Consider the following 57,409-nt stretch of genomic DNA (forward strand, 5'->3'; position numbering starts at 1 on the left):
GGGGTAAGGAGGGGGAGGGATGGGGAGGGGAGGGGAGGGGGAGTCAGCTAGCCAGCCAGCCAGCCAGCCAGGCAGGCAGCTCGCTAGGTTGGGCCGAGGCGTATCGATTGATTTCCCAATAGCCTCTGGTCCATGAGCGGCGAACCCTGGCCCCGGTTGCTAGGTGACCACACCATCCAAGATGGAGAGCAGGGTGATGAAGGGTGACAGCAGCTCTGAGGGTCAGTGGGGCCACTGGTCATTCTGCGGCCCCTCTGGGACGCTCCGGACATGCAGATAATGCAATGAAACTGGACCTCAGCTCTCAGGGAAAAACGGGCGAAGCAAGAATATAGAAAGACAATATCACCGAGAGTTGTCCACCATCTTTGTTCGAGTCTGCGTGTCGCGCTGTAGCTGTATATGTATGTTTATGACAGACATTACAGAGAATAAAATTGGAAAGCAGCTGTTACATCGGTTTTATGGAAATCATGTGAGGTTTCAGGTTTCCAGTCGTCGAATATTCTGCAAAAAATAGATTCCCCTGAAAAATATTTATGACACCCGAGTGATTCCAAAGAAGCCGTTGACCATATATGAAAATATTGATTTGACAAACAAAGGGCTATTCAAATAGTCATTGTCCAAAACGTATTGCCTAAATTTGAAGATGTGGGGATATTGTCTTTTCACAATCACAGTAAAAAAAAAACACACCGCTGTTCTCATTACAGGGACCAAAGCAATTTACTGAAATGTGCAATTTAATAAATCACAGAGGAGGTCGAGGAAATTTATTGTCATAGTTCTGTCAAAGTAAATATGCAGCCTTCAGTTTTTAGGGTCAATAGAAGGGAGTGAAAGAGTTCAGTTATGCATTCACACCATAGAATTAAATGCAATGTATGTAGTACAGTGTTTTATTCCTATTAATGAGATATCTACACATTTATAAAAATGGCACCCTGGATTCCAAACTGATTACAGGCTCACATTTTATAGCATTTTATTAAAGTATGACTCATGACAAGACCTCTCCTCATAAAAAAAATATAAATTTTTACTGTTTTAAATGAGCAGTTGGTGAAACCCTTCAATCTAAAAGCAGAATAAATGTTCGGTGACTTCTCGCAAACCTTCCGCGATCTGAACAGTACAAAAGAAAAATACTGTAAACATGAACTGGCCATAATCTATATCACATATTCCACAATGATACATGATACCGTAGCGCTTTTCTACATATCGATTGCTGCACTGTGCGAGTGAAAAATGATACGGAGGGCAAAAGAGAAGAAGAAAAAGCAGGAGGAGGAGGAGGAGGAGGAAAAGAAGAAGGGGGGGGGTGGATATAAACTGGGAGACAAATGTAAAAGGATCTACATCACACTGTAAGCTCTGCACTGAGAGAGAAGTTACCAGAAGGCAAAAAAAAGCAGCACAGGAGGGGGTGTGAGGTTTGTGTGTGTGTGTTGGTGTGTGTTGTGTGTGTGTGTGTGTCGGGTTGAGGGTCATGGGGAGAAACCCATCCAGTCAGCCCTGAAAGGCCACCTTGCATTCTGGCTGTTGCTTGTGTTCTTCCTGTATGAAGGATTTCCCTTCATCCTGTGCCATGCCTCTCATGTCGTCCTCAGAAGGAGCCTGAGCGTTTTCATGTCTGTTGGAGTTCCATATCCTGAGGAGGGAGGACTTATGTGTCTCTGTGTGTGCGCTTGTGTGTTTTCCTCCCTCCTATCTATTAATAATATTGGGGAGAGCGAGACAGGGAGATAGAAGTGGATGTTTGCTTTGGTACAAGGCGATATGTTTCTCTGTTTGCAGCCCTAAGCTGTGCGAGTATTCAGCTCTTAAATATTCCCTTCCCTTGTGATTCCAAACTATCTCTTGCCCTAAAGGGCTGCATGGACCTCCCTGGCCAAATATCCACATACCTTTAACAGCAGCTGAAAGAGGAGAGGAAGGGAGAGGGAAAAGAGCAAAACTATAAACCGAGTCATGTCCCAGACATCTGGGAAATGGTCATATCTCACAAAAGACCATCACAATAACTAAAAACCTGAGTATGTTTAAATCTTTTGCCAAAAATCTTGGTGTCATTTTTTATTCTGATCTCATCTTTGAGAAGCAAATCAATTTGACACTTCGATCCAGCTGTGGACAATTTCCAGAATCAAGCCTTTCCTCTGGCCCCTGCGATCTGGAGAAAGTCACCCCACTCCTTCATGTCTCGTCACCTAAACTATTGCAGTTCCTTCAATATCAGTCGGTCGTCCTCCTCCCAGCTGCCGTGAAAAAGACTGATTCAGTCTGTGCCAGCCTGCCTTCATTGGCGTCCAGCGAGGCATAGAATTGATTTTAAAATCTTACTTTTTGTTTTAAAGGCTAAATGGCCTCTTCTTACATCTCTGACCTTTCAAACCCTCAAATCCAAAACCAATCCTCTAGGTCTCTGAAGTCTTTAGTGACCTAAAGCTGGTGGCTGCTTCGCATTCTCGGCTGAAACCGACGAGTCGTCCAAAGTAAACAACAAAGTTTAGTTTCTCACACATACCTGCAAGACAGGATTATCAGAGTCATTGTCAGACTCCGGCCGTGGTTTAAAGAAACAAGCATTGATGGAGTGTGAGCGATCTTCATTGTCAAAATCTCACACTTTTTTGACCCTTCCATTCGACCCAAAATCCTCCTAGCAAAGGTTTTGCAGCAATATAAGAACACCGTGCTGCTTCCATATTTACCTCTTGGACACAATAGCCATAATTAGCATGACCACAAGAGGTCCTTGTCTTGTGAACAAGGTCTTTGTAAGGTTTTGAGTGACCAACCGTCTCACCGCAAAGGGAAATGCAAAGGGAATCAAGCCTTTGCCGTTGTGACACCTGGTCTGGGGAAAGGCCTCCCTCTAAATGGCAGGAGTATCCCCGCAGATGAAACTTTAAAGTCCTGCCTCAAAGGCCATTTTTATTCCTTGGCATTTGGACTTGCGTCACAATCTCACACAAACTGTGTATTATCTGTGTCGCTTGTTCTTACATCGACAATTTTTATCGTCGCCTTGAAAAGTGACGAAAACCGTGCAGCGCTCTGGTGAACTTGTTGTTTTTAAATGAGCTTTCTAAATAAAGTGACTCGACTAAATTACAGCGAAGGGCCGCTGCACCCAAGACAGTCCTCTAGCTGTGTATTTGTGTGTGTGTGTCCCTGTGTGTGTGTGTGTTTAGCAGTGGAGAGCGAGGGGGAGGTGGATGGAGATGGTATCAATCGCCAAGCCAGGCCATTGAATGTATTGATTAGTTACCTTTCTTATTAACATGCTGATTAAAGAGAGAAGGGAGAGAGAGAGAGAGAGAGAGAGGGAGAGGGAGTGAAAGAGAGGCGGACAAGGCTGCACACACACACACACTCCTCGCCTTGCCTCGGACGGACGGACGGAGAGGAAGCAGCAGCCGCGGCCGTGGAAGAGAAAAGGATGCAGAGTGGATTTAACAGCCGAGTGGGGAAGGAAAATCAGGGAATAACTGGGAAGAGGAGGAGAGAGGGAAGCGAGGAGCGGATGCAAAGAGAAGAAGAGGAGGAGGAGGATGAGGAAGAGGAGGAGGATGATGAGGAGGAGGAGGAGGGGGGGATGCAAAGGAGGAGGGGTGGGGGCGACCTGACTGGAAAACCAAGGAAGGAAAAAGCAACCCTGCTGCCTTTGATTCCCCCGAGTTACATTGGCTAACTGGCTGGAGAGACTGACACACACTTTTGCGCTGTGAGACACACACATTTACACCCACACCAGATCTCTCTCTCACACACACAAACACAAACACACACACACACGCACACCTGCACCTACACTTAAGGCTGGCAGGCCGAGGCTAAAGCATGCATTATGGCAGCAGAAAATAGCTCAGTGTGTATGTGTCTGTGATTGACTGATCGATATGCAGATGCTTTTTAAGTGGTATTTTTATCAGTGGGTGACCATGTTAAACAGCGTGTGGCAAGGGAATTCTTAAGATGCACGCCAAGGTTTTCCGAGAAAGGCTTTTTTTTTTTTTTTATTCCGAGAGGGACCGGAAGGTGTTGAGGGCAAGATGGAAGGAGGGGAAGGGAGGGAGGGAGGGAGGGAGAGAGGGAGAGAGGGAGAGAGGCAAAGGATGCAGGTAGACGCAGACTTGTTTATTTGTATGTTTGTTTGGAAGCGTTTGAGTGGGTGTGTCTGCATGTTTTATTGGAGGAGGAGGAGGGGGAGGAGGTGTTGGAGTATTTCACCACGCAGCAGGATCAGAACAGAAACTGACATATGCTGAATGTATATGGCGTCTGATTGGAGCAAGAAACTGTTACAGGCAGCTTGTACAGTTTGCTGTGTTGTTTGTTTTGCAGCTAGTGGCTCCTGCTGTGTTTAATGTGGTTGTGGAGGAGCGTGCAACCTGTAGTGACAACACTACAGGCCCTGACATGTGTGCAGTGTAGGGGCTTCTCATGCATATGTTTCTATTTTAAAAAACATGTGTGATGTGTGTATTTCATGTGAGCTAAAATTGGCTAAGAGATGTCTCACCCTGCTCTTGTTTTTACAGTCTTAAATTAGAAAACAGGAAGAAAACAACAAAACATTTTTTTAATGTCGCTATTTGCTTGCTTACTTATACTTTTTTTCTTTTAATTTGAAATGAATAATCTTTCAAAAATGACCTGGTAAAGTGACTTTAAACCAATTTTCTATATTAGAAACTGTTAATGATGCAAATTATATTCATGGTCGTCATGTAGCAGCTCATTGAACTCCCAGAAGAAATTTAAAATAGATTAATTATAATAAATCATTTGACTATTTTGAGTTAATAAATCATTGGCAATGTCAAAAACTAATGTTAAAATTAAAAAAATTATATTCAAAAATTCAAATGCAAAATAAAACAAAACAAAACAACCTAAATATGAGCTGAGGAGAATTCCTGCTGGTTCAACAGACAGGAAATGTTGCAGTGAGGAAGTGACAGCTGGATTTTCACATTTAAATCCGCTTAAGAAAAACTTCCCCTGTAGCAAAGCATGCCAACTCCTCCTGCTGCTGTATGACTAATGATGGAGTCCACTAATTGTTAAACTTTTAAAAAAAACTTCTAGTGAGCTCCGACTCAGGGCTAAGAAAACAAACAAACAAACAAAAGTGAGAGAAAAGAAAAGAAATAAACTCAGACAAGTTGCAACTTATCGACCTTTGCACCCCCTTGAGCTCCATTTTGCATAAATTAAACACTTTCCCTTCCCTCCCCAAGCGGCCTGGGCCACCAGATAATTTCATTTGCATAAAGAATGCGGAGCCAATTACACAGGCACATATTTACATTTTATATGAAAAATAGTTGTAGGGCAAATAGGAGGCTGATTAAAATTCATGGATCGATACTTGCTGACGGGTGCGCGCGCACACACACACAAACACACAGACACACACACACATACAAACACACACACTCATCCCAACAACTCTAATTGCAGAACTTTATAAAATATAGGCTTTTATTTTTTGGGAAAAAAAAAAAATCCCCGCAGCAACATTTTAGAGAATTGGATTAAATTTATTCTAAAGAAAACTTGTATAACAAAGCATGGAAGTTAAAAAACAATCTAAAACAGTCATCCGAATATTTAGAATAAGGTGTAATGTTTTGCAGGTGAAACCAGTTCTTTGTATTTTGCTTCTGTGGCGCAGATTATTGGCTTCATCTGCACAGGAGGCGAATCCGGTGAATTAAACGAGCAGAATTTGCATTAAAGCAGTTATGATCGATAATAACATTATTCACGCTGCGAAGTCAAAGTTCCACATCATGGCGTACACGATCATTACTGCAAACTAAACCTGCAAATAATAGAGGAAAATAACGTGATTATCATTCATTCACTTGCTCAAAGTTTTTTTCCAGCAGCAGCAGCAGCAGCTACAGTATTTTACATTTTCGACCTGATGGAGGCAAATGGGCTCTCCCGAGTGTTTTATTTTATTGCATCTATTTATTTTTACTTTTTTTTAGGTGAAAGCATCTTTGAATTTTACTCTAATGTATAAATATATTGTTAAATATATAATCAACTATAAGTGATTTGTGGAATAATTCAGATATTATGATATAAATGATGCGTCTCCTTATTTATTTTGTGTGTGCACACAAAACGTGGAGTAAAAAGGAGGTGTAATTATTCTGCTGCGTGCTCATCCTCAGGTGGAAAGGTGTGTGTGTGTGTGTGTGTGTGTGTGAGGGTGTGTGTGAGCAGCAGGCCACATGCTGCTAATGCAGATAAACTGTATAGGCCTGCATGGACAGACATTTGCCTGCAGGTTATGTGTGTTTATGTCAAGCCCCTCTTTTTAAAAGGGTTGATGAAAAAGAGCCAAGGAAAGATCAATGTGAATCATGTTAATCATTATAATTTTTATGTTGCATAACAGATCAGATCAGTGTGATGAAAGAGGCTTTTTCACCTCATAATCATTAGTATTTATGCTGCACAGTCACTCATGTTATCTGATATTAAATTTGAGTCAATATAGTAATAATAATATTTTTTTTTCATCAGTGCTAATTTCTACCATTATTAGTGCCAGTATTATGTTATTCTTTTTTTCTTCTTCTTCTTCACATCTAATCCGGTCAAATTAATTCAGTTATTGATTATTCACATTGTGATCTGTGCAACGCCAGGTCTCGTTGTAATAATTGATTTCATCGATTGGTGAGGGATGGGAGAGAAATAAAAAAGAAAAAAAAGGGGGGGAGTTGACAACAGGAAAAAGGAAGAGAGAAACAGAGCAGTGTCACAGTAACACAGGGTCATTATATCACACTGTGGAAGTTTTCATTTCAATTCAGTTTAATGTTTAAATGTTAATAAGCTGCTTTATTTTCATAATAAAATGCGAGTTTAAGTTTCTTTTATATTAAAAAAATCGACATATATTTTTTTATTTTACTTTTTATCGTCATTGTAGTGTCTCTTTAAATTTTAGACAAGCATTTAATGCATTTTAGAAATATTATTTGTAAAAGCAGACAATGGTTACATGTGTGAGTAAATAAGTGTGTTCGCCTGTTTATAACGTTTAGAATGAGCTGAGCCACTTTAATCACTTTGTTTCATACCAAGCTATAAAATAAAATTAATAAAAGTAGAAAATGTGATTATGATAGCAGCTGTTAAATTATTATATATGTATTCTAAAGATATTATTAACAACATAGAAGTTTGATAATGTTTAAAGTTCAGTTTATATTTGTTGAGTTTAACTTCTTCGACCTTCGACCTGAAGATTCACAAATTAATAATTAAACATCTTTAACTCGTCACTGTCAAATTTATTTTATAACAAATAAATTTATTCTAACAAATAAACTTTCACATACTAAATACGAAGGCGCTGCTCGAGCCGTGAAGTCAGCTGTATTAAATATAAATAACTAAAAACTTCAGCGAGCAACAGTTCGCACATTCTGACTTTTACTGGCAAATAAAGTTGAATCTGAGATAATAAAAGAATTAGTGGCAGGTGGAGGGACAGACCGTTTCATTGGTTCTATTGAGCAGAAATCACAGTTTATATGTTGGTATCAGCAAATGAAGGAGAGACGTGCGTTCGTTTTTGCGCACTAATTACTTGAGGAAATTAAAAACACGTCATTAGTCTGTGCTCTTTGTAAAGAAAATATGACATACTTCACTTATTTAAAAGAAATTAGTCAGTAATTTGGCTGAAACGAATTTCTATATAGGCGACGTTCAAAAACGGCAGATCTGTTATGCTCAGGACGTATGTAGCTACGTGCTTACAGAACATATAGAGGCTATAAGCAACATAGGAAGTGTCCAAGGTAACGGCAGTAACATTGATAAGAAGTTAAAGTAATGTAACAAAGGTTATTGATTATCATGATGAAATAAAAACAACAACCAACACTGATGGAAACATTCATTTGAAAAAGTTAATTCATCTTTTCCTTTTGAACTTACTTTAGAACTTGAGAATAGAAGATTCACACCTGAAGCATTTAGCTAATATTTATTTTTATAATCATATTTTTCATATTTCTAAGATACATTCCTGCTGAACTTGGTGTGTTTTATGTTTTAAGTTAATTTTTGTCACAAAATGTTGAATAAGATGAAATTTTATATTGTGACCTTTTCCACTGCAGCGCCAACTTTTGTTTGCTTTTCAAAATAAGAGATGAAAACACTGATTCTCCAAATACAACATACTGTATTATGTGTATTATTATACCTATGTATTATATAGGCTATATGACAATAAATAACTTGGGAAATTAACTTGTGTTTTGTATGTATTATGTGCTGTCCGGTACTGTATGTGTGTGTGTGCGTGTGTGTGTGTGTGTGTGTGTGTAGTTACTACTCTACCATCTACACACACACACACACTGCAAAAGCAGAAGGGGAAAAGTGGACATGCATGGTTTTAGTTTCAGATGTTTAGCAGTCATTTACGTTGTGTGTGTGTGTGTGTGTGTGTGTGTGTGTGTGTGTGTGTGTGTGTGTGTGTGTGTGTGTGTGTGTGTGTGTGTGTGTGTGTGTGTGTGTTATGTGATTAAATAATACATGACATATACAGATTAGATGAAAACAAAACGACCAATTCGGACTCAGAATCAAAACCCTGAAGCGTCATCATCATCATCATCATCAGTTTTATTATTTACTATCACATTATTACATTTTGCACAATTAAAAAAAATAAAAGCATTGATGTCTGAAAGAGTCTTCACATCTGGATTTGGCGAAAAATCATAAATGAGGTCATCAGAAATCACAGGAAGCAGCTTTTGCTCTTTAATCCTTCAGATTAGATTCTTCTCCCTCTGATGGACGCTGCATTAAAACCGCCATTTACATTTTTTTTTCTTCTTCTTCGCTGCTGCAAACAAGGAGTCAATATCTCATTCAGAGCTGCAACCCCGCGTGTGCGCTCCATCCATTATCATTTACCAACAAGTGATCACGTTTACCCGGTGATTAAACAGCAGATTTGGGGGGCGAGTGTAAATGCAGGATGAATAATGTTGCACTGTATTTTTTCGCCTCTGCAGCAGCAGGATGTTTGCAGGCCTCTGGGCCAGCATGCACTGCACGTCCATGGCTGCAGAAAACACCACGCCTCTGCTTATTTTTATTATTTTTATTTTCCTCTTTTAAAATATGAATTTATGAATCTTGACGTGTCACTCTTCCTTTCCAGGCTGGAAAACCAATTATCTCCCTTCCTTTTTTTTCCAATATCAACACCAGCAAATGCATTTCCCGCCTCTGCTTTGGCTTATTCTGTTTATTTTGCAGCACATGCATGGTCATTTTAAGGTCACAGCGATGCCCTCTGACCCTTGACCTCCTCGCTATTGGCTTGTTGTAATATTGGCGATGCAGGATTTGATGCAGCCATACACGTCCCTCAGGATGAGCGCATCAGCTAAATGGTTAAAATCTGAACACGCTCGATATTGGCTTCAGATTAAAAGCTTATTCTACACCCACCGAACCTGAAGTCACTTTGGATAAGAGCTCCAGCTAAATGGCTAAAATATGAGTATTGCTCGGTATATTTATTGCCTGTATTGGTAATAGGGGGTTGAGGCTGCTGCTGTTACTCTCACTGTAAGTCCCTCTGAGAGCATCAGCTAAATGGCTGAAATGTAAATGTTTTGGCTGTAATGTTGCTGATCCTGCTGCTGCTGCTGCTGCTGCTGCTCTCAGTGAGGAGAGTGACTCTGGATGAGAGAGCATCAGCTAAATCCTTAAAATGGAAATTGTCTTGAGCTGCTACTGGAAGCTTGAACGCATCAGTCCAGTGGATGTAATGTAAATATATTTTTCATCGTAACTGCTCATTACGCAGGACTGAAAGATTACTCCAACATTTAGTGTTTGAGACTGGTGTTGACAAACCCAAACCCCTGAACATCCCGCCGGGTGTCAGCTTCCCCTCCAGGCCCCGCAGTGTAAAAAGTTGGGGGGCCTTGCAGCTCGGATGTCAGCCGAGCCTTCTCGGGTTTTCAAGCCACAGAAGGTGAACTTTCACCCCGACCTCCTTTTATTTTCGCTCTGTAGCCGTTGACCATTTTTTTTTTACCTCCAGCTACTCGCCATCCACATACACGCATCCCTCCGTGCTAGGCTGCGCGCAGGGCGGATCGATAGGGCAGCATCTGCTCCGGGAAGCCGGCGGTCCCACACCGCGCACCGCTCCGCTGTTTCCAAACGCCAGAACTGCTCATCTCTGAAAATTAAACTGACAGACAGATATGATTAGTATGCGCTCTGCCTCTCTGCTTCTGTCTCTCTCTGTGTTTCTCTCTGAGGCCGGGGCGCGCGCAAACACGCACGCACGGGCCTTACCATGCAGACTAGATGTATATTTATGCCTCTTATACACACACAGTATGCGCCGACACACATAATGTACACTGGTCTCATGTGAACGCGCATGCAACAGTACAGGCCTTCGTGCACGCACAGTTACGCGCGCTCGTCTCACTTAAATTAGACACAAATTGATGCCTGTGCACACTGCACGTTAAATTTACACAAATCTCTACTCTTGCGCGTGCACACGGGCACACACGCACGCGCCCCCAGCAGGCCCTGGCCTGCAGTGTGTCTGCAGCAGCAGGTCGAGGGTCTTCTGAAAAAAAAAGGGTCGCATTGATCTTGTTGAGGGACTTTCCAGACTCAAGTGTTGGCGGCGGTGTGAGTGAATGGAGCCGCGCGCTGAGTGCTGATTAAGAGCCGGCTAAACACGAGCGTCACTTGACAGCATTTACTCCTGGAAAGTGGGATTTACATTTATCTTAAACCAACAAGAGGAGTCAGAAAATTAAAGGAATACAAACTGCTTCTGGATTATTTGGTGCTGAATAGGAAGAATAAAAATCCAGGATGTGGCCTGGTGTGAAGATGGCGCACAGCAGAGTGTAAATGGATTTTTTTTTCTGTAGTCGATAAGTTAGTGAGGCGATTCACATAATAGCATATTCACCCTTAATTCGTTTTTTTAATAATCTCAGCCACCCCTGCACTGATATAAAAAATTAGACAGGTAATAAGAGTAAAAGATATTATTAAAATTTGCCAAAAAATAAAAGTCATAACAGAAAAAAAATGAAATTCCCATTCAGTCTCCATGTTATAGATAATTTCATCCCCGTGACAATAGCAGCAGAAGCGTCATGTGTCATAAAGAAGAGCAGAAACGACATTAGCTGCAGTCTGTGTGAAAACCCATTGATCAGATACAATAAACGGCCCAGCGCAGCACAATGACCTGGATGTGTGCACATAATTCATAAGTTGTGCATGCAATCAGCTAAAGAAGGCTTAACCTGTGGGGTTATGAGAAAGGGAGCATCTCCACCTACACACCTCCCCCCTCCCAGTCCACCCCCTACCCTCCAGCCCCCCAGCCCCACCCCCGGAGAGAAAGGGTTAATTGGAGTAGGAATTTCATCGCACATCTGTCAGATTTTTAAGGCCGTGACGCACTGAAAGCAGAGAGTCAATGTGAGCAAAGGGGGAGGAGGAGGAGGAGGAGGAGAATGAGAAAGAGTTGGTGGTGAGATCGATGAAGTGGCAGGCAGAGGGAAGAGGAGGAGGAGGAGGAAAATCTCACGAGATAATGAAAGAAAAAGAGGAGAGCTTGCTAGTGTAGAGCAAAGAAAGAAGAAGAAGGAAAAAAAAAACCGAGGCTAGACCTGGAGATTTTTTAGAGTGGGAAAACAAAGACCGGGAAAAAAGGGGGAACGAAAGCAGCGAGAGAGGTTTCGTGCTGTAACCGCAGATGGTTTTTGCACTCTGGTTTTGGTGAATGTAGCACCCCGGGGCGCAGCGGACCAATTGTGTGAATCTGCAGGGCTGCTTCGGCGACACAATCGGGAGAGATGCACAGGAGGGACAACAGCCGCGGACGCGCTCTGAGAAGTGGATGTTAAAGGTAGGATTTTTCTGGAGCTCTGTAAACCTTCACACGTCGGTGATCTTGTCTTTGAATCGCCATCATTTTTTTTTTTTTTTTTTTTTTTTTTTTTTTTTTTTTTTAGTTAACGCATCGTTCAGATTCATTACATGTGATGTAAATATGCAAACGCACCGGTAATGTGCAGCGCTTCGCATGCGCGCTGCTCCCCTTGCGTTTATAACTTTGCATAAGAAGAAAAGAAATGTGATTCCAAAGATGAGATTTGGTTGAAGTGATCAAAACATCGATATCGGTGTTTTCTCTCGTGCGTTCCGCGGGATGTCTGAGGTAAAAGAAATGACTCATATGCTTCTATTATTGTCACTGTTTTGGAAACACGAGTGTCTAATACTGATGAGACGAACGTTATTCGTCTGTTTTCCTTCTCTGATGCGATGAAAGTTTGAATACAGCGAGTAGTAACAGCGCCTGTCTTGTCTCACGCAGGCACAAAAGCGAGGCTTCTGCCGAGGAACACAGCTGAGCACCGAAGAGAGCAGAGTGCTGATGCAGGAGCGAGAATAAAAAAATAAAAAAAATCACAGTAAAAGCTCCCGATGCTGTTGCGACCTCGTTTCCTGGGAGTTTGAGGGAGTTTGAAGACAGTACTTAACGTTATCAGATAATTAATTAGACATCCCATAAGCCCGGAAATCAATTAATTCACAAATCAATAAATCCATAGTCTGGTGTAACAAGAGACCTTCCAGACTGTTAGCCCGGCTGCTGAGCAACAACAACAAGAGAAGAGCAACAACACAACAGGGGCGAGAGATACGCATTTATTTGCTGAAACTGAAGATGGATGGGAGTCTAGGGGAGATGTCCCTCCACAGTCACTCAGATCTGGCTCACAGCCAGGACGGCAGGGCCATGCTGCACTCCCGGGACCTCTCAGCTGCTTTCCCCAGGCCTTCCCTCGGGGGCTCCTCCATGTCTCTGGAGCCGGAACCTCGTCCACCGGGCTTCGACCACTCCATGTCGGCGCTGGGCTACAGCGGCGACTCCCCGTCCAGCTCTGGCAGCACCTACACCACCCTGACCCCACTGCAGCCCTTTGACGACAAGTTCCACCACCACCACCATCACCACCACCCCTGCCTGCCTGTCAGCAACGTCATTGGCAGCTTCACCCTCATGCGCGAGGACCGAGGCCTCAGCACCAACTTCTACAACCCCTATGGCAAGGACCTCGCCATGTCCCAAAGCCTGTCGCCCCCCTCCACAGGTTCAGGCCTGGGCTCCTCCATGCACGGCTATGGCAGCCTGGGTAACAGTCCCAATGGCAACGGTGGCCAGATGCTCCATGGTGGCTACGACGTCCATGGGGGGAGCTTGTTCTGCCGGACATCGGATTTTGGCCGCGAGATGTCGCCACCGGGCCTAGGAGGAGGCGAGGTGTCAGTGGGGCATCAGTTGAATAAAATGGAGGCTCACCAGCATGCCGCGGGCCACCACCCTCACATCTACAGCCAGCACTACCAGCCCCACCATCACCCGAGCCAGCAGGCCTCCAAGATGGGTGAGCACCTGCACTCAACGTCGTCCGCCTCGTCCTCGCCCGGCGAGGGCATGCTGCCGGGCTTGCAGGGCGGAGGCAGCACCGGGGAGGAGATCAATACCAGGGATGTGGCCCAGAGGATCATCACTGAGCTGAAGAGGTACAGCATCCCCCAGGCCATCTTCGCCGAGAGGGTTCTGTGTAGGTCACAGGGCACGCTGTCTGACCTCCTGAGGAACCCCAAGCCCTGGGGCAAGCTCAAGTCCGGCCGCGAGACCTTTAAGAGGATGTCCCGCTGGCTCCAGGAGCCCGAGTTTCAAAGAATGGCCTCGCTCCGGCTGGAGGGTAAGATCTGGCTTTGCTCTCTATCTACCTCTCTCACACACACACACACACACACGCTCACACAGAAACCACTACAACAAAAACACACACACACTATTCCCCTGTTTTCCCCAAACACCTTCCTTCTCTATGTCTTCCAAAAAAAAATTCTTCTCTCCAGCAATCAGTATGCAGCTCAGGTTGAGACATGAGGAAAAGCAAAAGCATCATACTCATGTTTCCCTTCTTCACACCACTGTGATGGTAGCACTGCTTTCAGCCATTGTCTCAACAGCCTGGATAATAGCAACTCATCAGCACATTGAGGACAGTTTGAGCAAGAAAGGGCCATATGTGCCGTTCCTTTGTTTACTTTGCTCCCAAACAGCTCCTATTGATTTGTACAGTAGCTACAATAAAAAAAAAAGCCACAGACATTTGCCCTCCTCTTAAATGAACCATGAAGATCAGCTCGAGCAGCGGTTTGGCAATTTAATCGCTTTTGAGCCCACAAAATAATTTGCGCAGATATGCCATTCTGGAGCAATTGATTAATTCGAGCAGTGATTTATATCTGCTCAGCGCGCGGCTGAAGTTGAGTTGGCAAAGGTAGCTGATGCAAATTAGACTTGAGCTTCTGCCAGACGTCTTTTATCAACGTCGTCACCGAGGCAATTACAGCGAGGCTAAATACAAATGTTGTTCTGCTCCGAGGCAGCACCTTGTAGGTTTATGAGATTCTTCATATCGGGGGGGGGGGGCTTGTTTTCTTAACTGGAGGTGCATGTAGTTGTCAGAGATGAATTGATTAGTTGACCGTCAGATAATTAATTCACAACTATTTTGATTCTCAGTTAATAAAATTCACTTATCAAGCAGAAGTGGCAGGTTCAAGCTTGTGAGCGTGTGAGAATTTGCTGCTTTTTCTACGATATCAATGTAAATTTTTTTTATTTAGTTTTTGTAAAATTACAGATTTTATGAACTTAACTTTTAGAATTATTTGTAAAGACAATGAAGAAATGAATCAATATAAAATTTTAAAAAAAATCATGAGTTGCAGGCCTGGTAGTATTCATACAGATTTCATGGGGGAAAAAAATTTTTTTTTTTTTTTTTTTTTTTTTTTTTAAAAAATATTTTTTTTTTTTCTTTTTTTTTGAAAGGCACATTGTAATCTGCTGCTTGACATTTAATATTCTTTGGGGATGTGAGTTGAAGAGACGACAGCACGCTGTACAGTGCCGTGTTACAGTGTTGTACCTCCACAGGGACTGAGGGCCCATCTGATACACGACGCACAGAAAGAGATCCAAGTGAACACAGTAATATGAGATGAGCATATACCAGTGTGTGTGTGTGTGTGTGTGTGTGTGTGTGTGTGTGTGTGTGTGTGTGTGTGTGTGTATCTGCAAGTGGTCTGCTCACTGCGGGGGTCTGTGAGCAGTACGTGTGTGTGAGCCTGTCCAGTTGATCACTGCTTTTCGCTCTCTGTCAGCAGCTCCACTGATTAAGCCCAGCAACACAATAGGGTTCATAGGTAATGATTGTGCACTCTTGCAATCCCTTCACAATTATTGATCTTTGATTGTTTGGCTCCGAGAGCACATGTGTACATCCTCCATTTAGCAAAACGTTACACCAATCACACGCAAACCTCTTATCTGAAAGATGGGTTATCTCTGGGTTCGTTTCTGTAGTTTCCACAGAAACGTCGTGTGATGAATCCAACTCTGTGATTTTGAGACTTTGTATGCAAAACGCCTCTTCCTGTCCCACAAAAAAAAAAAAACTAATCTTCCTCATGATAAAACAGCCCTTTGTTCCTTCAAGCAGATTCCTAATCACCGATCATTCCCTCTTTATTTGCAGCATCCTTGTTTCTTCATCTTTACAAACACAAACATTATTTTAACGAGTCAGTGCTCCGAGTCCGAGCAGCCGATCAATCAGACTCATAAAAAATTAAAGTCCCTACACAGAGAACTGTGCTAATGTTTGACAATGCTCTCTCTCTCTCTCTCTCTCTCTCTCTCTCTCTCTCTCTCTCTCTCTCTCTCTCTCTCTGCTCCCACACACTCTGAAATTGCATATTTAGTTCTTGGCAGAGCCACAATTTGGACATCTCGGCACTTTTCTACATAACCTACTTTCCAAAGGGGGTTGTTGTTTTTTTTTTTTTTCCTTCCCCCCTGGCCAACCCCCTTTTGTTTAATTACAAGCCTCTATTGATTTCCATGGGAAAGAGCAGCACGCCTTGCCCACACACACCTCGGCCGCATCGGCGAATCGAGACTGGAATTAGAATGTGCTGTGCCCTGTGCTCCCCAGTCTGAAGATAGCTCAAGTGCTCTCTGCTTCACGCCTCAAGTTTTAAGATGATCCTCTTTAATGCAACACTCGCTTAAATACATAGAAGGCCCTTCGGTGTCAACCAGCAGCAGCGCCATGTTATTTCCATAACTACGTCTCTTATATATGGAGGGCTGCAGAGCTGTGGACGCTCTGTCATTATGGAGCGTAGTTGCTGCCATTTTGTCTTTTTCAAATAATTGTCTTTCTGCAGAGACATTTTTGCTAAACACGGAGGAGGTGATCTCTTGGATTTATCCGCAGTATCGTTTTTTTTTTTCTGTGTGTGTGTGTGTGTGTGTGTGTAAGTGTGTGTGTGTATGCTCTATGGATTACCGCACTGTATATGAGATGCATCTCCAGCCCAACCTCAGGCTGTGGAGGAGGCAATCAGGATTTAGGTGGAGAAGAAGGCAGGATAAAGACGATACAGCCATGCTCCGACACTTAAAGTCGAGGGGGGGGGTGTAGGGATCAGAGACTATAACTTTAAAGATGATGGCCGAAGCCCTTGACTAAAGGTCTAAATGAATAAGAAAGGTCAATGCGGTTTACGTGTCGGCTCCAGTGCCTGCACCACCCCCACAGTAATGAAAGCCACAAAGCCCTGTCCACCTCTCGCTGCATACAGTTCACATTCGGCCAGCGAGGCTCAAAGGTCAAAGCGGATTCCATTTACATATCAGGAATTGGTAAACAGGCCGACGTGGCCTTAGCCGCACCAAACAAACAGGGTTGTCGTTTTTGTTTTGTTTTTTGTTTATTGTTTTGTTGTTTTTTTTTGTTTTTTATTTGCTTTTTGTTTTTTTTTTTATCTGGCTCTTGCAGCTCCCCCCACTCCGGCGCTGAAGGGGTTAACCAGCCTCTGTGGGTCGAGTAGTCTGAGCTGCACAGATTTAATCAATAATTTCTATCAGCCCCTGGCCCAAGAAATCAGCAGGGGGTGGGCTGGGGCTGGGAAGGGGGGGGGCAGGGAGGGAGGGGTGGTGGGTGAGGGGGGCTCTGCTTGGCGTGATGGTGGAGGGGGGTAAGTGGGGGGAGGGGGGGGGGGTAGGTTGGGACGCCGGGGGGTAGGGAAAGGGCTTTCGATCACGTTTCAGCAACACGAGACAGGGGCGTACATCATGATTAGGGGCTGTTCCCACGATCATAAGAAGCCTATAGGGGAATATTTATGTCTCCAGGAGTAGCCCCAGCACCGGGGATTTATAGCATGGTAATTGTGAGCCTTTTACACATGATTACAGCATAAGGAAGCATTTACTTAATGGTCGGCGTTATGATCGTCAGTAAGGGAGAGAGAGAGCCGGGGACGGGATGGAGGCGAGCAGGAGGAGGAGGAGGAGGAGACCTGCAGGACACCCCGACTCCTCCAACAAGCCATAAATCCACGCTACAAGCGAGCTAGCCAGCACTATCATGTCATTCCTTTCATTACTACATGAGCTGAGAGTGCACCACTGTATATACCTTCTATAGCTGCAGCCCACCTCCCAACCCCCAACCCAGAAATATTGATGGAGGGGATGGTGTAACGCCTGTGAAAAATGTAGCATTTGGAGTGTAAAAAAAAAAGAAAATAATAATTTCACTTGTAGTGATATTGACATGCCGCTGACATCTCGGCCTGTTCAGATTTTAATGAGACGTCGTTCGATAACTCTCAGAAATGCAAACGAGCTCTGGATGCCTAAACGCTAACAGGCTCCTGTAATCTCGGGTTGACAAGAGTGCATCCCCGAGTCAAAACATTTCCTTCAGATAATGATTTTAAGGGAGAATGTACGCGGGGATTTCACGTCCACGTTTACTTTAAGTTTCAGAAACTCAGCTGGACGTTAGAGCAGCCAAAGCCAGGCCAGCCCGGGTGCCACGTACACCCACACACACACACACACACACACACACACACACACACGCAGGCTGCGGCTCTGGTGCTGCTGTTGTGATGGCACTCGGGCAGCGAGGTCACACTTATTTCTCAAGCGCTCTGCTAATGAGAGAAAATTTGCCACAGCGAGTTGTGGAGGGAGTGAAGAAGCCGGTCATACAGTAAACATCAGCGGCAGCCCCTCGCTGTGTGAGATGTTTCTCAATAGGAAGATGTAAGCCAATCAATTGATCGTGTCAGTGCTGTCTTGAGAGTAAAAGGCAGCATCTGTGGTTAATTCAATGTATGTTTGTAGCGTGTGTGAGTTGGATTGTGTTTCTCTGTGTGTTTCGGGTGTGTTTTGAGATGTGGGATTTTACTAGCTGATATCTCCATCTAATCAAGTCATTTTTGTCAATAATAGAGTTCCATAAACCTTGTTTTCCTGACACAAGTGAAGAAGTCTGCCAGTGCAGCAACCAGAAAGCAGCTTGCTTCAAGAATCTTTCAGAATAAAGTGCCGTTTTTCTTGATTCTAGTGCTGTGATCTGTCTTGTTTCCAAATAGTTGGCACTTATTTTTATAAATTTGTTGTAAGAATTGGATATGATTTGGAAACAGTTTCTGTTTTGGCACATTTCTTAACTTATTGTGAGAAAATAAGACATAAAACTGGCCCTTTCCTGTGATGTTGTTACAGTGAAGGCTGTTCTCATGCTAAAAATGTCTAATGACTCAGTGTTACCCCCCCCCCCCCCCCACACACACACACACACGTTTTTGTTCTCCTGAAACAGCATGTTAAAGACGATGGATGGATCATAAGTCTGAATTCAGCTCCAAACTAAATAAAAATATTATTATTGCACATTTAAGCCAGGAACAGAAAAAGAAAAAAAAGAAAAGATAACTTCTGCTTTCAATTTGCAGTTCAATATTTAATAAAAGTCCGCTATCGGCACCAGTCGACACCAGGCCTTCATCACTGTGTGTGTGTGTGTGTTTGTGTGTGTGTGTTTATGTGTGTTCTGTTATGTTGTGCACCCATACACCAATGCTTACACTTAGAAACACATTTGATACCATCAGCAAAACAGTCGCTCAGCCGCACAGTGCTGATTGAAACCTCTTAAAAGTGTGCATTTAGGTAATTGCATGACTCCCCAACCCCTCCCCAAATATGTTTTAGTCCACTTAAGGCTTCTAAACACCCTGGGCAATGCCGACTCCGCTTGTTTCACTCACCCCTGACGTAACCCGCCGTTAATAGAAAATAAATTAGTTCCTCCTAAAGTGATTATTACTCACTCACTGCCGCCACATGTAAATGACTTTTATGAGAAACTAATGATGTTGAAGTGTCCACTAAGGGAAAGGGAAGAGGAGGAAGTGGAAGGAGATGGGCAGAGAAAGAGAGAGAGAGTGAGAGAGAGAGAGAGAGAGGAGGGGGGAGGGAGGGGAAGTTGGCTCGGTACACAAAGGCAGAGGTTGGTGTTGTGTTTCCTGTAAATACAGAATTACAGCGTGTTCGGGGTGAAAGGTTCAGCGATAGATATGCAGAGGAACATGCAGCCTGAATTCAAAATGCTCGTCTGATTCTCAAAATGGATCTGAGCTCAGCCCACACACATCAGCCAGTTTTTCTTACTCACTCAACAAAACTGGCTCTCTTTTTTTTTCTTTTTTTTTCATTCGCTGGGTTATTATTATTATTATTATTATTATTTTCTTCTTCTTTTTAAATTTCAGACTTTGTGAGGAAATATAGACGATCTAATTGGGCTGGCTGGCTGCTGCAGCTGCAGTGCTGTTTAACCCAGACCCTGAGTTTTGATTTTTGTGGTTGTAAGAAGGAGTGGCATTAAAAAAGCAAATTACCACAAGACTTCATCACCTCTATTACCACTTAAAAAGTTTGAACATGGCCAACTTTGACATGGAGCTAATACAGCAAGAAATAATGAGATAATGGAATCATGTTTTTATCCTCTGTGGACTACAAGATAAAAAACAGATACAGAAATATATTAAAGAAGACAAAGTGTGTCTAATATGGGGCAACTGATGCTATCAGTTCTTTTTTTAATGCACTTACAAGAAATCAAATTCTAACTTTTCTCTTATGTGTAAGTGAATGAATCTTTAGATGATTCTGGTGTCTGTCTTTCACTTTGCACTTTGACTTATTTTCTCTTGAGCCTCTGAATGTACGTGGAGCAGTAAAAGCCAGAATCCATAAGTGCTGTAATAGATTAGATAGACGTAACTGTTGCAGTGATTACATTATATCAGAACAAGAAGACGGGAGAGAGATTTGGGCTGAAAATGATTACTCTTTGGTTCAGTGGTGCTTTTGTGAAATGAGAAGTCGACTGCACATCTGTTCGTGTCTTTGATTGTTTTTTGGAAGACCATTGTCAAAAGATGACGACAGCAGATTTTTGCACTTTGTCTTTAAGCCAGATCCATGTAGATCCTTAGACTGTTTTTCAAAAGGGGGGGGGGGGGGGGGGTGAAGAGCATAATGAAAACCATGAAGGAAAAACTTTCGAGCTTTGGCCTGGATGTAGTTTTATCTGGATCTGTTTTATCCCTGCAGCCTTACAGCAGCTCACTGGCAATAAGATGTGATAGGCTGAACATCTTGATTCCTTTACTGCACAATGAAGCAAGTTGCTGATTCATCTCTTTTAACTAATCAAAGTTGCTTAGCTAATCTGTTTTCTTTCAACAAATCCACTTTCCCTCGGCTTAATCCATTTGTCCTAGTTAGCCAGCCAGTCTGTTAGCTAACCTGTTTCTCCTTCCCCCTTTTTTTTATTTATTTTTTTTATTTATCTTTTATCCATCTGCCTGCAGCTTGCAAGCGGAAGGAGCAGGAGCAGAGCAAGCTGGAGCGCAACCAGGGCCCAAAGCGCACCAGGCTGGTGTTCACGGACCTGCAGCGGCGCACGCTCATGGCCATCTTCAGGGAGAACCACCGCCCGACCAAAGAGCTGCAGGTCACCATCTCCCAGCAGCTGGGCCTGGAGCTCTCCACCGTCAGCAACTTCTTCATGAACGCCCGCCGACGCAACCTCAACAAGTGGGCGGACGAGGGCCGTCCCTCCTCCACGGGTTCCTCGGGCTCCAGCGTCTCCTCCTCCGCAGTGTCCTGCAGCACGGCGTGATGACGGACCGCCGAGGAGGTGCGGTGGGGAGGGCGCCTGAGGGAGCAAGGGGGCACATAGACTGGTCTAGGCAGAGATCAGCCGTAATAAATGTCCTCCTCGTTATCAGAAGGAGCGACGGAGCCAGCTATTATAGATGATATTATGAAGATGAAGCATTTTCCCAAACCAAAGTCGATCACTCCCTTGAAATGGAAGGGGGGCGATACCCAGAGTGATATGACCGCAGGATGCGAGGTCCTGCTTTGTATAGTCAAGGGTGCAAAGATGATTTGACTCATAGAAGAGTCACACCCTTACATAGACACCATCTCATTGCATTATTTTGATTATGTAGATTAGAGATAATGAGGGTATTACAAATCAGGAGGAAGCATATTTTGGTGTACCTTCAGATCTATAGTCATCTCTCCAAATGTGAAGAATCAAGAGGTGCCGTTTGCTCACACCTGGAGAGCTCCATCGTGTAACTTCTTAATCAGAACTGTTCACCATCATCCAAAGACGTTAATCCTTCCCCCAATGTTCTTATGGTCCTGTTTTTTCCTCAAGAATCAAGGTGAAAGAGGAAGAAGAGGCTTTTTTTTTGTTTTGTTTTTGTTTTTTAACTTAACCATTTTTTTTTTCTGAAGAACCTGATTTCCCTTTCTTAGCATGTGTTTCCATGGTGATGGTTCCCAGGTCTGTGTGGCGTTGTTCCAAGTTTGGAATTATCCGGAGGGTTCTGTGGCGTCCGTGACTCCCAGCTGTCAATCATTCACCATCCAACAGGAGCCTTTCCTGTACTCATGCGAAGACGCTCCCGCCTCGAATGAATCAGAGTTTTCAAGGCGGGGGGGGGAGGAGGGGGGACCGCAGTGCATCTCGCCGTACGCCAGGACAGAATCAATAAACACAAGAAGGACGCAGAAAACAGACTCGTTGGTGCAAACGTCTAAGCTTTAAGACTCTCACTGAGCTTCCAAATGAAAGCTCCACAGCCATTTTTTTTGACTCAAAAATCAAGCCAAAAAAAAACAAAAAAAGAAGAAAAAATGAAAGACAGCCTTTGAACACAAAGGCTCCGCGGGGAAGAGGTAAACCTGACACAATGTATAGTGACATTGTAGTATTTTTTCCACTCATTTCCAAACAACTGTACACACCTCTGCTCCATTATGAAATCTTTTTTTTACAGATGTCTAGAAAAATGGAGGAATGTGATTCTTTCAGCCCTTTTTGTACAGATTTCAAGCACATCGCTCTATTTATAGAAACACATTGGAAGTGCGGGGCAGTTTGTTTCAGCCCTGCTGACGTACAAGGTCATTTTTTGGTCCACAAAGGAACGGCTTTAACATGCCTCCTTATAGCCAATAGTTAAATCAAACCAAGAACGTTTCAAATGCAATTGCTGATCTGATCAACGTATTTATTACTGCATTTGTGTATTTATTGTTTTCCCTTTTTTCTTTCCTCTTTCTATTTATTTGGTTATTTATTTATGCTATCTATATACTGTAAGTATTTATTTAACAATGCTCTGTATGTCTGTGTGAAACTGAAGACTTTTTTCTGATGGGCACTTTTAGCTGTAGAATCCCATCGTAATACCAAAGATTAACATTGCCTCCCTGAATGTACGGCCTGAATCCCTAAACCCTGTACCCGATCCCAACCCGATCCAGCCCGACCCACCCAGTGATGTTACGTATCTCTCTCTATCTTTAAGGCCTGGCCTTTGTTTTTGTTTTTTTATTGTTTTTTTTTTGGTTTTTGGTTTTTTTTTGTAGAATAATGGGGATTTCTTTACTCTTGCAAATGTCTCTGCGGTCAGCTCTTAATGCCAAGGCCAAAGCTTGTTTGAATGTTGTGCTAATATTTATAATTAATAACACTATGAATAATAACAATGAAGATGTGGCATCCCATAGGTTCACAGGTTGCTTGTAAAGTTGTGTTCAGACCAATGCCATCTGGCGGACTGTGTAAAGTGTCTGGGGACCCACTTAAAGCGCCGTCTGAAGGCCCAATTGAGTGTGAGTCCTTCAGGGTCACATGCAAACATGCGTACTGTGTGTCTGCCTGGGGAAATGCATGGTTGTGACCCCCCCCCAACCCCCCCCTCCCATCTCCCTCACCTGCCCCCCCCCTTCCTCCACAGTGCAGTGCAGACAGTCTTGTCTATGTCCAGCTCAGTGTGATCTCACTGTCCTCCACATGCCAAGCCCTTCTGCCAGTTGTCTCAGTTCCATGAGGGTTCATTCCTGGACTTTTGGGGTGTATGGGAGGGGGGGGGTGTTCTTGGGGTATGTTCCTAGGTTTCTGGAGGCATTGGCCCTCTGGTTTGTTCCTCATATTTTGAAGGCCTCTTAGGCTTGCAGGGTTTGTCCGTGGACCTCTTTGTGTCTTGGGGTTTGTTTCTCGTCTTGCAGGAGTCTCTGATTTTGTCACAGGGCTTTTGAGGTTCGTAGGGTTCGTCCAGGGGTTCATTGCTGGTCATCTGGGGTTCTGGGGTCCTCTAAGGTTCTTAGGGTTCCTCCTGCAACTTGCACAGGCATAAATGGCTTTGATTTTCCAACGTTTTGCCTGGTGAACACCTAAATCACCCTCGATCTGATTCTCTGACCCCTGTGTAAATGCTGCCAAAGAGTGGCGAGGCTAGCTTGGTCGTTTTCCACCCTCTCTCTCTCTCTCTCTCTCTCCCTCTCCCTCCGTCTCTTTACCTCTGTCTCTCTTTCTCTGTCTTTAACGTTGGAAGGGGTGGATTGCCGGGCCCCCTTCACAGCGTGCACTTGAAAGACGGGCGGTCATGAAAGAGGCCATCGACTTTTTCGCGGACTTCAAAGGGAAGGCTTTTTTCATCCCGTCTCCTCTCTGGGTATCTGGTCTGGGGTCCGCTCTTGGCCAGACCTGTGGGCTTTAGGGGGCATTCAAAGGGGGCGGGGGGAGATCAGAGAGGAGGCTGAATCATCCAGAATGAGGATAGTGGTAGTGGTGTGTGTGTGTAGGGAGAGAGAGGTGGGAGGGGGGGGTTGTTTGAGGAACAGGAGGTGTTGGAGTAGTGGGGCATGGAGCTGAATTAAACTTTAATGAGCAACAATTGTAAGCATGCTGAGAGCGAGGGGGGGGGCACTGGTGGGGGTGTGCAGTCGAGTCTGTACAGAGGGGAAAAATGAAAAATAAAAGAGCTTGGAGGCTCCTCTGCCGACCCCTGCTCGCTACTGTCATTGTATCAAAGCTGAGGTGACACCTTTCAGGTTTCTCTTTGTCTCTCTGACTGGGAGCCCAAAATGGAGACAGAGCTTTTTGTATTGAGCCACCTTCTGCTCCGTGTCAAGCAGGGAAGCTCCTCTCTTTCTGTACAGAGGAGAGGCGGGAAAGAGGGAGGGGAGGAGTGAATCCATTTGGCTGCTGCAGGTGATCCGCATTGCCATTTTAGCCTGCGGCACCCCCTAGTGGCTCTTCTAGAAACTTGACCCTGAAACAGGGCTGGCAGCCGAGGCCGTTGCAGAGCGGGTCTGAGGGGAGCGTAAATAATGAAATAGCAGAACTGAAAGCTAACGTGTTCTTTCAGAATAAAAGAAAAAAAAAAAGAAAAAAAAAGACCAAAAAAATTTACATTTTTTGATAATGTTTAAACCAAAAAAACAACCAAAGATTGATGGGTAACTGCTGAATCATTATGTATCATGGGTAGTTTTAGCAGTTCCCTATCAGAGCTACCGTAGCACTCAGAGGATTCAAAAAAAGCACCAGTGGGGTTCCGCGTGCTGATTATTTATGTTGCATAAAACAGTATTATGTTGAGCTGGAACTGAGAAACTGACATGAGGCAGTGTCTTCAGATGGAAGTCTTTTGACTCTGTAAACCCCAGTGTCCCCTATCTGTCCCCGCCCCCTCCCCTGTGTGTACATGAAGACTTTACCCATCTACCTCAACTGTGTGAGATGTTGTGTGGCAAAGATATTCCTTAACCAAAGAATCCATCCTGTCAGGGTGTCTGTCTGTCTGTCTATCTATCTTATCTTGTCTGTCCATCCGTCTCTTCTTCATGCCTTTTACTCCAAACCAAATGTGCTGGAATCAATCCGTAACAGGAGCCGAACGCGGCCCCCGTCCAGCCAAAGCTTAAAGTCCAGTATGCTAGTGTCCCATTGATCCATGCTCTGTATATATATAAACAAAATCATTCTCAAGACCAAAAAAGAAGGAGGTGACAATCCAAGCAAGGAGGATCTTGCTGTAATCAACGTTGCCTATTCCTTGTTTTTCCAAAAACTAGAATCATGTGACTTGCTGTAACAGAAAAAGCCCAAAAATCAAAACACTCATCCCAAGATAAAAAACAAAGGTCAGAGGAGACAGAAGCTATTTTTCCACATTTGTAAGCCACCCCTCCCACCCCTGTTTTTTCCGAAATGTTTAGTGTAGTTGAAATACCGTTCGATCCCACTGTTGTAAGTAGGAATTGATGAAATCCATACAAAAAGCTTTAAACGGGGAAGAGCTGAGGGGAATATTATATTTGAGTCAAAGTTTCCTCGGCTCGGACCCGACCCACCATGCTTTATCGTGCCATTCTTGTCCATGTGTTAGACTTACTAATGAATGTGGCTAACCAACCAAAGGCTTTAAAAAAAAAAAAAAGATACACAACACTTTAAACGTCAATCATGGTGGGACATTTTGTATCAACAACTAAAGAAAATCCCTTTGAATACCTCATGTGAAAATTGTTTGTTGTGATGTTGCACTAAAAAAATAAAAATGACTCATTTGTAACCCAACACCGCGCTCTGCTGACTTTATTCTGACCTTGTTGGAGGTGTCAGGTGGGAAGATCTCCGGGTTTTCAAAAGGCCAACACTGACACCAATATTCCCGTAGAGTCCAGTACAGTAATCCAGCACTACCCTTAAAATGGTTTATGTTCATCCTAAGGAAATCACAAGAAACCAGCTCTATGAAAGTTGGTCTTAACCAGCTTCCATACTTTTTTTGCATGACAAATATACAGCATATAGTTATATCTGTATCTGCTTCTTTCTGCACTATGATGTTTTTTAATGAAAATATTCAAACCCTAGACGTGCATTTGTTTTCTCAAAATTGAACACAATTCTAGATATTATGTTCATAATTTTAGTTTTTTTATGATGAAACAAACTTTGTATTTGTTTTATCAGTTTTTGTACGGTTTAAACAAATGAGATGATGTGTCAGTGGAGGAGGAGGTGGATTTTCTTACCTTTAGACATAGCTATCAGTTTCCCGCTGTCTTTATGCTAAGCTAAGACAACTAGCTGCTGCCTGTAGCTTCATATTTTATGGACATATATGAGAGTGGTATCAATATTTTCCTCTCTGCACAATCTTTTCATGATGTTTACCAATTCCTTAGAAGGACTCTTGACTTTTTGGTAAAGTAGTTCAGTGTTTGAGCAAGTCATTCCCCTACTCCTACCCTGCATTTCCTGTCTGTCTCTACTGACTCTATCAAAATAAAGGCATAAAAACAGAGCAAAAGGCTTTTCTCCTTATGCCAGACAATGTCACTGGGCTATAGGCAGCTGGTATATGGTGTACTCAGCACAGGACACAGATATTTACCAGAGACACAGGTATTGATTTTGTTGTTCCCTCTGTCGTAACATGTAAAAGCTAAATTGACCAACAAACCAATTTCCCAAAGAGTCAATGGAATCCTTTCAGACAGTTTTATGGCAGGTTTAACACACAAAGCCGAAGCTGGAGGTGTAAAAAAAAAATCAGCTCTTCACCTCCGCAGAGCTCTGATCTGAATCTACTGAAAGGCCCCGATCAGTAAACTGATATATTGATACGAACATGGCGTGTTTCACCGAGACATCTGTTTCTTTATTGGAGATTCAAATACACACACACAAATACAGTCACATACAAACAAGCACACAGTCTTACAAGACAAAGAAGTTCAGACGTGTAAAGAAAATCCCTCCTCAAGATATATAAGATTACAAAAAACACAGAAAAGATCTTGTGTTAAACTTTAGTATTTAAAGACTTGCCGTCGCCGTTTGTTGGCCTTTGTAGTAAAAACGTTCACATGAAAATGACTCTGTAAAAAATGTACACGGAAGAAAGAAGCGAAGTTCGCTGTGTTACAGATCCAGTTCTCCGTGCAGCTACATGATGGGGTAGCAGGGGTACATAGCGATGCCACACTGATTGTTATTGTTCCGCGACATCCGGATGTAGCCCTGGTCTCCGAAAGTAGTTCCCCAGCTGGACGAAGAGAACGGAGAAGAGCAATACCATTAAACAGGCTCAGAGCAAGGTTAGTGGAATATTGAATTATCATGTGATGAAGGTATAAAACAGAAACGTGCCGGAGGTCAATCAGTGAGTTGAATATTGCAATATTTACCACCATTTTAAAAAAACAAACAATATATATATTTTTTTTCAGTTTTGCAGTTTGCATGTTAATGGTTGTGATCAGGATGTGATCTGATCTCAGTGAGGATAACAGGAACACATTTTAATAACAGGTGTAAACGGGGAGTTTGGCGAAACTGCTAACAGCTCAAAAACACCTGAAATATGACGAGGAGCCTAAAAGATCAGCCAAAAAAGGTTTAAGCTTATCATAAGTAAAAGTAACCACTGACTACAGCTGTAAAATCAATGTAGCGGAGTAAAAAGTACATCATATATCTCCCTCTGAAATAGGAATAAAAGTAGAACGTTACATAAAATTAAAATACCTCAGCACAATACAAGAACTACGGTGTGTGTGGAGACAAACGAGGACTGAGGACAACAACAGCCCTGATGAAGTCACCGGTGGAAAATGGAGAAGTTGTGGCAGTTTTTTATGCGATAAATGCTGAGAAATGCAACTTCTTCTTCTCCATTACACACACACACACACACACACACACACGTAACTTTGGTCGACTGACTCGGACCAAACCTGCAGGCTGACTTCTTCGCGGCTTGAGAGGCAGACATCACTGCGGTCATGTCAGCAGACACGACCAAACCTCAAACAGAATGTAACATTAGGTTTTTACTTGCTGACTGTTCGCTTCCCTGCAGAGCCCTGACCTCCCTGTTTCTCTTCCTCTCTGTCCTCCACGATGAACCACAGAGGAGGAACATATAGCACCTATACATGTGCTCAGTTTGTCTGTATGTGTGTATGGACCACACCGGGGGGTGTAGGGGAGATCGGGGCAGCGGAAAGGTCTCACCTGTTCTTTACCAGCCAGTAGTCTTGTCCTTCCAGCGTGCCGTAGCCCACAGTTAACACCGCGTGGTTCACTTTTTGGGAGCAGGATGGGTCATTGTACACTCCTGAAACAATGATAATAACAAATGCATCTCTTTATATCCATTTTTTAATGAATAAGATTTTTAGACACATGTAAGTCAGGAAGTTTGCGTCTAATTTTTTTTACACTTGTTGCCTATATTCTGATTTTCTGACGGTTTGAAAAAAGTTGTATTATTATAATTACTGGGATGTGTATATAGACAAATAAAGCCAGCAAATCACTCTAATTGCAGCTGATGATGTGTCACCCACCGCTCCTGTAGAAAGTAAATCTGGGCCGCGTGGCGTCAATCCCCACTGAAATGGGTCCGATGGTGCCGACCGCCTGTTTCAGAGCCCCCTCGTCTCCTTGACGCAGGAAGTTGTACTGGGAGCAGTTGGCGGCGCGGTACGTGGGGTTGTAGCGGCACTGCTGCTGCTGCAGAGAGAGGACAACCAAACGAAGGGTTAAAACTGATGATTTACACCCAGTGCTTTTCATTTCCTAGTAGGAAAGCAAAAAAGAAAAAAAAATAGTGGCTTAAATTGTTCTTTGTGGTTTTGTTGTGTAGGATATATAAAGTTTGCCTGAGGCATAATTGAACTAACTGAAGTTGGGGCCCCACGACCACCAGGGGGCCCTGACCAAACAAGATATGAACTCTATTTGGCCTCGACTGCTTAAGTTGTTTGTGCTTTAACAAATTTATGACACATTGTGGGAGAGCTGTAACCAATTTAGGAATTTGAGGTGAAAACAACAAATTCACAGGAGGGGAAATTTAACACCAGGCTGAAAGAGTTTGTTGGGACCAGCTCTCAAACGTCGTCAAACAGGCTCCTTATTGGCTCCCTGGTACACCCCCACTCTTTAGATGGGTACAGCATCAGCAGGTGTGAGCTCACAAACGTTACAATAACAATGATATTTTCCTGTTCTTGGCAGGTGAGGCGGAAAGTGGATTTGAGAAAGAGCAGTCACTGCGCTCATTAGGAGAACATTTCACATCACAGAGAGAGTTTTTATTTGCTTTTTGGGTTGAATTAGAGCCACGACACCTCCGCGAGGCTCGAGCAGTCTGTCGGATCCGCTCAGAACTGCCCTCCTCCTCCACACAAACACCGACAACAGCGAACCAGATGAAGCCTGGAGGACAAACACGTTGTCCGCTCCGATTAATTTATTGTTGCTCCAAAGAGACATTAACAGCAGACCACAGACAAGTGAGAAGAGTGTTGCTGTCGGCAGCCTGAAGGGTCGGACTTAACTTCTTGTTGCTGTTCATACTCCCACATTGTTGTCTCACACAGGAATTTGTTAACTGTAAACCTGTCTGTTTGCACTGGATTCCTACATGTTTGCGCTTAAAAAAAAAGAGCATTTTGTTTTAATTTATTGTAAACCGAGATAACAGCTTTCCAAAAGCACAAAAGAAAATCTGTGCTCTGTCCTCGACCCTTCGTCTGTAGGAAAACACCGGCTCATCCACTACAATCACTGAACTGATAGATAACGGTGCCTGTTGGCTGACATGTGCTGACAGTCCACGTCTGAAACAACTGTGCAAACTCTGACAACAACACAGACTGTGCAGTTCCCATGTTACATCACAAAATTACACTCAAGTTGTGACATGCAGATGTAGTTTTCATAGGTATTTTATGCTGTAAAAATAACGTGTAAAGTAAAATACTAAATACTTTCATTTCTACTTCTTTCTGTAGCTGTTTTTAAATGATGGATATTGAGAATTTGACATCTGCTCAGTCAGTGTCGACCCCTTTGTTTCAAAAGACAAACTGTGACTTAATGTTCACGTTGCCTGGACTGTGAACACCTGCAGGTCGTTGTACCTTCCCTGCACACCTGGGGATGATTGCTTTGTCAAAGGAGACTGGATTCTCTCTGTGTGCTGATCAGGGGTCGGTTTCACTGAACAAGATATTTCACACTGGTCTGCAACGTTGGTCCAGTCTTAATTTTCCTCATGGATTAGTCCGATGCAATTAAGAGTGTTTCACAAAAATAAAGACTGACTGATATTAAGCCAAAAAAAACATTACACTTTCCCCCAGGCTAACTCAGGCCTACGACCAATGTTACCATGGTAACAATCAATGTTGTGCTGAATCTCCCAAGTAAAACCTTGTCCTTGTCCAAAAGACAAAATTTTCGACCGGGGTGAACAGGGCTGAGCAGTTGGATGCGGTGACTTTTTTTATTATGAAACAAGACATTTTTTTTTTACTTTGAAAAAAAGTCTTAATTTACCCAGAATTCATTGTACCACAGTCTTAAGATAGTCAAGAACTAAACTGCTTTGTGCAACAGATGAATTTCAACATCTATCTGAGGTCTGACTAGTCAAAGTCTGTCTTTGTGAAAGCAGCCCTTCAACAACATGATCGCTGGCTTGTTTACTTCAATGTCTGTGCCAAAGAAATGAACTGGAAACTGAGGCACTTCCTCGTTGTGACTTTGTGTTATCATTTCTTGCTTGGTGTGATGATGATTTCAAATCAAACTGCCCCAGAGGTCATCAACATGGCTGAGAGAAATGTTGAGTAGTTCACAGATTCATAAATATATGTATATTAGGACTGAGCTGCTGCTTTTTTGTTTTTAACTATTTATTTTTTCCCAGCTGCAAGCACGAAGTGATCACAGTCATTTCCCACGACATGTCCTTTCCAGACTTTACAGAGTCCCTGAACTCACCTTCCCTGCGTAGGGGTACGAAGCGTCGGAGTCGATGCCCTGGTTGTCGATGACGTACTGGAAGGCTCTGTGCATGTAGCCTCCGTTGCAGCCGTGGTTGCCGTATTTGCCGGAACAGTCCACCAGGTTCTGGGGGCTGAGGTCCACCAGCTTCCCTGTTTTCTTGGCTAGCTGGCCCTCGAGGGCCCCCGCCGCACTGAAGGCCCAGCAAGAGCCACAGGCACCCTGGATTTAAATGAGTGGTGTTACTGTGATGTCATACACACTCTAAACACCTCTCTACACTATTAGACAACATATATCACATAACAATACACACACACACACACACACAGTCACTGATTGTTTGGTGGATCTACATTAAATCAGAACTGACTGAAATATTCAAATTCAACAGTGTTTTTGCAGCTGCAGAATTACATCAAATGGAAATATTCTAAATGTCTCGTGCATCTTTTTCCACACATTTCCACACTTGGCAGCGCAATACGAGCGTGTGAAGAAGGAGCCAGTGGAGGGTCCAGCAGAGTGTGAGAGGTTAAAGAACTCCACACACTCTTTGGGAAATTTTCCTGTTTGTCAATTATATTTAACACATTGCACGGAACAGAAGGAATGCCAGAATCAATACTGGTGTGTCTCTGGTTGAATGATACTCATCTGCACAACACGAGCTGGTAATAAGTTCAGTCTGTATGTCAGATTTTTTTTTCCCACTTCTTCGCTTTGTAAATCAAATGAAACAAGAAAAATTCTTTAAGTAGTGAACATTTCTTATTGACTTTTCATGGCAAGATAAATATGTTTTACTCAGCTTTTTACATAGAAGACATATTACAGAACATATTACAAACAAACCAAACAGGTAATTTATTCTATGATCTTATTACCACTGGGTGACTTCAGGGGTGAGATTTTGTGGAAAAAATAAATAGTAACGAAAGCAGTTGTATAATTTTGCTAAAAATGTGTTTATTAAAATCAAAAATATAGAAATTAGGGTTAAAATGAAATATTCTTTGTATTTCTGGTTGATAGATTCATATAAATTCTTGTATTCCTTCCATTACACATATCATGTTGTTTTTGTTGTTTATTTTCTGTCTTTATTTATGGTGACATCTAAAGAGTCTGGGTGCATCAAAGCCTCCGTGCAAGTGTTAAATATTTCACATATTTTTACATTTCTAATGTTTTTATTTTTATTTTGAGTAATTTCTCTGCATGTGTTTGTTGCTTGTTTGGTTCTTTTATTCTTCTGAAGTACTTTGTAATCTCTGGTTTTGAAACTTTATTAATATTAATATAATGAAAGACATACCATATGTACATCAGAGTAAAACATGATAAATAAACATATAAACATGCATAAAAACATGAAAATCTACTAATAAGACATGATACACAATAATTACATCGTATAAATGTGTATATGAACTTTAACACTAATCATTTTCAGGAGGTATTTGTTGCCAAATGTACAAAATAAAAACATACACACTGAAAACTCCTGTTTCCATGAGTGATTTATCAAATCCACTAATTTAACACTATTTTCTATTAAAAAAAGTGGATGTAGAAATAGTGATGAGGTCATTCTAACAGCTCTGATATTGAATTAAAACTAACAGCTGTTGAATGTGAGCTGGACTCTCTGGTGTTAATGCGTGCGAGGTGGTGTCCTCACAGTGGATGTGGCAAAAACCTTTCAAAACTGGTGCTTGTGGTGACGACTTCCTGTGTGTACAGCAACGGACTCGGTGAATAAGGAACAGGATGAATGTTGGAAACTGGACACGTGCGTTGTTGAAAGTTTAGGCTGCATCACTGTGGCATTAAACTGCTCAGCTTTCACCATCAGGACTGATTATCTCTGCAGTCATTCTGCGTGAAATGAGCCCATGGTGGAAACAGAATCACAAAGTTTTTTTTTTACCTGCATTTTGACGCTGGTTACACAGCCCTTCTCTCTCCAGTCAATGGTGTCTGGTACATCAGCGCCTGAAGCCCCTGTGAAGGGAGATGGCGCCCTCTGGATGCCAGTAGGAGGAGTAAGCGTGGCAAAAGACTGCAGGATCTCCTCTTCTGTCTATAAGGAAGTAGATAACAATGAAGTGGCAGTGCTGACATCAGTATCAAATGAGTCATATTCATCGAGCAGGAAGAAAGAAGTCTTGTTAGATGGGTAAACACTGAAAACAGGAATCTATTATGCAATATCATGGGTGTGTGAAGTCAGAATAAATCTGACTTGTACTTAAATCTGTTACATGGTACAATACCCCTTTGAATTAAAAACATCATGAGGCATAAAAACTTCAAAATGCATCATAGTAAAGTAAGACACGAAATGTCATAAAACTGTCACAGAATAATAAGGGAAAAAATTCATAATATAATGAGTAATAAAAAAATGCCATAGTATAGTAAGGCATAAAATCGTCAAAATACGTCATTCTATAGTAAAGCATAAAAATGTTATGGTAGAGTAAGGATTTAATGTGAAAAAACATCATAGTTTAATAAGGCATAAAAACGTCAAAAAATGTCATAGTATAGTAAGTGATAAAAACGTCCAGAAGCATCATAGTTAAAGTAAGTCAAAAAAACATCATAGTATAGCAAAGCATAAAAATGTCATACACACAGAGGCAGAACAGAAGCAACAGCTTTAACCACTACACCACAGTGCTGCACAGAAAAGCTTCATAGTCTACGTTAATCATGAAAACATCATATTATAGCAAGGCATAAAAACATCATAGTGTAGTAAGGCATCAAAATGTCAAAAAACGTCACAGTAAAGCAAGGCATAAAAACAAGGAATAAAATCGTCATAGTATAGTAAGCCATTACAGTAGAGTGGGGGGGAAGTACTCAGTACCTGGCTCCACTATGTTCATGTACAGCGGGTTTTTAGGGCTTATTTTAAGCTCTGAAAGATTAATATCTGAACACCTGCAACAAACAGCATGAAAGCAGTGAGAGTGAACCAGTAAAGTTGCAGGTTGGACAGTTAACCGATGAGCTGAAACTTGATATAAAGCTCTGAAAAGCCGAAAGGTGCTGCAGATTTAGGTGATAATTCTTGGTAGTTTCATCACAACAAGCTTTACATAGTAGTAGTAGTAATTCCATTTAACAGCTGGGAAGTGTAGTTTTTTTAGTAAACTTAACTTACGTACTTCAACAGGTTGGGAACATTACATCTGTTTGGGACATTTGTGAGGTCCGGTTAGCCGCTAGCTGTTGAGCTTCAAAGTTCAAACTAGTCTTACTGTGTCTGCTCTGCATCCTGCTGACTTTCCACATCAGTCATTAATGAGTCATTTTAAATGAAGCTTAATTATTTTTTCTGTATAAAACAGTTGAGCAAGCAGGCGTCTCACCAGGTCTCCCATGTAGTTCATGCTCAGATCGTAGGTGTGAAGCCCCATCGAGGCCTCCAGGTTGTGCGTGGTAATGAGCATCAGGTTCTTCTCCCACAATTCCCTGCGGCGCACATCCTCCACCTGAACACAAAAGCGTGCAGAAAGAGTGAATGAGGTCAAATACTGTATGAGTTCATGATAAATCTTACATGTGGATTTTTTCGCCTGCAAAATACTCACTTGTTTCAACTGAAGCATTTTAAAAAGAAATGTGTTGCACTACAAATTTTTTAATGACAAACAAATAGAAACTCAAGTAATACCTCATTTTGGTACGTCTTCCCGTGTGTCTTCTTCCACAGTTCCCAGTGGACGTCCAGCCTGCTGTCCAACATGGCCGCTGCCCCGACACACAGGGAGACGAGCAGCAGGCTCCCCAACACCAGGCCTGTGAACACAAACCCACACCTACAGTCAGACTTGAACCACATGAGAAAACAGGATGTCGTCTGACCTTTGATGAGACGGCTGCGTGCTAGTGAACACGCCGAGAGAACAGTCCGCCTGACAGAAATCGAGCCTCGAACTCGGAGTGTTTTTCACTTCATAAAAACCACACAAGCAGAATCAATGTGTCAAAGCCTGGAGGAGTGCTCAGAAGAAAATGTGTTCAGAGGTTGTGTTAAGTGTAGAAAGAAAGACAAAGATGATAGACCTCAACATTTACAGCCACACAAACTTATTTCTTTGCTTTCTTTCCTTTAAGTCAATATAAACTACACCCCAGCAGGTTTGCAAAGCAGAAACCCAACATTGCTTGTTGGGTTTCTGTTTGGAGTCCTCCATGGACTCCATACATGTTGCTTTACAGGGTTAGCTAACATTAGCTTTTTTCATTGGTCAAACATATCAGACATACTACAGTATTTACATGTCTGACAAATATTAAGCCATAAAAACAAGCAGTACAGCACTAAAACAGTTGATTGCAAGAGGAAAAAAACAAAACATCAAGTGTTACTGTATGAGCAGGATGTGGTTTTCAGGTATGTTGTCTCTGCCAGCAGCAACACATCAACACAAAGAGTCGTGGTTCAACTTCTTATAGTCACACGGTTAAAGTTTGGGTAATGTCTTTAGTTGACTCACCACAGAGTAATGCTCATGTGTGAAGATGCATAACAGATGAAAACATGTGTGCAGCTATCAAAGGATGATGTAAAAAAAATGCAATGTAATAAAAATTTCTGCAAAGACCCCTAAAATTAAAATAATCATTATAATCCTTATTGCATTTCACATTTGCATTTTTTTTGTCTTTTCAGTGCATTCCAGGAGACAACCATCATACTTTCTTTGTTTTAGTCAGAAAACCTTTATAAACATGACACAGCAGAAAACAACAGCTAGAAAAACACACATGATAAAAAAACAAAAATGTACATTTAACATGTTGCATGTAATGTGTGCACCACAAACAACATCTGAACATTGTAACTAAACCATGACTACAGTTCTTGTGGTTTGCGTTTATGCAATTCAAAGCCCTTGACAGAAAGACTGCAGTCTTGGCACAGGGTGGTAAGGGTGCAAACAGGTAGGTGCATGTGATGGGAATAAAAATTCAATTACAAAATAAATGTAACTGTAATCTGTTACAGTACAGAAAAAAATGTAATTAAATAAATTACTAATCAAGGGTTGGTAATATTAGAAATATCCATTCTGTTGTTGTCAGCATTGTGTTTCCATTAAATATTAACGCGGAGAGGTCATTAGGTTGTGAAATTTCTACAGAAATCAAATATAATAAATGACAGGATGGTTATTAATCTGTAACCTATTACATTTGCCAACAATAAATCCAAATGTGTTGTGTCTTCACATTATTCATAAGAAACTGGGTCATACAAACATGCTTCAGGTACCAGAAGGGCTCAGTAATTATTTCAGTATTGTTATGGATCCACTTTTATGTGACTCCTATCAATGTTATCATGAACTAACAAATATATTAACATAATAAGATATATGCAGATTGAAAACACCCCGCAGCCCAAGGAGACGTCTTCATGTTGCAGCTTTTGTCCGACCAACAACCCAAAACCCAACAACATTAAAACCATTAAAATGTAAGAGCGAGAAAAGCAGCAACGTCTCATGTATTTTAAAATAACTTCAATGATTAATTGATTATCAAAATAGTTGCAGATTAATTTTGATCAGTTAATTGACAAATAATTGCTAGAAAAATCACAAGGTTCAAGTTCATCAGTCCAATAGTATCTAATACAACAGCCCCATCAGCTGTCACATAATGTTCAGCTGTTGGTGACGCTGTTGATTTAACTCTAGTTATTTTAGAAGCTGTGGTAAGCTCAGGCATCACTTTAGATTCCATTATATTGACATTTTCTGATCACCCAAACGCCTCTTAATCTTCTCTACATCTCTTTATTTTTAGTGCTCATCTGCCGATGATGGTCAGCAGCTACCGGAAGTTTCACTTCCCCAAATTTAAAGCTATCGAACTGCACGTCAAGCCCTAAGTGAGGCAACAGTCACAAGACCCGAAGTGAAACTGATGAACAAGCACCGTCAGCATCAGTTACTGTTTAATCATGTTGTTATGATGGATGTTTTTAGGACAAGCTTGAGAAAAGTGGAAATCTTTTTGCTGCTGGGAAGATAGAGTCGACTTTAATAACCAGCACTGAAGAGAATCTAAATTCAGGCTGGTGAACTCTGGGGTCAGACGCAGTGTGAATGCAGATCTGCCAGCTTCACCTGATCTCCTGGAGGATGATGAAGGACTCAACATCTTCAGATAAAAAGGTTTATAAAATAAGAAAGAGACTTTTAATGTGTTGAGTCCAAACTCAAATCTTAGGTGACAAAAGAGGGCAAAAGAGTCGTTTGCTACTTGCCTCTCTCTAAACAATCGTTTACAACCATGTACCTCAAGTAAACTGAAATCTGTACCTTTTATATATATTTATACATGACCTTTCACCTTTTCACCACCTAAGAAAATGGCCTTGACTGGTTACTTAAGTTTGTACTCACATCAGAAATAGAGTGTTTTAAATCACTGTATAGAGATCACACACAACATGTGCAGCTCAATGATCTTAAATTCCCCAAGAGGAAATAAAATAAACATCAAAGTTATTACAAACCGCCACAGTAACAGTCTACCTCAGTGTAACAGGGTTATATTACGGTTTTATTTTGCCTCAGCTTTGATACTAACACCTGCAAACTTCACACAAAAGACTCTTTGGAAAAAAACGAAAGTAAAAGCTAAATCAGGTTAAAGCTTTTTATCTACGCATCCTTCTTTAATGAATGTCCAAGTATGAACATACGTAGAAGAAGATTTGGAACGAAAGTTTACGAAAGAAAAAGGTTGAACTTGCCTCGTTCAGTCGGACTCATCGCTGCTTCTCTGTTGAAACCTCTACGGCTTTGTTTTCCTGGTTCGTATTTATGAAGAAAATGTCACATGGTCTGAGCCACTTCTTCCTCTTCAGAAACAGAAACCTGCGCCTCGATCACACTCGTGTGTTTGCTGATCACCTGAACTCAGTTTGTGCAACACAGGAGAAACTGAATATATGAGGAAATAAGTGAGAAAAATGCAAGTATTTGTTTATTTATTTGTTTGTCGAGTTTTAGAGGATGAAAGAGGCAAAAATGAAAAGTAGAATAATGACTAGTGTCTGGAGAATATGAGAGAGGGCATGATTTTATATTTACTAAACTAAACACATTAAAACAGATCAAAATTTGACATTAAAAAAAACCCTAAAGCATCAATAGTGCCCCCTAGAGGCTGCAACATGAACGACATCTCATAGAAGATGGAGGAAACAAAGATTTTGCATCAGAAAATATTGTCATTTTTTTTTTCCCAGAAGGTGTAAAAAAAGTAGATGCAAAAACATTTCTGGACGATGGAGGGTGAATATGTTTGGTGAATCTGCTCGTCATATTTGAATATTTCCGGTGTAAAAGTGATATTTTTGTTGGTGTGATGGTGGTGCAGCAGGAAAGGTCAGAGAGGTCACCAACAACGTTAGGATGCATTTTCCGTGGGGGCACAAATGTGAGCTGCTGATGTCTTGGAAATCCAGTCAGTGGCTGTTTGCTGAGACTCGGGACCAAAGTGTAGGTGAAGATGAGGAGGCTGGACGATGAAGGGTCAGGAGGTTATCATATTCGATGGCCGTCTGCCAGATGTTGTTGAGGTCTCTGGACCAAAGTGTTGGATGGATAAACTCAGTCTGCTGTGAATATAAACAGACTGGGTTTGACGACTCTGTGTTATATGGTTATAGCCCCTGACAGGATTATTTTTATACTATACTATATATACTATAGGCTTTGTATCACATGCTTATAATACACTGACATCATGCCACTGCAGACATTGACTGTAGAAAGCATTAGCCTGTATCAGTTGAGAGTCTGTGATCATTTGAGACTAAATAAAGAGAATTGTTCATATACAAAGTTTTTAAATTGTAGGTTTTTTTTCTTCATTATTATTATTTTTCATCTTGTGAATTGACTTTTTTTTTTTTACCTGTTAGCTGATATTTTGTTCCACTGTTGAAACCCATTGAATCTGATAATGTTCATGCTAAATGGTCTTGATAAGGGGGAAAAAACTTCATGTTTCCTTGGTTTATCATTAAAAAAAAAGTCTGTATGATACGTTCAAATTCAAAATGAAACCTTTATTCAATTTCATAGAAAACATCAGTTAACAGTTTAATCATCAGAAAAGTGCTGAACAGAACAACAACAACAACAACAACAAGTTTGACATGATGAAAAGAAAAACTGTGCAGGATTTTAAAGGACTCAGCGTCAACAGGAGAGGAGGAGCTCTCATTGCCCAGCAATGTTTCCTGCCACACTGAATTTAAATTTAAGTCGTTTTCACACACACACACTGTAATTAAAAAACGAGAGACTGAAAGCATCACGGACTATCAGCCAAACACTGGGTCACTGGAGCAGATTTAACTTGGCACGTTGGTAAGTGTTACTAACGCCATGCCCTGGAGGTACTGGGATTGTATGTGTTTCTCTACGGAGCCGACCACAGTGGAAGTCTGCTGCTCTGGAGATAAAACTGAAAAGACTTGAGGGGCTCAAAGTGCTTCAAATTATTCAAGATAACCAAAACGTCCTCAGATGTTATTTAAGGACGCTTGAATCCAAGAGTCCATTTCATTTAACCCTTTCTGATACCAGAGGAGATTCATTCCAAATGACAGTGAGTCCTATTTGAATTTTTAAAAATATGTTTTCACTGAGATTTGGAAGGATCTCTTCTCATGTATCGTAGTCTGAGCAGAGCCCCCGTTGTCCTCCCCTCGTCTCCCTCTGAGCTCCGTACTCTCCGATCTCCTCACACGATGGGGTAGCTGGCGAGGTTGGCGATGCCGCAGAGGTTGCCACGGTTACGTGCCATCAGGATGTAGCCCTTGTTGCCCCAGCTCTCGCTCCAGCTGTCAGGTGGGGGGGGGGGACCAAAGACGGGCGACAGAGATGGGAAGAGAGAGAGAAAGATGTGAGAGCATCGCCAGGAGTCAAACAGCATTTCATGTCATCAGTTTGTCGTCAGACAGACGCCATCACATCAACGCCACGCCGACAGAACAACCCGTCGTTTCATTTCAGTGGTTTTATGAGCCACCTGCTGCCACTCAGACTCAGACAGGTGATGTGTCCCACCTGTTCTTGACGATCCAGAACTTCTTCCCCTTGGTGTTCACTCCGTAGCCCACTGCCAGCACAGCGTGATTGATGTCCTCTTTGTTGCAGTTGCGATCGTAGTAAACACCTGGGCACAAGTACAGAGTGGAAGAGTGAGAGGAGCAACTTGCTGATCATGTCACAGTTTAAAGTAACTGTCAGGTAAAAATTCTCTATGTTGGTGTGTTCAGGTAAGTCTTATGTCCCAACATGAAGGTCTGTTTAAAGCCCTCTCCACACTGAATGCTCATATTTAAAGTTATAACAAGGTTTTTATTAAACCATTTTGGTTTTATGTTTATGCCTCACATGCAGACTTTTGGTAGTTGCTACAACTTACAGATGTTCCTTGAATGCCTCACATGCAAGGGGTCAGCAGCAGTGCACTGTGTAGCGTGTTCATGGGAGGTTTAAGAGGGTTTAAGCATTTTACCTGACGTGTGCCTCTGTGTGTAGTAGATTACGAGGTAGTGATGCGCTACACACACTTCACTATTTACATGAAATAATACGAATCATAACAATGTTGGGACGAGTCAGTGCCTGTTAACAGACGTCTGAGCGCTTCACTGACCTCTCTGGTAGAACTGGAAGCTGCTCTGCGTGGCGTCGATGCCCACGGAAACTGGACCCACTTTAAACAGTGCAACAGCCAGAGCGTGCTCGTCGCCCTCTGGGACTTCTTTGTAGCCTCTGCACTGAGCTGCCATGCCCGATGAGTTGTAGCGGCAGGGCTGGTTCTGCGGTCGAGACAAAAGAGGAGAAGAATGCTGGAAATGTTTGTTTCTGATTTCTGCTGGAAAAGCCAAATAGCGGTGGTACATGAACTTCATCCAGAAATCCTCCATAACTCAGTCGTTCAAATAATTTTTCAAGCAAAAATACCAAACAGTTGATGTTTCCAGGATCTCAAATGTCTTGCATCAAAATAAATTGAATATTTTAGGGTCGTTTGATCAAAATAAGACAGTTGCTCATGGCTCTTTACACTAACCCTTGTGGTTTCACTCTCACATGCACATTGCTCATGTCATGTGCTTGGCTTTAGTACATTCACGGCTTCCCAACAATGGGGAGACAGCAGCCTACAATCATTAACAAGCAGTTCTACTTCCTTCTTTCGCCAGTGCATTAATAAACCGAGTGTGTTTGTTGTCTTTTTAAGGCAATGGAAGAGTTTCTTCCTCATCATTCCTGCTGAATCACCTCAATTCAATCTAATATTTGCTGCCGCTTCACAGTCAAAAGGGAAAAAGGGATATGATGATGCGTGGCACTGTGAGCGTCAAGTGAGGAACCATTTACCACTTTGGTTTCAGTGTGAATCTGCATTTTCTCAAAGTTGTCATCATTTTGATTCTTTTATTTTTTTTATGCAAGACTGTGGGTATCATTTAAAACCAGCGAGTTACAGGAATTTAGAGAGTTGCTAGCAGCTGTTTAGCTTAGCTTAGCATAAAGACTGGGAACAGGGGGAATAGCTGGCCTTTGAACACGTTGGTTTTTGTATGAACAAACAAAGTACAATATGTTAATTAGTAAGCTTCAAAGGTGGAGGTAGGTAGACTTTCTTCCCTTAGGACTACAGTGTTTTGGGGAGTGTGGCTGTTGGAGTTATCAGGATTATCTGCCCTTTGACCCCAGTGTCACACCCTCTTGCACCGTTCATGTTGAGCATCCAGGTGACTGCACAGGTCTATAAGGGCTTAAGTTACAGGGTGGACACTGAGACCAATTCTACTTCTGGTTCCTGGCCCCAGACCAGGGCTTCACATCAACACCAGCAAGAGAACAAGTGTTAAGACGTGACAGGAAAGAAAAACTAAAGCTTCAGAAATGTGGTGAACATCAGTTCCTGCGGACGCTTTCCCGCAGTCACAGGACACATGATAGTTCATTAAGATGACGGCCGCTGAAGGTTATCTCTTAGTAAATGAGTGTCATTGTGACTTTCTCACCTCTCCGACGTACGGGTAGGCCACCTCAGAATCGATGCCTTCGTTTTCCTGGACGTACTTGAAAGCGTTGGTCATGTATCCTCCTCCGCAGCCGTCGTTCTCTGTGACGCAGTCCACCAGGTTCTGAGGACTGAGGTCCACCAGCTGACCTGTCTGCTTGGCCAACTGGCCCTCGAGGGCCCCAGCTGAGCTGAAGGCCCAACAGGAGCCACAGGAGCCCTGTCAGGAGTGAAAGACAGAGAGGAGAGTAAGAGGATTAATGTTGTTTAGCTCAGTTTGATGAAAACAGTGAGAGATTTAAAAAAAAAAAAAGATTAAACAAAAACGTATAAACCTACAAACATATTCCTCCAGGTTCCGACTGTTTCTGATGTGAGTTAAATGTATATAAAGAGTAGAAATACGTGAAATGTGTACGTTACTACCCATCCAGATATTTACCTAAATCACTGCACAATAAAAACCAAGAAGAAAATAGAAGGAAATCAAGTCAGCAGATTGATTTTTAGATTCACAAATCTAAAAAGACGGAGGAAAATTCCAGGACAGCATGTGAACGCCTCGTTAACACCTCATCAACCTACAGGAAATCAAACATATTAAATGGGAAGTGAAAAATAGCAAGATGCAGTTTGTGTCTTCTCCTCTCTGTCCACTGGGGGGCAGACTTTGACAACTTTAACAACAACAATGATGCTACTCTGGGGAGGAAGTTGATGATACATCTTAGATTTAATCCAGTGTGTTAGCAATGAAGTTTTAAAGGTTAATATTGATATTGTTACACTTACATATATGTTTAGCTATGTAATTGTAAGGTGGAAATGCAACATTAACAGCAATAACAGCAGCTCTGGTGTTCGACCATAAATGGACATTGTGTACTTTTGTGTCTCTTTTTGGTTGGTTGCTGTTTTTCATGGTATGGGTGAGGTCCCTCAGTGTTAATGCTACATCATACAGTGATATTATATTTTAATCTGGGACTTAGGATCCCTGTAAGGTGTCACAAGATAACACCTGAGGGGCTGTAAGAAGATTAAGAGAACAGGAAGTATAATCTTTTAAAATTCTGGATAAAGAGAAAGGTGTGACTCTTTAGTTGAACTGGCACAAACATATGTAGCCAGCAACAAAAATGATATACTGATAATAAATGAATACTCTTTTGTTTAAAGGGGTCCCAAGGAGAAAAGGTTGGGAACTACTGTTTTGACAGAGTGGTGTTCGTCCACAGCCGGGTCCACAGAGACATGGTTTTCCCAGTTTGGTCTGGACAAACACCTTTGGGATGAACTGGACTGAAATGTCCAGGGGTCCGTTATGTGATGGAAGCTGTTTACACCATCAAATTTATGCCAGAATCACGTCTCACAATCACATATTGGTGTGATGTTGAGGTAGTGTATTTAGTGACAGGTACACCTCACCCAATCTACCCAGACCGATATTAGCTTTTTGTGCTCCATAAAAAATATATTTCTTGTTATTTAACATCTGATAGAAAGAAATATAAAATCCAAATGTTGGATCCTTGGCCTGTGCGGTCATGATCTCTTTGTCTGAGGCAATAAAACTCAATTACAGACACTGTCTGACTGTAATGTCTCGCCCAGCTTTGAGTTAAAACACCTCCGCTGCTCCTCCTCGAGGAAAACACTCTTGACATTCTGCTGCTCTGAGTTTCTCCAATTAAAAACTTTGTAAATGTGTAATCACTTCAGTTCATCCTGGACGCTCTGAGCATGGCTTTGAGTTCTGGTGGAGCCGAAACAAACAAAACATCAAAAGACAATTCAGTCATCAGAAAAGGAGCTGTGGAGGAAGCAGCAGAGTTGTTAGTATGCACAAAGTGCAGCCAGCCTGCTGAATAATTCATGGCCAACAGGAAGCTGAAGGACAGCTCAATAAATCCTGTTTATAGCTGCAGGTTGGATTTCAGCCACCAGAGGGAGACAACATCCTTCTACATGAAGTCTGAAATCACATCCAGGATTAATCACTATTATTATCATTATGATTATGTTTATTTATTTTTAATAGTAGAAGTAGTAGTAGTAAACATTAGTACTAGCCTATTATTGTATTTATTTACTTTAATCTACTGACACTAAATGTTTATGGAAATAAAAATCATCCTTACACAATGCTGTCTGCTAAATAATTTATATTTTAGCAGGCCTATTTGCAGCACATGATATTGATGTGATAAATATGTTTTAGTTTGCAAAAAACCCTGATATTATAATTATTATTGTTGTTATTGTACAATGATTTTGTATTTACATTGGAATACTACAACAAACCATTGAATTAATGCATAATTAAAATAAGATAAACTAAAAAATCAGCTAAACCAACTAAAATCTACTTTTCTGCAATATGGGGTTATCACCATTTTTAGTTTCATTTTATTTATTTTGTTTTATTTTATTTTTATTCTATTTCATTTTATTTTTTCAGGGTTAATTTTCAAACTACAAAAAACACAATGGCTAAACACATTGAAAAAATATTATTTTGAAATCAAGATATTAACCCTGTGAACCTTCAGTGCTTCACTATCAGCTCTGATGTTTATTAGATAACATAACATCACGGTGTTGCTAATGGGCCTTCGAGCAGAAAGCACAGATGTATGCCATATTTCAGTCTATGTACTTCCTGTCCTGCTCAACCCTCGTTTACATGAATATGGCCCTTCTGTCCGAGCCGCTTGTAATGACTAATTACATTTGATAATCAAACTCATTCCTTTGTTGTCAAAGTCCATTAGAAGGCAGCAGGTCACATGATCGTACTCTCACTGGGAGGGAAAACATAGAGGATGTTTCCAGGTATTTTTCTGAAAGCTTTTATCGTTTCTTTCAAGGCTACGGATAAAAATATCCGCCACATACTCTGAATCTCATTCAGCCATTTCTGAGGTCACATGCTGCTGCAAGGCCACCACTTCCTGAACTTGTCCACTGACACGTATGAGGATTTTATAAGACAACAAGTTACAAGATCTGATGTGACAACAAACGTGCTGTTACATGAAGATTTTTCTCAAGTTCTTATAATAAATACCTGCCAAAAATACCCCACAGAAACCACTGAGATTTCTTTGAGTTTGCTTCTTAACATTTCGCCTGAAAACAGCCTTGGGAACTTTTTCTCTTTCCCCAAAGCCTCAAGAAAATAATATCACATGTCAAAACCCAACAGGAACTAACTTAATATCTTGTATTTCAGTTACCAGGAACACTTATCGGCAGGAATATGACAGTTACAAAAATACAACAACTTCCCCCTGGTGTGATGTGCTGCCTGTTCCTCTTTTGATTAGTATGAACTATGACACAGTAATTTAAATCTGCCCTCTCATGTTCTCCGTGTCTGTTCTCAATGAGTTTTTATGCTCAATGATTTTTTTATCCTGATCATATTGAAAATATTTCTTTTACTCAAACTCACTTTTGTTCTGAATATTTGTTTTGTTTGCTGTCATATGTCCTTTATCTGCAGTGACACATCGTAGTTTCTCTTATGTTGTAGATGCCAAAGGTGTGAGGACAGGACAGAACAGTCTCTCCCCACAGTTTAGTCAACCAACAGGTTCGTCCACTTCCCTGCCCATGAAATGCACGTTTCTTCAGCTACTATGTCGGCTCTAATGTCCTCTTTTATTTCAGCCTGGAATAACTGATGATTTTTGGCCACTTGGGGGCAGCAGAAACAAGATGTGAACACAACATTTACGTATCATCAACCTGATATGACATGTTAGAAAACAGCTGCTCATTTACACATCCAACAGTTACAGAGCAGCATCAGCACTTATTTGGAGTCGTTTCTCTGGCAACCTGGTGAATGTAAGGCCACACCCACACTCAGTTTTGTAGTTTTAAAAAACAGAGACCTTTGGAAATGATGACGTAGACCCACCTACCGTCGCTCTCTGATTGGCTCTCATCAGCCTCGACTACCAGTGAATACAACAAGGATAATGAATTACAAGCATTACTGACCTTGTTGTCTTTGCTAGCAGCTGTGTGTCCAGTTAAATTCTGCATTTTAACTCTATAGCTGTCTTTGCTGTTCCTCTTTCTAGTATTTTCTGCAACTAATCAACTGCAGAGTAGACAATCTGCTTCCTGTTTACACCAGCTTGTGCAAGCCCAGTGTTTGTGAATGGTCATGTATGTATGTGTTTTCAGGTGCAATTGTATGGATGGAGATCATTTCTGAGACGGAGCTAAAATGGTCGTCTGGAGGGAGATTTTCATTTTAAATCGCAGTAAATACGGATTAGTGTGGACGTAGCCTAAGTCCAATATCCCCTCTTTTTTATAGCTCCGTTTTTGGTCTCCACCAGCTCCTGACGGAGGATTTTTAATTCCAAAAAGCAACCGAGTCTTAACATCTTTTTAAACACTGGATGCGCAATAAGCTTGTCTGTTTTTATCTGACCTGGTTCTTCACTGGCGTCACCATCCCCTTCTTGCGGTAGTCGACAGATTTGGGAATCCTGGACACCTTATCATCCAGAGCCATGGTGAAGCTGCGCTCGCGGTTATTGGGGATCTGCAGGCCGGTCATCTTCTCAACCACTTCCTCTGACGTCTGCATGAACAGAGACACAGTTAACGTTACATTTTACATCCTGGCTCAGGTCATTAGGGACGCTGCTGAGCTTCTGTGTTACATACTTCAAAAAAAGAAGAAGTGCAACAGCAGGCTGAGTTTCTAGATCAAACACATAACAAGCAACCGAGAGTGTAGAGGTTAACGGTTCCAGGTTGTATTTTGCTGAAAGTGGATGGTATGAAACTTTCCTTGGTTCCTGGAATAATCCTGTGAGATAAAAAATGTTTTGGGGCAAGAACAAGAGAGGGGGGCAGGGAGGATTTATTTTTAGACTTAAGACAAGGACAAGTAAAAGAAGATATGAGAGAGGGAGGATTTGACTCAGCAGGGTGACGGAGGATGAAAAGTATTTCATGAAGAGATGGGTTTAACACAGTTTACTCCAAAGTGAAATGTCAGTTTTCTGTGTTGTACAAATGTCAAAAAGTGACACAAGGAGAGGTGTAATAGTGAACATGAAAGATTTATAAAACAACAACATGAAAGAGGGAAATGCAGACGAAGGAGGAATTAAAAGAACAGACTTCTCTATTGTTTTCTGGCTGTCACAATGAAACTGCTGCTTATATGACGTGATATAATCTGAATTCCCCAGTGCAGTGTTTTCATCACAGCTCAGCCAGTGAGCAGAAAGATCATTAATGGAAGAAATACGCACCATCTGTTAATTTCTTTCATTTCACTTAAGTGCTTCCAGTAAAACTAAACGAAAATGGAAACTCATCCTTCATTTCCAGCCACCTGTTCCTACATAAACATGAAACTGGCCATTAATCCAGAGTGTGGATACGTGTACGTGCTCCTGTCACTGATAAATAAACTCCCAGCACCAGTGACGCTGCTTTTACACACCCGTTTGGTTGTTACAGGCGGCATCTTCATGTAAAAACAACCGTCAGTCATGACCTGCACTGACATACATATCACTGACTACAGCTGCAACTGATGCAGAAAACAAACATGACAGCAGCTAAAAGCCTGAACTGATGATGGAAAAAAAAACAAAACAAGGGAATATTTGACACTTAGCAGCTGATTTTCAGAGACTTTAACCACAGTCTCTCCAATGAGAATCAAACACGTTTGGTTTCATGTGTACGATGTGAGACACTGAAAATGAAACAACCTCAGTTTATGCTCTGAATGCACCCTGAGCTCATACTGCAGCAATTAGTCTATTTAACTGATTGGCCCATCGACAGAAAATAAATAGGCCACTGCTTTCATAATTCAATAATCGAATTAATAATTTTTTGAGCAGAAATTTGAAACATTAGCTGGTTCCAGCTTCCCTGACGCTTTTCTTCGTTGTGCATGATTGTGAACTGAATCTAAGACATTTGAAAACGTCATCTCGGGTGGGGAGAAATTGAAGCGAGCAGTCGTCACTATTTTCTATAATTCAATAATGAAAACAATTGTTAGTTGAGTTTTTGTTTGGAAAACAGGTACAGAAGATGTATCCTCAGGCTACTTGTCGTGGCAGTTGGTAATTTTTTACTTCATTAACCTGAGACAGCTGCCTCAGTGTTGGCACCACAGCAGCTGGGCTGAGTGAAGCGATATGATGGATACAATCCAAGAACAGTGGGAACGGTGGCTTGATTGGTTTTTGGGGAGATGCCTCAGTTCAGTCAAAACTGCGCTATTGTCACATAATGGAATTGGAATATGATAAAACAAAAACAAGAGGGAAACTCATCACAGTCATTGTTATTGTGAATGTTGCTGTCAGTTAATACTGGTGATACTGGTTATAGTGGTGATCTGCCTGCTCCTGATGACGCCAGGATCAAACTACGTGAGATTTATGTTTTTCAAGATGGTCACTGTGTCAGATTAGATGATTATAACCAATCACTTGGCTAGTCTTTCTGTCAGGGTCCGTCCATTGTCTTTCCCCTATGTCAGGACATTATTGGGCTGATATCAGACGTTCGATCGCTCGACCTTGCTGCGGACCTGCCTCTGTTTGTCCGTACTCACCATGTCTCCCAGGTGGTTCATCCCCATCTCGTAGGAGTGAATGCCCAGCGCTGCCTCCTGGTTGTGGGCCTCGATCATGCGCATGTTCTTCTCCCAGATGGCCCTGCGGATCCCCTCCTCATCCTGAATCAAACAAAAGTACGGGTGTCAATTTTTTGTCAAATTCAAAAAACAAAAACTGAACAGAACATAAAATGAGATTAGCTGCGTAAACCCCTGTGATGAACGCGTTCAGGCTGCTGAAAGGAACAAACAGCTTTTACATCTGGTCTCATGAACATCTGAAATAAACACCTGGTAAATATGAAGTGATCGCACAATAATTCCTGACAGAATCACCTGAGGGCGTCATTTAACACATGAGAGTCTTTCAGTGGATTATGGGATCAGTTTTCAGACAACTGAAGGACTGAGGCTCCAGCGCCTTCACTGGGTCACAGTTGCATGCTGGTCCTTCTCACCTGACACATATGAACTTCATAACAAATATTCCTCTGTCACCTATACCTCAGTATTAAATTTTATTTCCATCCTTTCACTAACACTTACTTCGCTAACACCTGACAGCTGAAAGAAAATGAATCTGGGCAAATAGGGCAAATTTACATTTTAATTAGCAAAGACAGAAAGCTGCCCCATTTCATTAATTAGGCCAATTAAATCAGTGCACACACACACACACACAACAATCTTCTCTAGTGCAGCTTGTGTACAGCAACAAATTTGTCCAGTTCTATTGAAACTTATGTTTATATTTACATCCCTTCACCACCACGTGTGGCTGAGAAATATCTGTGTGAGAGTAGGACTTTATATTTATATGATGTCAGTGCTGCTTAAACATTATATACATGCAATGTGAGAATGAGATACATTCTCATGGTTGGTTACCTAAAAACATCCAATGCTCTGCTTAGTATTCATGGTCTTAACAACCATTAGCATAACTATGATCATTATTTCTATCCTTTCCAGTAATGGAAAATGCAAATCATGCGAGGAGACTGATTCTATTACATTGATGTCAGTTCAAGGAAGGTTGAAGTGGTGGAGGAATACTGATTAAAGAGAGAGAGAGAGAGATGTGTTGTCTTTTCTGCTGACTACGCGTGGATATAAATAAACACCCACGTAATCATCATATGAATGCACACACATATGAAAATTAATAAATGCATGATGTCCACACAGAAACAACATCCTGCGCATGAACCACAGGAACATGCAGGACTGTAGATAAACTGCACACACACACACTACACACACACACACACACACACACTACACACACACACACACACACACACACACACACACACACACACACACACACACACTATACAGCTGCAGAACTGGTGACCTCTGGCTGGAGGTGAATAGTGAAGGGATAACAGATGCTCAGCGAGCGCCCAGGAAGTACATTTGCAGTCGGCTCTGCTTTAACACCAGATAAACTACATTTCCTTCCCTTTTCACAGCCAGGAAATAAAACACATAAATAAATAATTTTTTTCTTTAAAAAAAAAAAAAATAGAGTCTGGGAAATTTTAGAGACAATGAAACTGAAACAGTAAACCTGAGTCACAGGTGAGAGGAATTTCCACCATTCCACTGACATTTGTGGCAGCTGGTCATGGTTAGATTGCCAGTACAATATCAAAACTAATGGCTTAAATTAAAAACTAAATCATCAAGCAAGGATGAAGCATCACCATGAGATTTAAGTTGATAAACCTGAGGCCCTAATTCTTCCTGGTGAATCCAAGTAAATAAAAAGATGAAGAAAAGTGGGTCTACAGCCTTTTGAGAATGAACTTTTGTGAATTACTGGCTAAGGATGAGAAAGATGAAGAAAAGTAAATTCTCATTGTGCATGTCCTGCTTTACTTTTAGCTACTGCGTTCTCTAACTCCATCTGTCTTGTTTCCACTCCGGGCCAAAACACGGAAGTAGAGCAACCAGTGCCGGCCCCACATTTGTCGCTTTTCCAGTCGACTGTGTTTCCCTCAGCGTTTACAATACACAGCCTGGCTATGGAAAACATATGCTGTAAAGATTCACACTTAATGATGTTAGATAACACTCTAACTTGTAGTGAGGGAGTAGCTGCTTTGGGTTGTGGACAAATCGTACATACAGTACAGTAGTAGTGCATGTAGTATCTTATAATAACTTAAAGCCACCTGGATAATGCCACAACATGTGGATGGTGCAAGCATCAACAAAATGTTCACTGACAACAGGTTTAATTTAACTTTTTGTTAAGGTTAGATAAAGATCACAGCCTTTTGTCAATTGCTGAAAGAGTCAGAAGTGACTTAGGGTTATGATACATGTTTATGGTCCCTGGCATCAAAGTCCTGCACTTCATTTGTCTCTCATTGTCTCCAATCACCTCCTGAAGAAGCTTCCTGAACTACTAAACATGTTACCAGGGAAAATAATCATGGCAGCAATGTTATTTCTTTGCAAAAAAATAATTGGGAAAAACAAATTCATGGTCGGACTATATAAATGGAATTTATTGGAGACACTAATCCACTATTTGTTGGTGCACTTTGGCTTTAGGGAAAACTTTCAACTTTCAAGAAAACACTCAACAGTAGATATTCCTCGTTACCAGTTGAACTATATAACGACCTAGACATGGACTATTTTTGCCTCTGCAAATACACCAGAAGACAAAACAATTCAGGTTTTCCAGTTGGTGCTAACGTCACAAAATCAGTCAATATGCTGATGATGCACTATTATTCACTCAAACACCATGAATAACAATAGATGCACTTTGACAGTCTGAAACATCTTTTATAATACTTTGTGGCCAAAATGAAATAGATAAAAATCCCAGTGCAGTTTTTCAGTTGTGCAAATAGAATTTATGAAGTAACAATTATCCACTGAATGACCTTCTCTACCTCTGTAATCCTAATGTTTTAAAAACAGTCTAACTTTTCCTCTCTCTCATCTGGACCAATGGTATATCTTGCTGTTTTTATTGTGTTGATTTTACAGTCAACAATAAATCCCTACATCTGCTCTAATCTTTGAAATGAAAAAGGGATGACGAGCTATTTTGATAATTTCATTGACAAAATTAGCATTCATGTGACACTGAACGCCAGCAAACAGACAGAACAATAAAATGCGGCAGATGGAGATTTGGAAGTGACGTCAAGTTACTTCAAACTCAAACAGGGAACATCTGCTTTGTTTAATGTTCTCTCCGCAGGTCGGCATCCTCCCAAATAAATGTCCACCAGACAGCAGAGAGAGAGAGAGAAAGAGAAAGAGAGAGTGGAGCCCAACACTGAACTGACTGGCTGATAAATTGAGTCAGATGTAGACAGACAGTGAGTCAAACACAAACATGTCCATGTTGAGCAACTCACTGAAGCACAAACAGAGAGAGTGAGAAGAGGGAACAAACAAAGCTTGATAAGAAGAGATGGAAGATAAATACACAGACTGCTATGAAACAACTGAGACCCGAGCTGTAATGAAACTTTGACATCGTTCCCCATTAATGTCACTATGATCTTTCCTTCTGTCACTCTGTGCCCCCCGCGCCCCCCTTGTCCTGACTCTTAAATAAACTTCCTTTATATTGGTTTTGTGCAAAATCCCACCTTGGACTCAGAGCTGAATTTATGGTAATGAAATATGAATCTTAACCACACACACACACACACACACACACACACACAAGTCCACAGAGTCATTGAAGTGTGCAATTTATAAATTAATACATGTTGTTTTATCTCTTATCTTTCCTTTTCACTGTCCAGCAGTTGTGCAATCATGTTTTCTCCAGCTGAAGAAAACATCCAGAAAAACCAAACGACTGTCGATACAGAAGAGTAAGTTTTGAGAGGTGGAAACATTGTGGTTTTAGATATAAGCACCAAATGTTTGTTTGTTTTTTTAATCCTACTAGTCATGACAGATAGTGTCATGAATACATTTCCTTTTGACCTTTGTTGGCTTTGGAAGTCTCTACCTCTTATGTCAAACTTGAAAAATCGTTTTTTTAATCTAAACAACATTTTATATTGGACTCTTTTATGACATTTTCTTTTGTGGTTTTCAATCTTTATCTCCACACTTCTTCCTGTTGATTTCTACTTTCATTTTAAAGCCCTTTGCCACTTCCTGTGGACTAAAGTAAGTAGACAAAGTAAATAGACACTCACCAGGCCATTGTACTCTTTCCTGTGTGTGATCTTCCACTGCTCCCACTGGGCGTCCAGAGAGGCTTCATCCAGATGACCCAGAGCTGAGGCCGCCAGCAGCACCACGCACACAAACGACAACATCCTGGAAGAATAACACACACACACACACACAACTTCATGTTTTACATATACACAACAAACCAGTGCTCAAGTACATGTGAGACCTGTATCAACCTTTATACTAAGAGTTGGGAGCTGGCTGCAAGAGTCAAACCTGCTTCACTAAATAAAATATGAAATGAAACATTACTTGTATTGCCCCATTGCTTTGTATGGGATTCTGTGGAGTGGACCGATAGCATGCTACTCTGGTTTTTATTTCCATGGAAACCCTCAAGCAGCAGATTTTGGACAAAATACTTGCAGAGCAGTCCAGCGGTCAATGGCGCAAACCAAACAACTGCTGGACTGAGACCAGTTTCCACATAGCCGGGAATAAAATTCTGGGGAAAATACTGAACTCATTATTGTGGATTTATATTTTGTTTTGACATAAATACGATGGATACCAAAGATATCAATACCAGCCCCACTATGAAGAATCATATTAACAAACTTTTTTCTTGTGTTTGAAAAAGTTCCTTTGCTGGTATCATCTGGGATTTAGAAAAAAAATCTCTGTGCACTTTTAACTCCACACTTCAAAAACCCTTCGCTGCAGTCTGAACCTTTACTCCAACCTTTGCTTCTCTCTGTTTTCCGTCCATCTGTCATGTATCAGCTTCTCCCTGCTGTTTTCCTACATCCTGCTTCTAATCTGCATTTGTACCCGTCGCTTCCAGTAAAGGCCGCTGACCTGTTGAGTTTAACAAAACTAGCAGAAGCAGAGAACAAAAAAAAAAAAAAAAAAGTTTCCTTCAACTTTGAGGGCTGTGTAAAGTGAGCTGCTTTACATTCTCTGCTTCCTACACACCAGGATTATGTCTACCAAGGCTTCACCCTTGGGTGATTTGAACTAAATGTCTTGATTTACATAGCAGGGTCTCATGATCTGTATGCAAATAATTTACAGTTTACCTAAACCCGAAACAGTGTGTGCACAGTGAGTCATAGGAATTCTCCTGGTGACTGTTTTTCTGCAGGTTTTAGAGATGGATTTTTACAGAAAGCATCATTTTTTTGTGATCTTATCCTTTCACATGTCTCTTTTTGTAATTTTCCATGAACACTCTCAGTTTAGGCTGCAGCTCTGACTTCCCAAAAATCCTTCTATTAAGAAATGGTGCAACTGGGTCAGAATCATTCTCTAATCCTAGTCCTATTAAGACTGATTACTTTCTTAGATGGAAAAATACTTATGAGTTTATCAGAGCCTGGATTCAAAGGAAGGAAATCTTAAGAGTTAAAGTCCTTACTAGGAAATTAATGCCTGTAATAAAAGTGAGTAGCTCAGTTCAGCTCAGTCACACATAGGTTAGTTTACCTTTAGTGCAAAACATTAGTTGTCCTTTCTAACTCTGATTTTTACTAACAATATAAATTCCCCTGCGTGAGAGAAGAAATGAACAAAACTGAAAGTAAAACTCTGCACCAGGAAATCACCAAGCAATAAACTTTACCTTTCGTCCAAAGTTAAAGAGTTTCAGTGAAGTCCTGTGAGTCTGACTCCGTCTTCCTCTGCTGACAAAGTAGGTCAGTGTGTGAGTTTATATGGGTTTGGATTTTGAGGAAGTAAAATGGGAGCTCCAGGTCTTGGGGAGGAGTTTTTTTTTTCCATGGAGGGTAGTCACATCTGGTTTCACTCAAACTGCAACAATCCTCTAAACCAGATGATGTCAGGTGTCAGATTACACCTCTGAAAACTTCACCGAGGCCGAGCCCTGCACTCTGCTGCAGTCTGGGCCACAGTCCCTGCATTTTTAATAAAAACAACTTGGATTTTTTTCCCCATTCAAACCTCAGACATCACTTGGATTATTTATAAGACCATTGTCAAACATGAGGAGGAGCTTTGTTCTTGGATTTTATGCAAGTTTTAACTTGAAAGTAGTTCGTACTGCAAAATAACTAGTAACATTACTAATGAGTGCACTCTGTTTATAGGATAACCAGTTCCCGTGTCTTCGTGTTGTGCATGCAGACTCACTACCGAAACGTCTGCACCAGAAGAAGCTTCACATTCAAGTTCTGTAATAAACCTCCAAAGGAATTTCTGTTTTCTGTAATGAATAAAGAAATAAACTCTGTAGCAAGGCTTTTAAAACCGCATGCACCATAAGCAGAGAACCAACATCTTCAAAGTTCATAGATGAAATATTAATGGGGGTATTATTTTTTTTATTGTTCTTGTTTTTTTCATGCTAATGTGAAACATTGAGTGAAACACAGATCAAAAACCATGTGGGTAGAGGGAGTAGAAAGCATCACAAACCAGTTTTTTTGTGTAATATGATTGTCCACCATACACTCTGATAGTTGGAAAGGCTGATGTACATCCATTCTTTAGTTGTACAGGGCAAGCAGAGAGCAAGCGTTAATGTACCATCAGTCAGTGATTTTTGAAGTAGGTAAGTTTACGAAGCCTTTATTAGAGTATTAGTCTTTGAAACCTGCTGTAAAACAATATTCGTCTAACACTTTGTCTGAAGGAGAACTGAGAAGTGCTTTCATCTTCAGCTGTACATTGAACGGTGTTGCGTTATTAAACAGAGTTTCCCAGGCCAGAGCCATAATTATTCTCTGTACCATGTCGTCTGCTTATTGGTGGATGCACTTCCTCTTGCACTTAGTCAACGGCCTAATGTGTCAGGTCTGCGTGTATATATGAACATGTCATGTGACTCACACAGCAGTCTGGCACATGTAGTCACCCGTCTAAATATAAGAGCATCCCGTGTACCTCATATGTCCAATGATACATGGCTGTGTTGCAGCAGATTGCTCATTCATGTAATCTGAACTGAAATAGAACATGCGTATATAGGTGATACTTGTTTTTTCCAGCGCACACAGACTTGACGTCATGTTTCCCACAATGCCATCAATGTTTTATGTTTTAGACGATATCAATAATGTCGATAAAGTTTCGAGATGTGAACAAAAAGGCAATGTCAGCCATAACATTTGGTATCAGTTCATGGTCCCCAGGGGAGAAGACTCCAATCAATATTTGTGACACCTCTTTCTTTCAGCATCGACCGACATGTGAGCGACAAAGTATCTCAAACACTTTTTTTTTCCATAAAACTCGATGTGGATGTTCATGATCCAGAGAAGATGAATCCTAATGACTTCTCCTGTGGCACCAACATCAGGCTAAAACCTCCAATTCTTTACACAAGAAACAATCAGAATCTAATGATCAGATATTTTACAGAGATATTTTACACATTCATGCTCCTCAGAGGACGAACACATTTCATTTTGGACACTCAAACATGTGTTTTCTGTGCTGTATAAATAAACTTCACTCGTACCAGAGTGTGAGATATGCTCACAAGCTACTTCACATATACACTCACAGAGCACTTTATTAGGAACACCTGCTTATTCAGAAGGTTATCTAATCAGCCAATCAAGCAGCAGCAGCGCAGTGAATAAAATCCTGCAGATATAGGTCAGGTGCTTCAGTTATCTTTTTCATTGCACTGTATATTGAGCTATTGCTGAACAACTGGGACAAGTGTAAAACACAGTGTAACGGTGGTGCAGGTAGAGAAGAGTCATGGAGTCAGCCATCACCTTCCACTGGTCACACCAGACCATAGATTCAGTGTGTCAAACTGAGCGAGGATGCACTTTAATGGTCTTTAATAATAACTTTAAATTTGCAAAAGCAAAAATGTTTTATTTCATCTTACAAAAGTAACACTTTAGCTTTATCATACACTGATTTTGTAAAAGAAAAACTGAACAGTCAACATGTTGTTTGTTCCCAGCACTTTTCATAATGTGGGGAATNCGAGGGGAGAAAAAAAAAAACGCAAAGTGATCAAAAAGTTGTTGTTGTTGTTGTTGTTGTTTGAGTCGCTCTTGTGTCACACACTGAACTTTTGCTGTATATTCTACAAATAAGGAAAGACAAAGTTGAAATAATAGAATCTGGAGATGAGATAAATTATTACATTTTCTTATTTACATTATTTACATTTTACATTTATAACTTTGCCTCCTCCACTCAGACTAGTTTCAGGTTACATCCCTGTTCATCCAGAGTCATATTAAATATAAAATATAAATATATATATATATATACGTATATTTTGTCATAATTGCTGTGAAAGTCAAAAAAGTGTTGTGTGTGG

General features: G+C 41.5%; 3 protein-coding genes across 3 annotated transcripts; 1 reads left to right on the top strand and 2 right to left on the bottom strand.

Annotated features, from left to right (window-relative positions):
* Positions 1-12,799: 12,799 nt before the first annotated feature.
* On the top strand, positions 12,800-21,215 carry LOC111222454 (hepatocyte nuclear factor 6-like). Its single transcript, XM_022746187.1, has 2 exons — positions 12,800-13,844; positions 20,905-21,215. The coding sequence occupies exons 1-2, from the start codon at positions 12,800-12,802 to the stop codon at positions 21,213-21,215; spliced, it is 1,356 nt and encodes a 451-aa protein (XP_022601908.1).
* A 5,834-nt stretch (positions 21,216-27,049) lies between these two features.
* Positions 27,050-38,107, bottom strand: LOC111222413 (cathepsin S-like). Its single transcript, XM_022746127.1, has 8 exons — positions 38,005-38,107; positions 34,909-35,033; positions 34,604-34,726; positions 33,151-33,303; positions 31,215-31,439; positions 28,769-28,934; positions 28,434-28,536; positions 27,050-27,462 (listed from the first exon to the last, which is right to left on the bottom strand). Exons 1-8 carry the CDS (start codon positions 38,021-38,023, stop codon positions 27,363-27,365), a joined length of 1,014 nt encoding a protein of 337 aa, XP_022601848.1. The 5' UTR covers positions 38,024-38,107; the 3' UTR covers positions 27,050-27,362.
* A 1,199-nt stretch (positions 38,108-39,306) lies between these two features.
* Positions 39,307-54,830, bottom strand: LOC111222414 (cathepsin K-like). The gene is made up of 8 exons (XM_022746128.1): positions 54,725-54,830; positions 53,124-53,247; positions 48,931-49,053; positions 46,768-46,920; positions 42,313-42,531; positions 40,929-41,094; positions 40,334-40,442; positions 39,307-40,107 (listed from the first exon to the last, which is right to left on the bottom strand). The coding sequence occupies exons 2-8, from the start codon at positions 53,244-53,246 to the stop codon at positions 40,008-40,010; spliced, it is 993 nt and encodes a 330-aa protein (XP_022601849.1). The 5' UTR covers position 53,247; positions 54,725-54,830; the 3' UTR covers positions 39,307-40,007.
* Positions 54,831-57,409: the final 2,579 nt, after the last annotated feature.

This window comes from Seriola dumerili, unplaced genomic scaffold (genome assembly GCF_002260705.1).
Source record: "Seriola dumerili isolate Sdu_G_001 unplaced genomic scaffold, Sdu_1.0 BDQW01000092.1, whole genome shotgun sequence".
NCBI classification, from domain to species: domain Eukaryota; kingdom Metazoa; phylum Chordata; class Actinopteri; order Carangiformes; family Carangidae; genus Seriola; species Seriola dumerili.

Coding starts and splice junctions, on each gene's coding strand:
- LOC111222454 (XM_022746187.1), top strand. CDS start 12,800: ATGGATGGGAGTCTAGGGGAGATGTCCCTCCACAGTCACTCAGATCTG. Junction 13,845..20,904: donor GGCCTCGCTCCGGCTGGAGG/GTAAGATCTGGC, acceptor ATCTGCCTGCAG/CTTGCAAGCGGAAGGAGCAG.
- LOC111222413 (XM_022746127.1), bottom strand. Junction 33,304..34,603: donor TGAACTACATGGGAGACCTG/GTGAGACGCCTG, acceptor ACTTCCTTATAG/ACAGAAGAGGAGATCCTGCA. Junction 27,463..28,433: donor TACTGGCTGGTAAAGAACAG/GTGAGACCTTTC, acceptor CTCTTCGTCCAG/CTGGGGAACTACTTTCGGAG.
- LOC111222414 (XM_022746128.1), bottom strand. CDS start 53,246: ATGTTGTCGTTTGTGTGCGTGGTGCTGCTGGCGGCCTCAGCTCTGGGT. Junction 41,095..42,312: donor CCTACCCGTACGTCGGAGAG/GTGAGAAAGTCA, acceptor TCTCGACCGCAG/AACCAGCCCTGCCGCTACAA. Junction 40,443..40,928: donor CTTCCAGTTCTACCAGAGAG/GTCAGTGAAGCG, acceptor ACTTGTGCCCAG/GTGTTTACTACGATCGCAAC.